This window comes from Euleptes europaea, chromosome 2, assembly GCF_029931775.1.
Source record: "Euleptes europaea isolate rEulEur1 chromosome 2, rEulEur1.hap1, whole genome shotgun sequence".
NCBI lineage: Eukaryota > Metazoa > Chordata > Lepidosauria > Squamata > Sphaerodactylidae > Euleptes > Euleptes europaea.
In genome coordinates this window covers 123985849-124057937 of record NC_079313.1, presented here as the reverse complement: position 1 = coordinate 124057937, position 72089 = coordinate 123985849, and positions in this window count along the sequence as shown.

Here is a 72089-nt window from a genome sequence, read left to right as displayed (position 1 = left end):
GAGGGACTGAGGAAGAATCGGAAACGGCCGTCTCCCCTTCTTTTCTTGACATTTGGAACCTGCTTTTTCTCTTGTACCTGGCTGAAGGACTTCTGAAAATAAGAAGATTCACTATTACATATACTTTTACAGGCTGTTGTACCAATATTTGACTTTTATAATACATGCAAGCCCATTTGGGGATAGTATTCCTGTGTTATTTATTTGGCTCACATCCACCTTGAATAGAGGCTATTCCTGTCTGTGGGAGGGAGCGGATCGCCAGTCTTAGATCCTTCTGAGCTAGAGATCTGCCAGGACCCATGAAGGGCCAGACCAAATGATTTCGAGGGCCTTAAATTGCCCCCGGGCCTGACGTTCCCCACCAGTGGTCTAAGGGGATAAGGCAGGATAGAAATGTTTTAAATAAATAAATATGCTGCTTTCAAAATCTTTGGGCATCATAAATAAAATAATAGAATCCATTAGCTTTTCAAACTGTCTTCCACATGGTTAGGGTTGCCAACCTCCAGGTACTAGCTGGAGATCTCCCGTTATTACAACTGATTTCCAGCCAACAGAGATCAGTTCCCTTGGAGAAAATGGCCACTTTGGCAACTGGACAATATTTCATTGAAGTTCCTCCCCTCCCCAAACTCCGCCCTCCTCAGGTTCCACCTCAAAAACCTTCCACTGGTGGTGAAGAGGGGCCTGGCAACTCTATACATGATGGCTACAACTGAATGGGCCTATTTGTTATCTGAACCTTTAGTCTATCCAGCAAAACCAGGGCTGACAATCTCCAGGTAGCACCTGAAGATCTCCCGCTATTACAATTGATCTCCAGGCGACCAAGGTCAATTCCCCTGAAGAAAATGGCTGCTTTGGATGGTAGACCCAGTGGCATTAAACCCTGCTGAGGTCCTCTCCCAAACCCCGCCCTCCCCAGGCTCCACCCCCCAATATCCGGCTATTTCCTAACAAAGAGCTGGGAACCCTAAGCAAAACACAGTATAGTTTGGATATACATCCACTGTAAATATTTTGGCTCTGGTGTATAGATAGACCCTAAAAAGCACCCTTCCCTTGGTTCCACCACAATATATCTGCATCCAGTGGCAACACACCAATGAAGAATGATGCAAAACACAAGAAAAAAGAAAAAGCTTTTCCCAATAAAACAGCCCCAACAGCACTGTCCCAGCTCTCTAGCTATCAGAGAAATAACTTGATAGAATGAACATGACATTCAAGAAATAAGAGACCCAGCCCAACCTCGGTAAATTTCCACTAAAGACTTCTCCACAAAGCAGTCTCTGGATATTTCAGTTCATTGGATTCATTAAGAAGGATGTCTTGAACAGATTCCAAAAGACAAAACAGAACAGCCATAGTCAGAGTGTGACACTTGGTGAAAAGGTCTAAGGGCATGTCCTGACAGCAGCTTCCCAAACTCTGGTTCGGGTGCAGTAATGCTAAAACTCTTGGCTTCGTGCAGTTGTAATAGCAGGAGATCTCCAGCTACTACCTGGAGGTTGGCGACGGAAGGAAGGAAGGAAGGAAGGAAGGAAAATCAAACAAGGTGCAAAATAAACAAAAAGAAAGGAAGGAAAAGAAAAAAGAGGATGGAATGAAGAAGAAAAGAAAAAAATGAAACAAGGAATAAGAAAGGAAAAAAGAAATAAGGTGTTAAAAGACCCAAAAGAAAGGAAGGAGAAAGAGAAAGAAGGAACAAATAAAAGAGGGAGGGAGGGAGAGCGAGAGATAGTGAGAAAGAAAGAAAGAAAGAAAGAAAGAAAGAAAGAAAGAAAGAAAGAAAGAAAGAAATCTCTCCAGCATGTCATTTAAGAGGGATGAGGGATTTAAAGGCAAAAATATCTCTGCTATTTGAAATTATACCAAACCATTCAGTGGTTTGTTTACACTCAGCTTCACTGGAGCCGTTGTTTAATATCACAACCTGTAGCATGCAAAAAGGCTCTCCTGTGCTTAGAGTCGATGGATTGCAAAAGCAAATATGGCTGTTTTAACAACAACGAAAGTAATAATGCCTTTTCTTTGTGTGTCAGTTTTGGTCTGTTAGCTACTCGATGATGTGATGCCCCGCAAGTGGCTTGCGGAACAGGTCTTTTCAGTCATTCCTTCGTGCCTTGGGGGTGGGGGGAGAGTGCCAGCTAGCTCAACTCTCAAAAGTAATTAAACACAATGAAAGAAAAAATAGGAGAGGGTCTGCGGTCGACGCTCCACCTACAATAGGAACACCTCAAGGAAATGGATTGTTTAAATTTAACCCTTTCCAATGATGACTGATAGAGAGGGTTGCCAACCTCCAGGAACTAGCTGGCGATCTCCTGCTATTACAATTGATCTCCAGCCAATAGAGATCAGTTCCCCTGAAGAAAATGGCCGCTTTGGCAATTGGATGGTAGATAGGGTTGCCAGGTCCCTCTTCCCCACCAGCGGGAGATTTTTGGGGCGGAGCCTGAGGAGGGTGGGGTTTGGGGAGGGGAGGGACTTCAATGCCATAGAGTTCAATTGGCAAAGCAGCCATTTTTCTCCAGGTGATCTGATCTCTATCGGCTGGAGATCAGTTGAATTAGCAGGAGATCTCCTGCTACTACCTGGCAGTTGGCAACCCTAATGGTAGACTCCCACTCCTTCACTTTATGAATAGACCTCACAGGTACGCTGTGCATAGTTTTGCTCCTGTAGAAAGCAAATACTGTTTCTTCTTAGGAAAGGAATAATTTGAAAATTACTTGTTTTACCTCTCCCATCCATTCTTCTACTTTTTTTAATGGCTGGCCTATCTGCCTGTCTCCTTTCCTTCTTCAAAAGCCTGTCACGCTAGCCAGACTCAATGAAATGAAATCCCTACAAGCCACTGCAAAGTCTGAGGATAATTTGACAAGTGGGGTTGGATTGAGGGGTTCTGGTGTTGTTGTAGGGTTGCCAACCTCCAGGTACTAGCTGGAGATCTCCTGTTATTACAACGGCTCTCCAGCTGATAGAGATCAGTTCCCCTGGAGAACATGGCTGCTTGGGCAATTGGACTCTATGGCATTGAAGCCCCTCCCCAAACCCCTCCCTCCTCAGGCTCCACCCAAAAAACCTCCTGCCAGTGACAAAGAGGGACCTGGCAACCCTAATAATGATCCTATGAACTGTAGATACTTAGTGGTGTGGTGTTGTCATATTGGTTGCTAGGTCCCATAGGATTGCCAACTCTGGGTTGGGAAAATTCCTAGAGATTTGGGAGTGGAGCCTGAAGAGGGTTGGGTTTGGGGAGGGGAGGGACCTCAGTGCAGTATAGTGCCATAGAATCCACCCTCCAAAGCAGCCCCTTTGTCCAGGGGAATTGATCTCTGCTGTCTGATGATCAGTTTTAATTCCGGAAGATCTCCAGGCCCTACCTGGAGCTTGGCAACCCTAATACTTGGATATAAGTAGCAGTGGAATTGGAAAGTATGTTTGGAATCTAAAAGTGCTACATAAATGATGAAAAGTAATGTTGACCGATCTCTGCAGCGTGCTTGTTTCTGTTACGACAGTATTAAGAAAGCTGAATTAACCTAAATGATAAACAACCTATTTCTACTGGATGTTCCTTGATAAATTTACTACGTACACTGCCTAATATTGCTTCCTTCTTTGTTTGCCAAATCTATCCCTGCATTATCTGTGTTAAATATTCCCACATGTCCAGCTTAGAAGCTTGGCCTTCTAAGTAATTGGTAATAGCACCAAGATGCTAATTTTACTTTGCCAATGAGTCTAAACTCTGGAATAATGGGCCTCGACACAACATGAATGTGCATTTTCAGGACCACTTCAGAGCTTTGATGCTGACCCAGATTTGACCTTCCAGAATGATCCACAAGCTACCCTTTCTTTCAAAATAAAGAAATGTAGCCTGGAGGAAATCCGAGGCTGTGTTCTTCTCGAAAGGGTGGGGGTGGGTTCCACATGACCACCACAACAGGGCACCGTTCAAGTGACCTTTGAATGGCCGACGTAAACAAACCGTGCTATCTCAATGCACCCTTCTCTTTCTTTTTTGCTCTGAGGGCCCTGTTTGTTGTGTGGGATTCTGGGGGAATCAGCAGCAAAGACCCAATGCTGCTTCTTCTAGCTTTGAAGCTCTCTAATTTGTGAAGTTGGGATGGCATTTCAGAGGCTACCCTACCGAATCGGCTGCCTGGAGCATTACCATTGGTGTTTTTTTTTTTTTTAACCTGTTCCCTGGTGCAATTTACAGGATTGCCAATAGCCCTGGAGAAAAACGACCTGTCTGTTTAATAGAGGTTTCATGTGTGGAAATGGGCAGCAGAAGTGTTTTCAGGGCATGAAGATAAGAACATCACCTGGTAAATAAACATCCCAGGAAGCCTTTGTTAAAGGGACAGGTTTTTTTTTTCTTTTTCTCCAGGCAGGTACCGACTCTAGATATGTGCCTTGTCACTGATAAGCTCCAGATTAGAAGAGACGCTGGAGAACATCGATCGAATTGCGCATCTCTTCCTATTTCTTGTATAAACAGCCATTGGAGAAGGTGTTTGAACTGAAATGAAATCATAGCGCTAGAGAACTTTCTCCTCAGCCCTTTGCTGTTCTTTCCTGACGTTAATTCCCCACACACAATCACACAAAATAAGCAATCCGCCCCACTGGTAGGGTTGCCAGGTCCCCCAAGGCGGGGATCACACGCACGCGGCCGCGAGTGACACGATCCCGTCACTTTTGGTTTATAACCGGAAGCGCCGCAGCACAAGGGGAAGATTTATCACTCAACCCCCCATTTAAGTAAACCAGAAGTGGTGGGATTGCATCGCTCCTGGCCGAGCGCACACAATCCTTGCTGTTGTCCCTTGTGCAAGCACTGGGTCATTACTGACCCATGGGGTGACGACCCATCCCGACGTTTACTAGGCAGACTATGTTGACGGGGTGGTTTGCCATTGCCTTCCCCAGTCATCTACACTTTACCCCCAGCAAGCTGGGTACTCATTTTACCGGCCTTTATTTTTGTTTGTTTATTTACCTGGCTTATTTCTGCAGGCGGGGTCACAAAGAGCAGGGCTTGAGAAAAGGGTTGTCAGCTCCAGGTGGGGAAATACCTGGAGATTTTGGGGGTGGAGCCTGAGGAGGGTGGGGTTTGGAGAGGGGATGTGGTGATGGCTGCCAACTTGGAAGGCTTTAAGAGGGGAGTGGACATGTTCATGGAGGAGAGGGCTATCCATGGCAACTAGTCATGATGCATACCTATTCTCTACAGTATCTGAGGAGTATGCCTATTATATTAGGTGCTGTGGAACACAGGCAGGATGCTGCTGCTGCAGTCGTCTTGTTTGTGGGCTTCCCAGAGGCACCTGGTTGGCCACTGTGTGAACAGAGTGCTGGACTTGTTTGACTTTGGTCTGATCCAGCATGGCTTTCCTTATGTTCTTAGGGACTTCAGTGCCATAGAGTCCAATTGTCAAAGCTGCCATTTTCTCCAGGTAAACTGATCTCTATCACCTGGAGATCAGTTGTAATAGCGAAAGATCTCCAGCCACCATGTGGAGGTTGGCAACCCTGCTTGAGAAGAGGCTCTTAACTGGTAGGCTGGACAATATGGGAAGAGAGGGTCCTTTAAGTATCTGAGCCCCAAGCTGATTAGGGCCTTATAGGAAATAATTATGCCTGGAAACAGATGGACAGTCTAGGAACACTTACAGTGCAGTCCTAATCAGAGTTACATCCTTCCAAGCTCATGGATTTCAATAGCCAGGTAAATACCAAGTATTCTAGATCTGGAAGTCGATAAAATGAAACTGTGGTGGGTTGATTTCTAGTATGATACACATTTTTATCTGATTACATAAGCACCTCGCTGCTTAGCGTGTAATTTACTCCATGTAATTCTTTATGCCCCACAGACAAAAATGCATATTTAACTCCCTGAGAAAGAACAACAACCAAGGTGGGTATCTGTAGACAAGGCAATTATTTTAATTTAGCCATTAAATTTGACATTATGGGTGTAGTTCTGATTCAGTTGAAGTCTAAGCTAAACTCCCACCTGGTTCAGAAAGATTTTTTTATTAATATTTATGCTAAACAATATTAATAGTAACCCTTTAAATACCGAAATGTATGCCATGGTTTGAAAACGTTGGAGAAAGAAGATAATACTCTCCAAGCAGGACTTCATGGGAAGACAGCATACTGATTGGTTTTGGAATGTGGAGAAGAGTTGAGGGGTTGGGGGTGGGGGGTGGGGAAGAAACTGAGGAAAACTGGGTAAATTGTAGGGATGCCAGCCTCCAGGTGGAACCTGAGGATCCCCCGGAATTACAACAGATTGCCAGATTACAAAACCAGTTCCCATGCAGAAAATGGATGCTTTGGACGGTGGACTCTATGACATTGTACCCCACTGAGGTCCTTGTGCTCCCCAGGAGATGGCAACCCTACCTTCACCCCCCACTGGTGGCCTGGGGGACCTGGCAACCCTAGCAGTTGGCCTGCTAAAGTTCTTAAGAGTTTATAGTATTGGGGAAGGGGGAATTTAGGAGGAAGGGGAAGACGTTTCCCAGTTATTTATCCTGTTCTCACTGTGATTGTTTGTGATGCCTTCAAACTGTATCAATAATTTCTGCAGATTAGGGTTGCCAACTCTGGTTTGGGAAAATCCTGGAGATTTGAGGTCAGAGCCTAGGGAGGGCTGAGTTGGGGAGGGAGTAGGGTTGCCAACCTCCAGGTGGTGGCTGGAGATCTCCCGCTAGTACAACTGATCTCCAGGTGACAGAGATCAGTTCAGCTGGAGAAAATGACCACTTTGGAAGGTGGACTCTATGGCATTATACTCTATTGAAGTCCCTCCCCTCCCCAGACCCCACCCTCCTCAGGCTCCACCTCCAAAATCTCCAGGTATTTATCAACCTGGAGTTTGCAAACCTAGGAGGGAGCTCAACACAGATGCTATAGAATCCACCCTCTGAAGCTTCCTTCAGAGGAACAGATCTCTGAATGTGGTAAATGATGACTTGGCTGAGATTATATTCTGATATTTAAGGGTATAATGGGCACATGTTGGTTTACATTTTCTGGCAATCACATTTCCAAAATAGGGTTCTGCCCCTATTATAATTCACAGTGGGTAGCCGTGTTAATCTGTCTGCAGTAGTAGAAAAGGGCAAGAGTCCAGTAGCACCTTAAAGACTAACAAAAATATTTTCTGGTGGGGTATGAGCTTTCGTGAGCCACAGCTCACTTCTTATCTTATACTGGATGCACTTTTAGGCAAATGTTTCACCTTCCAAATTAATAGGGCAATTCTATGCAGAGTTACTCCATTGATTTCTGTACACTTACAGTATAATACTCACTACAACTATCCTTCTAAAGCCTATTGATTTCAATAGACTTAGAAGGCTGCAACTATATTTAGGACTGCACTGTTAGCCAAGAATAACTCCTCATAGGTTTACACTACAAATCTAAAATTTTGAATAATGGGGTTGTCATGTCCAGATATCCCTGAAAACTTTGTTCACTTTGGTAAACTTTCCTATATGGCATTTAGACCTATGCAGGTTCTGTCAAGAGCAGAGCTATTTTATATAGCTAATCTAATCTTTCAGGAGATGCCATTTCTCAGTTTGCATTCTCCAGGACAGAATCCAGCACCATAGATTATGCTTGTAAATCTCAAAACTTTTGACTGGCAGGCTGTTCACAAAATATGCTTGTTTTGCACAGGGTTACCAGCTCTGAAGGTAAAAGTAGTCCCCTGTGCAAGCATCAGGTCATTCCTGACCCATGGGGTAACATCACATCATGACATTTACTAGGCAGACTACGTTTACAGGGTGGTTTGCTGTTGCTGTCCCCTGTCATGTACAGCAGGGGTGTCAAACTTAAGGCTTGAGGGCTGGGTCTGGCCCCTTGAGAGCTCTTATCTGTCCCGCAAGCCACCTGAGGCAGCCACCCCCCCACTCTCAATCTAGGTTGGAAAGGCATGGCCCGACCTAACCAAGTGACATTTATGTTATATCTAGCCCTCATAACAATTGAGTTTGACATCCCTGGTCTACACTTTACCCCGGTCTACACTTTACCCTTGGGCTACACTTTACCCTGGGCTACACTTTACACCCCTGGTCTTCACTTTACACTTTACTTATTTTACTGATCTCGGAATGATGGAAGGCTGGGTCAACCTTGAGCCGGCTACCTGAAACCGACTTCCATCAGGATTGAACTCAGGTCATGAGCAGAGCTTTTGACTGCAGTACTGCAGCTTATCTCTCTGCACCATGGGGCTCTAACAGCTCTTGGTAGGGAAATACCTGGATGTTTTGAAAGTGAGGGCTGGGGAAGGCAGGGTTTGGGCAGGGAGGGGACCCCAGCAGGCTACAATGCCAGTCCACTTTCCAAAGCAGCCATTTTCTCAAGGGTAACTGATGTCTGTCATCTGGAGATCAGTTGTAATTAGGGTTGCCAACTCTGGGTTGAAAAATACCAGGAGATTTTCAGGGCAGAGCCTTAGGAGGGTGGGGTTTGGGGAGGGACCACAGCAGGGTAGAATGTCATAGAATCTACCTTCCCCAGCAACCATTTCCTTCATGTGAATTGATCTCTATCAGCTGGAGATCAATTGTAATCCCAGGAGATTTCCAGCTACTGCTTGGAGGCTGGCAACCCTAGTTGTAATATCAGGAGATCTCCAGGCCCCACCTAGAGGTTGGCAACCCCTATGCAGACTCAATTAAAGGGGGGAGCACATAAGAACATAAGATCCATGCTGGATCATGTCAACATCCATCAAGTCCAGCAGTCTGTTCACACAGTGGCCAACCAGGTGCCTCTAAGACTCCCACAAACATAAGAACATAAGGAAAGCCATGCTGGATCACACCAAGGTCCATCATGTCCAGCAGTCTGTTCACACAGTGGCCAACCAGGTGCCTCTAGGAAGCCCAGAAACAAGACGACTGCAGCAGCATTATCCTGCCTGTGTTCCACAGCACCCAATATATTAGGCATAACTTGCATCTGTCTAACTCTGGCGCAAGGCATAGAGAGTGACTCAAGCCCTGTCAAATCGAGTGTGACCTTCAATCTGCCACTCTTGTGGAGAAAGACAGGGGGGAGCAAATTACTTGGTCTCCTCATTCTGTTCCCGGTGAATGCCGAACGGTCGGAGCTGACCTGCCGCCAGTCTCACAGGCTCCGATGCCGAGCGGCTCCCTACCGTTTGCACAACCCAGAGATGAATACAATAAAGGACAAGGGGGGAGCTCCATTCAAAGGGGACCTTGCATGTAAAAGAGACGGCCATTAGATCATAGTAATTATTCCATTTGCATCACACAGTGACACAGTGGGACGTGAAAGCCTCATCAAACAGCCAGGACTTGGCTGCTAATGAGGCACATTGGGTTTCATTGTGCTCTCCATTTACTCATGGACGATGGGCCCCGCCTGCCAACAACAGCTCAACGCATCAGACAGGCTGTCCCTTTCAGAACCATTTATTCCTCCCTCGACCTTTGACCCCTGGGGTTATGACATCAGCAGCCCTGATTTGTGATCATTTTTATTGGCAGCCATTCAGTGCTGGTTTCCTGTGTTTTAACTCTCTCCTTGCCCCCCTTCCTTCCCCCAAAACTTATTGGTTCTAAGAGGTATCTGCCAAAAAGACTATAAAAGTAAGCCAAAGCGTTAACAAAGGCGCGTCTGATCTTACTTGAAAAAGAAAAGGGGGAAAAAACTCTCCTTGCTACTATTTTTGCCAATAATAATGAGTCGTTCATTATCTAAGCGCACAAATGCGAAAACATTGATCATTTTGGAGCAGATGTCCAATAATTTTACGTTGCAGTAACCCCCCCTCCTATTTCCCTTTTAAAAAAAATACCCTTAAACAACAAAGGTGTCTTTGGGTCCACATTTGCACAGCATTCGTTTAGGCCTTTGTGGAAGGGATTAAGGAAGGCTGGTCTGAGATCATCAGATGCTAATTTGAGGCTAATTTTTTCCTCTTTAACTCGCTACTGCTCAGTTTGGAAAAGAATGGAAGTCTGATGTTTTAAGAATGCTCCCCTCTCTCTGTATTCAACAAGCAACCCGTCTAACACAGAAGGTTTGGTTGGAAATCGTGAAATGGATATCTGCAGCGTTTCTAGGCCGTGGCATCCTTTATATCAAACGAATGTTTGAAATGGAGAATAAGTATTTTGGGAAGAGATTCTCAAAACACATGTTTTCTTAGTGCACAGTTTATTTCGGAAGGCTCAAATGGCTGTTGAACAGACAGCCTTCATTACAGCTGGATTTGGTTTGTCCTAAATGCGCCAAATCACTTGCTCAGCAGACGAAAGTCTGACAGGAAGCTACATAAATAAATAGTCACAAAACACACCACCATCCCTTTTTTTAAAAAAAGGGAAGTGTTTCAAGATTTTGATATGAAATTGAATAGAAAAGGAAACTATCTGTGCATTTTGAAAATACGAGCTTGCCAAATTCGTTTTTTTAGGCAGGCAGATTTACTTGAATTCATTTTTTTAAAGACAGCAATGATCCAAAATATAAAGACTTAGAAAGTAGCTCCTCTAAAAAGCAATGGAATTGAATTCTAAATTAGGGTTGCCAGCTTCAGGTTGGGAAATAACTGGAGATTTTTGGGGTGGAGCATAATGAGAGTGGGATTTAGGGAGGGGCTTCAATGGGGTACAATGCCATAGAATCCACTTTCCAAAGCTGCCATTTTCTCCAGATGAACTGATGTCTATCACCCGGAGATCACAAGTGATCCCAGATTTCCAGCCACTACCTGGAGGTTGAAAACCAAAACCAGCAGTTAATTAGCCAAAAATACGTTCTTGTGGTGACTTTACACCAAAAGTATGACAGATTCTGAATGTCTTTGATGTTTTATATTCATCATAAATTCCATAAAGTATGCGTTGTAAGTACAAAAAAAGATTACAAAGCAAAAATTACAGTAGATCATTAATATTCACGGTAACTACTCACTCGAGGGCAGTCCTTATTCACACGTTGAAATCCCGCGTATGGTAATGCTCTCAGCTTTGGAGATGGTTCCGATGTTCTCCGAAGCTGAGAACGTTACCATACGCAAGATTTCAACGCGTGAATAAGGACTGCCCTCGAGCGAGTAGTTACTGTGAATACTAACGGTCTACTGTAATTTTTGCTTTGTAATTTTGTTTGTCCCCTCAAGCTACCCTGAAAGTTTGGGACCTCTACCCCCAAAGGCGCAAATGCATTTTTAATGGCTTTATTTGGCCGAATTTTTCCCCGAACTTGGCGCCAAATGCCACGGATCCGAATCGGGGGAGTTCGGACTTCGGCATTTCCCGAATTAAAACGGGCCAAATTTTGCTGAATCCGAATTTTACTGAATTTTTTTTTCAACAGCCCTAGAAAAATGTCCGCTTTGGCAATTGGACTCTATGGCACTGAAGTCCCTCCCCTCTCCAAACCCTGCCCTCCTCAGCGTCCACCCCCAAAATTTCCAGGTATTTCCCAACTTGGAGCTGGCAATCCTAGCCACATTTGAAGAAGTCCTTGGCCTCTGTGCTCTTATTTGTTGGTCCTCTGGGGTATCTGGTTGGCCAGTTTGTGAAACATGATGTTGGACTAGATGAACCACTGGTCTGATCCAGCAAGGCTCTTCTTATGTTCTTATGATTACACCATTATTTTCTTTGGAATGCTAATTTTGAAATGCCAGAAAAAATCAGGATGATCTCAACTGGTATTGTTCTTGTAATTGTTTTATGTGCTGTATTGCATTTTAAAATTGTGTTTAGAAGTTTAGAAATGAGTCAAAATCCTGGCATTAGAAGAGCTCTCTGCAAAACAGAGGATATCCCCCCAGACTGCTTGCTGCAGACCTTTGTGTAACTCAAAAGCTTGTATACTCTTTGCATTACTTACAACCATGGAAGCCACTCAGTTAAATAATAATAAAAAAGCCACGCGATCATCTTACCTATTCTATGTCTTATATTCTCTGGGGCACGATAGCAACAGGTTATGCCAAGCTATAATTTGACAGAGATTTTGATCCAATATTTACATACAATTATCTCATTACCTTTAAGTGATCATTCATGCTAAGCCTATGCAACTCGAAAGACAATAAAATATGCCCTGCAGAGTCTTTATTACAGATGGTTGGGTTATTCCAAAGTGCTTAATGGAACTTGGGTACCTAGTTCCCTTAGGCACATTGGAAACACCCACCGAGTGATGATTCATTTCAAGGGAAGAATCCGGCTTGAATTTCACTTCTGAACGGAAAGTGGGAAGAAGCTAGGAGCAGGTTCCCTCCTCCCCTTTGGTCTTTTATGCATGGCTGTTTCCCTTGTGGCCACTCCTCTGACAACTTTGGGTCTTTGTTGCGATTATGCATGCCGTTTCTGACCATCAGAGATCGCCTCGCTCTCCCCCCTGCTTTTCCTCGCGTTTTCCCCGTGTTTTCAGAGAACTGTTTTATCTCAAATTTGAAAACGTGGCCAAAACATGAAGAAACACAGGGGCAGAGGAGGGCGACCTCTGACGGTTAGAAACCACATGCATAATCACAAAAAAGACCCGAAGTCGTCAAAGTGGTGACCGCGAGGGAAACAGCCATGCATAAAAGGTCTCAGTCTCTTTAAAAACAAATTAGCAAACATTATCAATAGTAGGAGATGCAAAAAGAGAAACCCATAAAAGACAAGCTTGAGTTTCTTGGCTGCCTTGAGCAAGGTAAAAAAACATCTGGTGAATTAACTTTCCTTTCACTGCCACCTTTGGTTTTGAAAAAAACTAGCCCTGAGTGCTATCTAGAATTGCCAGTTCTAGTTTGGAAAATTCCTGGATATTTTTTGGGATTTTTTGGGATTTAAGGGGAGGGACCTCAGTAGAGTATAATGCCATAGAGTCCAGAGCAGCCATTTTCTCCAGGATAACTGAACTTGATGGCCTGGAGATCAATTGTAATAGAGGGAGATCTCCAGGTGCCACCTGGAGGTTGGCAACCCTAGGTAGGAACTGTCATAGCCGTGGACATCATCATTCATGTACATGCACCATTTTGATTTTGAACCAAAGTGCAGCAGAAAGCTTTCATATGCACCACCACCGAACAGTCTTCCTGTACCCATGGTATCTAAAGTAGCAGAAAAGTACAGTAGTCTAGCAGCTGAACTACTTTTCCAATGCTCTGGACTCAGAGGTCCTTAATTAAACCAGCATACATTCTTGGTATCTCAGATTTAAATTAGTGTAATTTAAACTGGTTTAAAGTGTTGAAAGGAATTGGGTTGATGTCAGTGTACGAGTTTTTACTAGTTCAGCCATATCGATTGTAAATAGGGTTATGCATATCGATAAACCTGAACTGAAAATAAACCCAAAATTAGCTGTTTCGGTAATTTTGGGCTTTGGGTTTACCCAACGCCAAAACCTGGGGGTCTGCCTGAAGCTGAATAGGCAATTCCCAAAACTTTTTCGGGTTCGGCTATTTTTGGGTTCAGCTATTCGCCTTTGCTCAAGTGCTTTCTCCCCTTCCCCCCTTTTTTTACTGGTTTTGTTAGGGCCCCATAGTTGGGGCCCTTTTGAGGTAGGGGTCGTATAATCAGAGCCAACTTGGTCTGACCAGCTTTCCAGGTATATCACCCAATAGAAGACTTGGTCTGATCAACATCCAGCCACACAGCCATCCATCCATCATCATTCAGTGGGTTAATCTTGATCAAGCATAAAGGTTTTTAAAAAGACTGGGGTCACCCAGTCCCATCCGGAGGGAAATACTCTCCAACTAAATGTGCCAGCTTCGACTGCCGCTACCACCAGGCTTCTGAAGGAGACTTCTCAACCACATGGATGAGCACTCTACTTCAGACACCCCCCATGATCAAGACTTCGGCTGGCTCCGATATCACCCCCCCTGAAAACCTGCTCTGAAACTGAAGGTTGCCCTGAGTAGAGGCTTCTTTTCTTCACACTGTGACCATCTCTTGAAATCAGATTTTTGATGATCACAATAAAGGACTGTTCACAGGATGTCATTTGCCACCAAAAGAAATGTTTTCCATGCCTTATTTCTCTCTTGCATATAAGCCTTTTCCCTCAGTTTGGAAGCTAATTTGCATGGACATCATGCTATGCACCCCGGATACGAAGGCAGCCCCCAGACTTTGAGGCACCAGCCAGTCAATCAGCTTTTCCCATCAGTCCTCAGCAACACTAAACTTCTGAACCTGAAAACCAATGGACATCTCGGCTCGCAAATGCCTGGAGGTTGGGGGGGCGACCCCTTTGTGGGCCCATAAAATTGGACCCCCATCCCAAGCTTCACCAAACTTCAGTGACCATCCAAGGAAAGTCCCTTGCAGCCATGCTGCAAATTTGGGAACTCTACCTCCAAAAATGCCCCCACAGGAGCTTTGAAAAAAAATCCCCATAGACTATAATGGGCCTGAATTTTTTTGGTAAACCCAGAAATAAGCTGAATACCGAAATTTACCAGTATAGGTTTTTGGCTTATTCTGGGTTTACTGGAAAAAATCGGGCCCAATAAACCCAAACCTGAAATTTACCCAATTTTTTTTTTTTGCACAACCCTAATTGTAAATGGCACCCACGCAAATCAGAATGCTGCTTTTTGAACTGCCAACAAGCCCTTCTCAGGTACACGTTGCATCAGTGTAATTCAGGTTTTTAAAAATAGATCTGTGTTGCTGTGCAAAGTTTCTAGGAGACTGTACTGATTTCATGAGTTATAAAATAGGTGCTATCTACGCCTGCTGAACTGCTATGTATAGATGATTAATAGTCAGTGAAAAAAATGGGTGTCAATTCTATGAAAGGGAAGAAAAGAAAAGGAAGTTAATGCCATAGGGAACAAGGCTACAATGGACTCTGCATTTCTTTCTGCATATGTTTACTACCTGTCTGTGAATGTGTGGACGATCACCTGTTTTGAATGCTGAAGGGCTGAGGTTCAATCGCCAGAATCAGATGTAGCGGAACTAGAAAAGATCTCTGTATGTGATCTTGGAGGATGGCTGCTAGTCAGTTCTGCAGGAGGTTAATTTATTGGCAGCCCATTCCTGAGATTTGGGCCAAAAGCCCATAGGAGGCCGACTAAGGCCTCCACCGGCGCAGAAGCCTACACCACTGGCACCCGGAAGGCGCACGTCGGCGTGAGTGGCCCCAGCGCCAGCGTGCAGCCCTGGGTGCCAGTCCGCAGCCACCACCACTTCCTGCTGGCCTCCGGCCACTGGCACAGGCTGCGGCAGTAAGCCGGGAGGCATCCTGGCATCCCGGGAGGTGTTCCTGGGGCATCCTGGCGTCCCGGGAGGCATTCCTGTGGCATAATGGCTCTGGCCGGGGTGGTGGGGCTGACGCTAGTCTTTTTTTTGCAAGATCTCCCGTGCAACCCTATGTTGGTTGCTTGGTTTTTATTGCGCCAGGCGGAGGTTTTGGCACTGCCGAAACCTCCTTAGGAGGCTCGGCGCAGGCATTCCGCTCAGGAATGCACTGTTAGAGTCTTTGTTTGGTGCCTCGACGTACATAAAACCTGAGGTTCTTATGGCATAAAATCCACAATTCTAATCAAACAATTAAAACCAATAAAACATTTATTGATAAAATAGCAGGAAATCCCAGCACACCACAGTAGTGTGTAACAAGGCAAACTAGGAGATTCAGACCAGAAATCTACCAGAGTTAGCAACAGTTAGGACCCGGTGAATTGAAAACCATGTAAAAATTGGAAAGCGCTCCAGCAACTATGATCAAAATATATTGCGGACAAATAGGCAAGATGAATAAAACTACAGAAAGACCACTATAACACAACAGCAGCCTGAATTGTCCTTACTAGCCTTAGCTTATCAGAGCTTGGAAGCTAAGAAGCATCAGCCACAGTTAATATGTGGATGGGAAGACCGCGGTTATTGTTCAAAGGAAGTTACTGGAAAACCACCTCTGTTCATCTCTTGCCTTGAAAACCCTTTAATTCTGGGATAGCCACAAGTTAGTTGCGACTTGATAGCAAACAATTATCATTATAGTTCAACATGGTTAATATGGATACCTTTTTGCAAGCCATCCATTATAAATAGAGTTTCCAATCTCAAGAGTGTGGCTGAAGATCTGTTGGGATCACAACTGATCTCCAGGTGACAGAGATCCATTCACCTTGAGAAAATGGCCACTTTGGAAGGTGGACTTCATGGCATTATACCCTATTGAAGTTTCTCCTCCTTGGGCTCTGCCCCCAAAATCTGCAGGTATTTCCCAACCCGGAGCTGGCAAGCCTAATTATAAAGCCTCTAAAAAGCCTGGCCAGATGAAAAATGTCTCCACCAGGTGCCTATCAGTACCATTCTAAGCAGACTTCAAGGAACTTAGATGTAACTGCAAAGAAGAATAATTGGTTTTTATATGACGACTTTCTTTACCAATTTAGGAAGAATCAAACCGACTTACAATCACTTTCCCTTCCCCTCTTCTCAACAGACATCCTGTGGGGCTGAGAGAGCTCTAAGAGAACTGTGACTAGCCCACGGTCACCCATCTGCCCTCATGTGCAGGAGTGGGGAAACCAACCCAGTTCACCAGATTAGTGTCCGCCGCTCATGTAGAGGAGTGGGGAATCAAACCAGGTTCTCCAGATTAGAGTCCACCACTCCAAACCACCACTCTTAACCACTACACCATGCTGGCTCTACACCATGCTGGCTTAGTATGACACTGTAATTTCAAAAGGCCAGATGCCAGGAGAATTTCTTTGAGAAGGTTATTCCTTACCCAATAACTATTCTTGGCCTTCCTCTCTGGTTATCTTGTTAAGTGTGTTTGGTGTTTATATGTTTTTATTGAATTGACTACATATTTGAGATATACTGCATTTTTAAATGCTATTTTAATATCTTAAATTTTGAAATGTTTTGACATTTGCCATCTTGGGGGCCCTATTTGGGTGGCAAGGTGACATAGAAAAGCTTTCAATAAATAATAATGTAATAAACCATAACCAGTGTTTGTTAAATAAATCAGACTCTTGAAAAATTTGAAATGTTTTATGATTTTAAATGGATTTTATTCCTATTTTAGCTACTTTGGGGGTCATTTCAGGGCAGAAATCCGTTAGCTAGCCAATGAGGCAACTGTCATGCTAAATAAAGATGTCCTAATCTGCTTTGAAAGATAAGATACAAGTTTGGTGAAGGTGAATCATATAAGTACAGACACCCTGATGTGGGTAGTAAAATGCAAATCCAGAAGAAGTCATCATTGCTTGGATTCCTTGGCCGGGCTTGGATTTGTTTATGCAACGGGGTGCAGCCGAATTTCGTATTGAAACCAAAGGAAACTGAAAATGGTTTGGATAACTAAAGCAAATAGCTTTAATAAGGGATTTAACTAAATTGATTCGACTTGTTTTTTTAAAAGAGAACACACAGAAAACGAAAGAGGTGTGTGTGTGTGTTGGTGCCGATTTCTAATGCTTAGTGCAGCTGGAATGAAGACACAAATCCAGATGTTTGCATCCGCATCCTATTGCACAGATGAGGGATGTGATGCAGGGCACAGAGCATGGGAGGGGGGAAGAATTATCAAGTCATCCAGCTGCAAAAGAGGTGGGGCGTGGGGAAGAAGTGTTTCTGGGAAATGGCAGGGCGTCAATCCCCATGTTCGCAGAACACGGTGACAGGCAAAGAGCCAGCCACAGGGCCTTGCCCACGAGAGCTGTGTCATGTCCCTTATGCAAAAGCGTTACAAATCGTTTTACAGCTGTGCATGAGGATACAAGTCAGGTATGCAGGTTGCCATTCATCACCTGAGATAACACCTGGAGATGTGTGTAGGGTGAAGAAGGGGTGGGCAAGAGCCAACTTTTGCAGGGGAGGGGGAAGGAGGGAATGACTGAGCATGGGAACCGGCAGGCTCGGAGGAGTCATTTGTCGTCTCATTAGTCAGAAGGATATCAAAGTCAGAAGGAAGAGAGGAAAGAAGGGAAGGAGAGAGAACAATGCAAAACATTAAGGGAGGGACTTCAGTGTCATAGTGTCCCATTGCCAAAGCGGACATTTTCTCCAGGGGAAGTGATCTCTATCAGCTGGAGATCAGTAGTAATAGCAGGAGATCTCCAGCCAGTACCTGGAGGTTGGCAACCCCAAAGGGTGGGCCAACCTCAAGCAGCACTCAACCATGTTTGCTTCCTATTCTGTACGTTTCCCAGAGGCATTTGGTTGGACTGGGGTTGCCACCTCTGGGTTGGGAAATACCTGGAGATCTTGGGGGTGGAGCCTGAGGAGGGCAGGGTTTGGAGAGGGAAGGGACTTCAATACCATAGAGTCCAATTGCCAAAGCAGCCATTTTCTCCAGGTGAACTGATCTCTATTGGCTGGAGATCAGTTGTAATAGTGGGAGATCTCCAGCCACTACTTGGAGTGGACTATGTTGGACTAGGATTGCCAGCTTTGTGTGTGTGTGTGTGTGTTAAGTGCCGTCAAGTTGCTTCCAACTCACGGTGACCCTATCAATCAAAGTCTTCCAAAATGTCTTATCATTAACAGCCTTGCTCAGGTCTTGCAAACTGCGGGCCATGGCTTCCTTTAGATGCCAGCTTCCTAGAAGATGAGAAGAACTGTTTATGCTGGATCAGACCAAGGGACTACCTTGTCTAGCATTCTGTTTCCATTAGCAGCCTACCAGACCCCCCTCCCCGGAGATGCTAAAAAAAACCCCAAGCAAAATGGAGATGATATGCTCCTAGATATACTGCTACTGAATATGGAGGTTGCATTTAGCTGTCGTGGTTCATTGTCATGTGAAAGAGACAGAAGCTCTGGAAGTTTCATATTTAAATATGCAGAGAGAATTATGGTGATGAAATAAACATAACATATCACAAACTGCTGTCATGTAGGAAGATGGGATTGTGGCACCCTTGACCACTTTTTCATCACAACACTGTCATCTGTCAAAGTGTCCCATGGCTTATAAATATGGATCGTTGGATTTCTCAGACAACTGCATTTTTTTTCTCCAACCAGGAAAAGGGTATCGACGGCACTATTAATTAAGCTAATTCTCAACATGGGCTGCACATAATTAATTTGTTCATTAAGGTGCTTTCAGCATTTCTTTACAGGAAGTGCAAGAGATCACTGATGAAGTTTGCAGAAGTAATTAACAATAACATATGTCAATGCACATAACTGTAAAGCGACAGCAAAAAAGCTTTGCCTGCTGAAGATAATGGGGTCCAATTTCAACTGGGACGTTTTCAACTGGGACTCAGTTATGGGGATTTCATTGCCGTGAGATTTATCCTGTACAAACTTACAATGGGCAGTTGTTAATTCCTACCCAAACCCGGTAACAATCACAACAGAAGGATACTCCTTATACAGTTTATTTATTTTTTAAAAATAATCAAATGTCAGATCTGACATTTGCTAGTATATATTTTGGATCCCAATACAGAAGTCTTATGCCCAGTTCTTTGCCTTCGGAAGAGGCTGTTGGAGGATAGGGCTACTACAGCTGGACACAAAACACAGCTGTAGTACCTCCTCTGTGCATGCTTCTGGTTTCTGGGCCTCTTGCTGACTTGCACATTGGAGGGGCCATGGCTGAGCGGAAGAGCCTCTGCTTTGCACGCGGAAGGTCCCAGGTTCACTCCCTGGCATCTCCAGCTAAAAGGATCAGGCAGTAGGTGATGTGCCAGTCTGAGTAGACACTGCTGACCTTGATGGACTGATGGTCTCATTCAGTAAGGCAGTTCTGTGTGTATGTGTGACTTTTACAGAAACCATGTGGGGAGAGATGAGAGCTGTGCCTTCATTTGGAATAGACAGACCAGGTTCATAAGCCCTGACCTGGATGGCTCAGGCTAGCTTGATCTTATCAGATCTCAGAAGCTAAGCATTAGGGGACTAGAGCAACTGTCCTATGGGGAGCGGTTAAGACTCTTAGGGCTGTTTAGCTTGGAAAGAAGGAGGCTGAGGGGAGACATGATAGAGGTCTATAAAATTATGCATGGTTTGGAGAGAGAGGACAGGGAGATGTTTTTCTCTCTCTCCCATAATACTAGAACACGGGGTCATCTGCTAAAGCTGGAGGGTGAGAGATTCAAAACAGATAAAAGGAAGTATTTTTTCACACAACGCATATTTAAATTGTGGAACTCCTTGCCCTACGATGTGGTGATGGCTGCCAGCTTGGAGGGCTTTAAGAGGGGAGTGGACATATTCATGGAGGAGAGGGGTAGGCAGGATGGTGGCTTCCAAGAGGCACCTGGTTGGCCACTGTGTGAACGGACTGCTGGACTTGATGGGCCTTGGTCTGATCCAGCAGGGCCTTTCTTATGTTCTTATGTAAGCAAGGCTGGCCCTGGATGGGAGATCACCAAGGAATTTCAAGGCAGGCAATGGCAGACCACCTCTGTTAGTCTCTTGATGGGGTTGCCATATGTCAGCTGCAATTTGATGGCACATTCCACCACCACCAGGTTCACAAACTGTGGGCATGTCTAATGGTATGTGTGCCTCAGAAACCTGGAGTGGTGCTTGAAGTTTCAGAAAGGAAGAGAAACCTGAGAGAGATGGAACAGTCTTCCACATCACCCCAAAATTTGAGTGGGTTGTCTTCCTTCCTTAGCAGGAGACCTTTATGAATCCACTGCATTTGCATGTGGGGCCATCTCCCTTACTTCCTTTCCCTCCCCAATCCCAATGTTACGTGGGAAGAAAGTGTTGCTTTGTTCTAATGCTGATTCTGAGTATGTGGTTTTAGGAAGGTTCAGCAATGCTGTATTATTTGATTCAGGCAGCCCATTCCGGCGAGAGGTTTTTGGGGCAGAGGTGAGGCAAAGATTGCCTCCGCGGCCGGTTTACACCTGGAAGTGCCGCATCGCAAGGGGCTTTTTACCACTCAAACTCCCAATTTGAGTGGTAAAAGGCCCATCGCGATGTGGTGCTTCCTGGTGTAAACCAGAAGTGACGTGGCGCGGTGGGCAGGCGTGCGTGCACGCGTTGCCCGCAGACCTTCAGTTGGTCGGCGGGCAGCCAGGTGGATTGGTGGGGGTTTGCCTGCCACCACCCTGCACATGGCAACCCTTAGGACATGTCTGATCCATAGGGCTGGCAAGCTGCTGTTGTGAGGATAAGGAGGAGGAGGGAAGAATGATGGGATCAGCTGCTTTGGGTCCCATTTAAATAGAAAAGCAAGATACAAATTAAAAAAAAAAACAGTGGTCCAGTTAACAACCTGTACATGCCTCTTCCATGCAGATATTGTTGGCGCATCCCAGTTCAAACAGAAACTCCGCCCAACGGGCCAATTTTCACCAGCTTTCTTGCCATGTGCTTGGTGGTTTCATGTGAACTACTAAATTGGCCTGTGTTCATTTACCCAAAGATAAACATTCTACCAAACCTGCCCAGGAGTTTCAGGTTCTGGAAGAAAGCAGGAAGAAAAATGAGTTTCACTCAGTGGTGGGTGCCATGAAAAACATCCTTAGCTTTTTCCTCTGGTTACCAGGACCAGAAGTGAAGGTAAATTATACCCCTCCCTCCCAGCCTCCCAGGCTGGCCTTGTATAGCTGGCACTGATGCTCCTGATAACGGCTATGTTCACCACATCATTTTTTCCTCTCTTCACTGCACTGATTTCACTGGCACTTAACACTACATAGTTAGGGTTGCCAGCTCCATTTTGGGAAATACCTGGAGATTTTGGGGGTGGAGCCTGAGGAGGGCAGGGTTTGGGGAGGGGAGGGACTGCAATGGGGTATAATTCCATAAGAGTCCATCCTCCAAAGCAGCCATTTTCTCTACGTGAACTGATCTCTGTCGCCTGAGTTGTAATGAGTTGTAATAGCGGGAGATCTCCAGCCACCACCTGCAGGTTGGCAACCCTATACATAGTGCAGGGGATCACAGACTTGAATGCATTTGACAGCTCAGCCAAGACAGGGTGAATCATTCACAGGGGGCACATTTAGGGTTGCCAACTCCTGGTTGAAAAATTCATGAAGATTTTGGAGGTGGCCCCTGAGGAGGGCAGAGTTTGGAGTGGGGAGGGACCTCAGTGGGGTATAACGTTATAGAGTCTACCCTCTAAAGCAGCCATTTTCTCCAGGGGAACTTAGCTCTGTAGTCTGGGGATCAGTTGTAATCCCAGAACTTCTGCCCCCGCCCCCTGGAGGTTGGCAACTCTAGGTGCATTACCAGAATCTGTGCCTGTTCTGCATTGTTTGCAGTAGGGTTGACAGGTTGCTCTTCGGCACCGGCGGGAGGTTTTTGGGGCAGAGCCTGAGGAGGGCGGGGTTTGGGGAGGGGAGGGATTTCAATGCCATAGAGTCCAATTGCCAAAGGGGCCATTTTCTCCAGGAGAACTGATCTCTATCAGCTGGAGATCAGTTGTAATGGCAGGAGATCTCCTGCCACCACCTGGAGGTTAAACCAAAATTCACACAGAAGACCTGTTTTCCAAGCAATTTCAATATAATTCCAATATTACCATCATAATGCAAAAGTCATATCAAAGCACTGGTCATAAATTACAAAGTCACATGTATTGTTCACAAGTAGATGCATACAAACAGGTAAGTGTATAGTCCTGATTATAAATATAGGTAAGTAAACACATCACCATGTATATAATAATTCTAAAAAAAAAATTTCTTCTTCTTTAGCAACATTATATTCATCAGAAGTCAGACAGGTGAAGAAGATGGTTGTTTCGTTCTTCATCAGTTCCTCAACCTATCATCAATAAAAAAATCATACAATAATATATTCTCCTCTTTCTGACTATTCCCATATAATTATAAAATAAAATAAAATGTTGTTACTACCTTAATCTTTTAACTTGATATGTATTTCTTTTTTATCTTATAAGCACAAGTTTAAACTCCCCATGGGTAGAAGACTGATCCTATATTGGTAAAAATATATATGACCATAAGAATTTTGTATTATTAACAATGTGTGTGTGTTAAGTGCCGTCAAGTTGCTTCCGACTCATGGCGACCCTATGAATGAAAGTCCTCCAAAATGTCCTATCTTTGACAGCCTTGCTCAGATCTTGCAAATAGAGGGCTATGGCTTCCTCTATTGAGTCAGTCCATCTCTTGTTGGATCTTCCTCTTTTCATGCTGCCCTCAACTTTTCCTAGCATGACTGTCTTTTCCAGTGACTCTTATCTCATGATGTGACCAAAATACGATAGCCTCATTTAGTCATTATTAACAATACCCTTATTAAATGCCCTTATCCTATATTTTATTAATATTATACCTTATATCTTACCTTCTGCCTAACCAGGCTAGCATATTCAGTCCATTTCAGAGGTTCCCAGAAAGGAACCCCTTAAACAAACCCCACTTGTAAAATTTTCCTCAGACTTTGTAGCAGCTTGTAGGGATTTCATTTCATTGAGTCTGGCTAGCGTGTCAGGCTTTTGAAGAGGGAAAGGAGATAGGCAGATAGGCCAGCCAGCCATTTTTTAAAAAAGTAGAAGAATGGATGGGTGAGGTAAAACAAGTAATTTTCAAATGATTCCTTTCCTAAGAAGAAACAGTATTTGCTTTCTACAGGAGCAAAACTATGCACAGCGTACCTGAGAGGTCTATTCATAAAGTGACGGAGTGGGAGGATAATTATGACTCATGATAAGCTCTTTTGGAATTCTATATATTGGGATTATTGTACATGAAAGAGAACTCTGGTGTGTGGAGAAGGACAGGTGTATCCCTTTAGTGTCCAAAGATTCCACCTCCGTTGCTCTAAATGACAGCTTCAGCAAAACCACCCATTACCCATTACCTTTCTATCCTGTAATAATGAGATTAAAGTTTTCTGCTCACCCCTCCTGCACTCCTTTTGCTGGCCAGGACATATTAGCATGACTGGAATTCCTCTCAGCTTTACCAACTTTTTTTATCTAGGTTTTCCCACTAATAAAGATTTGGGGTCTGGATACAGAAAAGAAAAACGGGAAAAGGGAGGGGGGAATAAAATGAAATACAATGCCGGTATCGAAACTTCAGTATAATATACTTTTGCCTGCAACGTTTACTTTAGACTTGCACTAAAAGAATCCTATATTTATTATTAGTTTATAAATCTTCTAAGTTACATATTAATTAATTAGAAAATTAAGAGCTCTTAAAGTTAGATAATAATCAAATATTAGCTGTTACAATTTAACTATGTATACCCTTTATCATATCAATAATCAATAATCTAAAACAGCAAACATTTAGGGCTAAATATTTCCTCAACACATAGCCTCTATACTCTCAAAAATGTCAAGGAACTTGAAGCACATAAATATTTATCATATAATGGTTGCCATTTCAAGTTAAACTCATCTATTTGATGGTTTTTCATCCAGTGTGTTAGTTTTGACATCAAGGCATACTCAAATAGTTTGTTGAAGAGGGTTTTGCATACTGCTCTGAATACTTGCAGGAAGGTCAGTAGAATAGGTCACTAGAATAGGAAGGTCAATAGAATAGACAGGGAAATTTCATTCTAAAACCTCGATGGCTTGGATCCTGGGTGGATATCAACTTATGGAGCATGACTGTCTAACCTCTCCCTTTCTGCTTTAGCTCAAAATAGTTACAGAGTCACATTCCACTGACAGAAACCCCTCTGCCCAAGAAAATGCTGCACTGAATCCTAGCCTATTGCTGGTATATCTGCAGTGCAATCCTAGGAAGAATTACATCACCCTTAACCCATTGATATCATTGGTCTGAGAAGAGTGTAACTCTGATAAGGTATGCACTGTTTTATTTATTTAAGCAATGTATATTCTGCCTCATAACAAAAGTTCTCCAGATACCTTCCGCCCCATCAGCAAAGACTGGAACCTCTTAACAGCTCAAAAGATTGTAAAAGTTTTCTTTGCTTCTTTCTCTCTGAAAGTAATAGGGTTGCCAAGTGCCAGGTGGTGGCAGGCAAACCCCCGCCAATCCACCTGGCCGCCCGCTGACCAGCTGAGGGTCGGCGGGCAATCTGTGCAGGCAGGGACAGGTCACTTCCGGTTCACACCTGGAAGTGCCGCATCGCAAAAGGCCTTTACCACTCAAACCCCCACTCCGAAAACCTCCCGCCGAAGAAGAAGAGGGACCTGGTAAGCCTAATGAAAGAACAGGTGGGCCATGTTTGGGAAAATTGCTGAAATGACTTAAATTGTACCCATCAGACAAGGAAGGAAGAAAGGGCAATTTGCATTAATATTACTGAGCTTTCATTAATTTCTGCCAACAGTGATTTAACCTCAGTTTCTTTGAGTTAAATTATTTTCCGTTTCAAGCTTCTGTATAGCACGGTGATGATTAGTTACTGCTAGTTTTTACCATGAATTTTCTTTTGCATTAATTCTTGATATGTATTTACTGTTTTCTTTTAAGGATTAAAAATGGAGCAAAAAGGAAAAAAGAAAATGTGAGGCCCAAAGAGGTTTTTTTCTCAGAACCAAATTACAGGGCTACATCTGACATGAGAACCATTCCATGCGCCCACTGGAACTGCGCACCACGGCGGATAGTTTACTGGTGATTGGTTGTGCACACATTTTTATGGACAAACTTTGTGCGCCTCACTGGAAAGAGGCGAAAACATCCATTCACATAGACTTCTCACTGTATGATCAGTAGTCACACAAACATGCAACATAGTTCTGGCATGTTAACCATGCCCCGGGTACTCCAATTTTACTTCCCTCACAGTGTAAAACATCGCCTGAAGTTCTTAATATCCAGAGAAGAACATGTGATACCCCATTAGCTATTTACTGAAGCTCCGTGCTAGGGTTGCCAGGTCCCTCGTCACTACCAGTGGTAGGTTTTTGGGGCAGAGCATGGGGAGGGGAGGGACTTCAATGCCATAGAGTCCAATTGCCAAAGTGGCCATTTTCTCCAGGTGACCTGATCTCTATCGGCTGGAGAGCCGTTGTAATAGCAGGATATCTCCAGCTAGTACCAGGAGGTGAACAACCCTGCTCTCTGCAGATTTTCTTTCTTTCTTTCTTTTTCTTTCTTTCTTTCTTTCTTTCTTTCTTTCTTTCTTTCTTTCTTTCTTTCTTTCTTTCTTTCTTTCTTTCTTTCTTTCTTATCCTGCCTTCCACGCCAATGGGCACCCGAAGGAGCTTACATCATTCTCTTCTCCTCCATTTTATCCTCAAAGCAACCCTGTGAGGTAGTTTAGGCTGAGAGTATGTGACCGGCCCAAGGGTCACCCAGCACAAGTGGGGATTCGAACCTGGATTTCCCAGATCCTAGTCCGACACTGTAACCACTATGATGGCATTCTGCTCACGTGACACAGGAGTTTGCCTGTTGCCTGCATCGGGAACAATTGAGTTCTTGCAATGTACCTGATATGCATTCTATCACTATAGTGTGTGAATTGGCTAGGGTTGCCAACCTCCAGGTGGTGGCAGGAAATCTCCTGCTATTACAACTGATCTCCAGCCGATAGAGATCAGTTCCCCTGGAGAAAATGGCCACTTTGGCAATTGGACTCTATGGCATTGAAGTCCCTCCCCTCCCCTCCCCAAACCACTCACACCCTCCTCAGGCGCGCCCCAAAAACCTCCCGCTGGAGGCAAAGAAGGACCTGGCAACCCGAGCTTGTATTGTCACTGAGTCACTGAATGAATGTGTAAATTTGGCCCTGAATGAGAGAGAGACAAGAGGGTTCAATTGCCTCAGAGTTGTTATGGGCGTCAGAATTGTCTGCCTCGCTGTGGCATCCCGGCTCCTGTTCTTCTCCTCTAACCCACACCTTCCTCTTCCTCTCCCTCTCTGCGTTGGCAGCAGACATTTCTGGCACCCAGCTTTTTGGGGCGAGGCTTTGGTGGGGCAGGCCCCAAGATGAGAAGATAACCAGGCCTGCCTGGGCCAGGCCCCAGAAGGCGTTGCTCTTCTGCCCAGACCTGCCGGTAGCTACACTTTACCTTTTATTCTTCTTCAGGAGAGAGATAGTCGGATTCCCTTTATCTCACATGCTAATGCCGACCTGGCCGATCTTGTTTTATGTCGCTCTAGAGCTTACCCGAGCAGCTGTGGCCTTATTCTCCTCTCCGCACTTCCGTATCAACACCAGAAGAACAAGATTGCTTAAAGCAACGCTAACCTGCTGCTGTAGCCTTCCAGCCAAGGCTCCTTATGGCTCTCTTGGTGTGCGCATGCATGCCACAACAGATCAATATTGTGGGATATTTTTTTTTTGCTGAGGGAGAAATCCAAATTTATATTTCCAGGTTGTCGGGGCAAAGTCACACAACTGCAGTTATAGCCCTGTGATCCTCTGCCTCAGCAAATTAGCGAACGAGACCGGGATCAAGGTGTTTCGTACTTTTGAAAAGCCCGGCAAGTGATCCGGCTCTTGAAGCGGCACATCAGCCAGAGGTTCAATTAAGTCCCAACAATTGCAACAGACGGAGCAATCCCAGAGGAACATCAGAACATCAGAAAGGCCATGCTGGATCAGACCAAGGCTCATCAAGTCCAGCAGTCTGTTCACACAGTGGCCAACCAGGGGCCTCTAGGAAGCCGCAAACAAGATGACTGCAGCGGCATTGTCCTGCCTGTGTTCCACCGCACTTAATATACTAGGCATGCTCCTCAAATACTGTAGATAATAAATATGTGTCATGACTGGTATTCATTTTGGTAAGTAGCCATGGATAGCCCTCTCCTCCATGAACTTGTCCCCTCCCCTCTTTAAGCCTTCCAAGTTGGCAGCCATCACCACATCCTGGGGCAGGGAGTTCCGCAATTTAACTATGCGTTGTGTGAAGAAATGCTTCCTTTTATCTGCTTTGAATCTTTCATCCTCCAGTTTCAGCAGATGACCCCGCGTTCTAGTATTACGAGAGAGGGAGAAAAACTTTTCCCTGTCCACTCTCTCCATACCATGCTTAATTTTATAGACCTCTTATCATGTCTCCCCTTAACAGCCTTCTTTCCAAGCTAAACAGCCTTAAACATTTTAACCATTCCTCATAGGGCAGTTGCTCTAGTCCTTTCTTGCAGTGCAGGAATTGATAAAGAGGGATAAGGAGAGATTAACAGAGCTGGGATAAGTGCATTTTGGTGCCTTGAGCAAAGGCGTTACATAACCCCGATGCCATTGAATGTGTTGTTGTGCAGTTCTTAGATCAGGAGCTGCCATTGACAGCTGTAGAGCATAAGCCAAGGTGTATACCTGCATTCTTTGCCACATCAATGGTGGTTCTGGAGCAGAGACTGTCAGCTGCTGCCACCACTGCCCTTGGAAGGTGGGAAAGTGGGGGAAAATATGTGCTGCCCCCCTAAGCAAGATGACTTTGAAAGTTTTCTTGGTTAGTATAGTGCCAGACTTCTGATAACAATTAGAGTTAACCACTGTAGCTAGGATTGCCAGGTCCCTCTTCACCACCGGCGGGAGGTTTTTGGGGGAGAGCCTGAGGAGGACGGGGTTTGGGGAGGGGAGGGACTTCAATGCCGTAGAGTCCAGTTGCCAAAGCAGACATTTTCTTCAGGTGAACTGATCTCTGTTGGCTGGAGATCTGTTGTAACAGCAGGAGATCTCCAGCTAGGACCTGGAGGTTGGCAACCCTACAGAATGACCAGGGATCCTGTAGGTTTTTTGTCTTCATCTGGGCATACAGCAGAAGTCACTGGGGGAATTGGGGGGGGGGAAGTAGCTTTGAATTTCCCGTGTTATTCAGGGGGTTGGACTACATGATCCTTTGGACTCCTTCCAGGTCTATGTGTTTCCATGTTTCTAATTCCTATTAATTTCATTGTCCCAATAAAAAGTGAATCATTGAGGTCCTGTTTGCCATTTGGGGTGAGAGGGGGTACCATTGTAGTGATCATTCTCATATAGGGTTGCCAGGTCCCTCTTCGCCACTGGTGGGAGGTTTTTGGGGTGGAGCCAAATAAGGGCGGGGTTTGGGGAGGGGAGGGACTTCAATGCCATAGAGTCCGATTGCTAAAGAGGTCATTTTCTCCAGGTGAACTGATCTCTCTCGGCTGGAGATCAGTTGTAATAGCAGGAGATACCTGGAGTACCTGGAGGCTGGCAACCCTTTTGTAATACCTCCACCAAAAATGCAAAATGCAGTTGAGTAAAAGAGAAAGCAAGTTCCACAAACCCTGCACACAGGTAATCAGAACAGGATTCAACATACTAAGTAAAACTGCTGAGAACATTGAGTCGAATGGAAGGGAAAAGGTGCCTTAAGGAGAACAGGGAGGGAGAGGGAGAGCCTCAGCGGACCCGGCCCTTGTATTTTACAGGAGAAAGAATGCACAATCCCAAACCAGCCAGATGCGGAGTGAAAGTCAAGTGCTTGCTGCTTCCTTTTCCACCTGCAGGTAGCAGCAACCCACTGCCTACCAGGCACCGGGAGCGTTGCCTTCTTTCATGCCAGCCCGGTTTACATCTGCCGTGGATGCCGCTGCTTGCAAAGGACAAGAAGCCTTCCTCTTGTTAGGAGGACTGAGGGTTATTTGGAAGAGCAAACCGCCAAGACTGCTGAGGGCAGCAGTGAGCAGAGATCTAATTCCAAATGTATTTCTTAGGTTCTGCACATTGATGGGGAATGGGAAAACTTAAAGCTGGTTTTTGTTTCACCTTCAGCATCCCTCCTTGGCACCCCCTCACATATACAGCAGTCAGCAACGGTTGCGGGTTCCTTCAAATCCACCTGCCAAGATCTCAGCTTGGACACTTTCTTCTTCTAGTGGCTTTTTTGGGAGAAGGGGGTGTCTGAGCTTCAGATTACTGCAGAATACAACCCCCTCCCCTTCAGACAAGTATTTTATGGACAGAAATGAGTCAGGGGTTCTTGCTGTGGCTAGTTTCAGCCCACCTTGAAGGCAAGATGGGCTAGAAAGAGTGTGAAATAAATATACATGACGCTGTCTCATACATAGGGTTGCCAGGTCCCTCTTCACAACTGGCGGGAGGTTTTTGGGGCAGAGCCTGAGGAGGGCAGGGTTTGGGGAGGGACTTAGAGTCCAGTTGCCAAAGCGGCCACTTTCTCCAGGTGAACTGATCTCTATCAGCTGGAGATCAGTTGTAATAGCAGGAGATCTCCAGCTAGTACCTGGAGGTTGGCAACACTACTCATACATCCTGCTTGTATACACAAACATCTGTTTGTAAGAATGAGCCAACACACTCACTTTAAAAGTAAAACTGGGAGCCAGTACCTGGAAAACTGTGGGGTTTAAATTGTGTGATCAGCTACACGCTTGTTGAACGTAACGGAAGAATTATTCTGTTTGTGTGTGTGCAAAGAAAAAGAAAAATCATGTGTACACTTTAAATGAATTGTATGCACATTTCTTAAAAAGTGTGTAAAAAGCTAATGAGTCAGATTTTTCAGACCTTTGGTATATCAATCTCCATTTGCTATAACTGGCCGCAGCTCTCCAGAGTCTCAGACAGAGGTGTTTGTTATCACCTGCTTTTATCAACCGGAGATGCAGGAGTTTGAACTCAGGACTTTCTGGAGGCATAGCGGGGGCTCTGCTATTGAGCTACATTAAACCTGGCTCAGGAAATCCATTTGTTTGATAAACAGAAGGCCAAGGCATTGCATGAAGTATTAAATAAACATTCATAGCATACATCTAGGATTATATGCAGAAGACTGGGGGAGGCGACATGGGGGTGGCTCTCAGCCTGGAAATGATGTCATGCCTCTCTAGGAATTGTTCAAAAAAAATATCTATGGTTTTATCATAGAGTTCCCATTGATTCCTAGAGAGGCATAATGTCACTTCCAGGTTTATTCTGGAAGGGATGACTTGCTGTTTGCCAGATAACCATTTTTTATTTTTCTCCTGCTGCTAGATGAAATAAACAAATTAATTTTAAAAATTGCATTTCCCTCCCTACAGATAAAAATAAATGTCTGTTTATTCTCTGATCCATTTTTACATTCTGAACTCTGATTCACATTTGCTTGCTTGCTAGAGTGATCCGGTGTTTGACCCGCAAACACAACAGGTAAAAGCAGGTGTGTTCCTTGGTCTTTTTAATGCTAGGAAATGTTTCTCATCTTTCTTTTATGCAGAGTTTGAAGGAAGTCCCATTGTGACCTGCCAGGGTTATAATTCTTCAGTATTTATGTCTAAACAAGGAACCAATAATATTTTACTGAACTTTTTGGTTCAGCTGGAATCCTCAAAGCCATTTCTGAGCTTGGTTAAAGCTTGTGTGCTTGTGTGTGTATCATAACATAATCCAACCAGAGCAGTCAGCTAATCTTACTGCAGAACACGATCTCCTCTGTTTGTGTTTCTATACACCTAGGGTTGCCTGGTCTCTCTTCGCCTCCAGCGGGAGGTTTTTGAGGCGGAGCCTGAGCAGAGCGGGGTTTGGGGAGGGGAGGAACTACAATGCCATAGAGTCCAATTGCCAAAGCGGCCATTTTTTCCTGGTGAACTGATCTCTATCGGCTGGAGATCAGTTGTAATAGCAGGAGATCTCCAGGTAGTACCTGGCGGTTGGCAACCCTGTATACACCGTTTCAGTTTTCTGCTAATCACTGCACTGTCTCACTGGCTTTAGGAAGTCTTTCTGATTTTTGTGTGTGAAATATTTCTTCCTTGGGGGGCTACCACAAACTATGAAGAGGCAAAGGTTTTGCCTGAGGCTGAGAGTCGGCCTCAGGCTTTGCCCGCCACCCAGCCTGGTGGTTGTTTTCTCAGTAAGGGCAAATTCATGCAACTTGTACTGGTTCTAAGCAAAAGTTGACAGCAACTTGATGGCACACGCATAGTGGTCAGGGTGTCAGGCTCAGTTCTGGGAGACCCAAGAGATTCAAATCCCCATTCGGCCACAGAAGCTTGCTGAGTAACCTCGGGCCAGTCACACACTCTCAGCCTAACCTACCTCGTAGAGTTGCTCGGAGGCTCGAAAATGACTGAAGCTGCTTTGGGCCCCCGTGGCAAGGTCAAAATGAAGTAAATGTCGCCCACTGCTTTATTGCATCGTTGGTTGTTGGTTTTAAAAAATTGTCCTCTGCCCTGAGCCTCAGTGAAAAAAGACTGACTTTAAATGAAGTAAATAAATAACGCTTGAGCTCAAAATGCAAAGAACGAATCGATCCTTAAGAATGAAGCCTCATGCTTCTCAGACGGCGACCGTGCCACAAGGTCAGCACCACTGTTCAAGGTAAAGTGCTCAAGGCATATCGGTAGTAAAGTGATGTAGCGGCTAAGAGCAGTGGACTCGAATCTGGAGAACCGGGTTTGATTCCCCACTCCTCCACAAGAAGCCTGCTGGGTGACCTTGGGCCAGTCACAGTTCTCTCAGAACTCTCTCAGCCCCACCTAGCTCACAAGGTGTCTGCTGTGGAAAAAGGAAGGGAAGGCGATTGTAAGCTGGTTTGAAACTCCTTAAAGGTAGAGAAAATCAGGGCATAAAAACCAACTCTTCTTCTTCTAACTCTGCTCGAGCGCATGAGTTCAGTTCTTCTATAAGAACCACCACTGTACTCCAAGTGCACCTCACATGAGAGACTAGGGTCACCAACCTCCAGGTACTAGCTGGAGATCTCCTGCTATTACAACTGATCTCCAGCCGGTAGAGATCACTTCGCCTGGAGCAAATGGCCGATTTGTCAATTGGACTGTATGGCATTGAAGTCCTTCCCCTCCCCAAACTCCGCCCTCCTCAGGCTCCGCCCCAAAAACCTCCCACCGGTAGAGAAGAGGGACCTGCCAACCCTATGAGAGACGCACACCTGATACTGTGTTTGCAGGATCTATGTAAGGTCCCCTAATCAAGGATTCTTTTTTTTAAAAAAGGCTTAGTCTGTGATAGATTTTTTACAAGAAACATCACAAAGGGAGCAAGCCTACACAGGTCGGAGTCAGCCCCATTTTTATTAAAAGGGGCTTACTCCCAAGAAAGCGTCCACAGGATCGCAGCCTCACATTCTATGGCTTATTCACAAACAGAATATATAACCCGTTTGCTTACCTCGGGGAAACCAAAACAGCAAAACCTTCGTGATTTCATGTCATAGCAGATTACATCCAGCCATGATATATCACAGCAGAAATGTTGAATGTGAGAAAGCCTGCAACCCTCCCCCCCACACATATTCTGTAGGCCTTCGAGGCAGAAGAGAGGGGGGCAAGCAGTTGTATTCAACATATTGCCATGATCATCCTCGACAAATACGAAAGGGGGCAGCTGGGGGTGGGATGGGAAGGGATCTGCTTTTTGCTTGGGGCAGCTTCAGACACTTCTTTATAGATTACTTGCAGAGTCGATCCTCAAGGGGACAGCCGTGCTGCTGTTTCATATGGAAAGCATGAGCAGGAATTTCACAACTGAAAATGTTTTTATATATCTATATATTTATATATCAGGTAGTCTACAAATGAATTAAATTGAATTACCTAATTAATTAACCGTCTAATCTAAATTTCAGGGAAGAAGAAGAAGAAGAAGAGTTGGTTTTTATATGCTGACTTTCTCTACCACTTCAGGGAGAATCAAACCGGCTTACAATCGCTTTCCCTTCCCCTCCCCACAACAGACACCCTGTGAGGTAAGTGGGGCTGAGAGAGCTCTGGGAGAGCTGTGACTAGCCCAAGGTCACCCAGCTGGCTTCATGTGTAGGAGTGGGGAAACAAATCCAGTTCACCAGATTAGCCTCCGCCCGCTCATGTGGAGGAGTGGGGGAATCAAACCCGGTTCTCCAGATCATAGTCCACTGCTCCAATCCACCGCTCTTATCCACTACACCACCAAGAACAATTCTCTTCGCCTTTCCCCAATAGAATGATCTTGTTTCAAAGAAATGACCTGAACCAGCACACCCCGGAATTCTCCTGTCTGGACTTCTTCTTCTCACTTAGGACATGTGTATACATCATTCCCTGACCTGGATGGCCCAGGCTAGGAAATCTCATCAGATCTTGAAAACTAAGCAGAGTTGGCCCTGGTAAGTACTTAGACGGGAGACCACCGTGAAAGTCCAGGCAATGGCAAGCCACCCTCTGTTAGTCTCTTGCCTTGAAAACCCTATGGGGTCACCGTAAATTGGCTGCGACATGAGGACTCCTTCCACCACCACATACTTTACACCTCATATTAGATGCAAAAGGGGACTTGGATACCAGAACCTTTCATAGTTATGCAGAAGAGTGAATAATGGCAGAACAACTTTTCACATTGCAGTAAAGAAGAAGTGTGTCAGAAATGCAAAAGGGGACTTTAAGAGGGGAGTGGACATATTCATGGAAGAGAGGGGTATTCATGGCTATTAGTTAGAATGGATACTAGTCATGCTGCATACCTATTCTCTCTAGTATCAGAGGAGCATGCCTATTATTTTGGGTGCTGTGGAACACAGGCAGGATGGTGCTGTTGCAGTCGTCTTGTTTGGGGGCTTCCTAGAGGCACCTGGTTGGCCATGGCCACTGTGTGAACAGACTGCTGGACTCGATGGACCTTGTTCTGATCCAGTGTGGCCTTTCTTATGTTCTTATGTAAATGAAGTACCTTTATGGATGAAAGCCCTCTAGTTGCTGTATCCAATGAGTTTCAAGTACAAACGTACTCTTCTTCAGAGGTACTAAAAGCAACTCAGAAAATGTAACTCAGATAATTATTTTAAAACACTGAATTACTATGTAAAACATTTTTTGTGTGCCCCAAGTCACAGCTGACTTATGGCCACCCCGTAGGGTTTTCAAGGCAAGAGACATTTGAAGGTGGTTTGCCATTGCCTGCTTCCATGTCACGACCTTGGTGTTCCTTGGAGCTTGCCCATCCAAATAATAACCAGGGCCAACCCTGCTTAGCTTCTGAGATCTGACGAGATCATGCTAGCCTGGGGCTATCCAGGTCAGGGCAAGTAAAGCATTAAGCAGTGTAAAATCAATATATCTAATTTTCAACATGGCTAGATCTTGATACTTAAATCCAGAGATTTGAGTCATGAACAGACAACACAGATCCTTTTGCAAGCCTGAAAAAAGTGCCAGGTTTACAGAAAAATCTTAAATCTAAAAAAACAAACAAAAACATTGTGGGTTAATCCAAGTTCTGTCAGGCATACATTACTTTCCCCTCCTCCGGTTTCCCTTCAAAACAACAGTATGAGATAGGTGAGGCTTAGACAGAATTATTAGTAGGGTTGCCAGGTCCCTCTTTGCCACCAGCGGGAGGTTTTTGGGGCAGAGCCTGAGGAGGGTGGGATTTGAGGAGGGAAGGGACTTTAATGCCATAGAGTCCAATTGCCAAAGCTGCCATTTTCTCCAGGTGAACTGATCTCTGTTGGCTGGAGATCAGTCCCTGCTTTGGGACTGAGTAATACCTGGAATCCATGCCTGAAAGAAGAAGAAAAGCCTAGAATTGGTATCTGTTGGTCTTTTTGTCTGTCTTTAGGATAGAGAATTTTGGAAACCTTGGAATATTGTGACTTTGTGTCTTTATGCTTAAGAAATAGGACTTTTTGTATGTGTTTGTCAATGTTATTGTATAATACAGTCTGTTGTTTAGCTATACTTTGTATGGTTGATCAGTACCTGGAGGTTGGAAACCCTAGTTGTACCTGGAAGTGACATATGATGTTGACATCAGCAATGTCACCCCCCATGTCCCCACCCCCACCCTTCCTGCTGGGTGCCAGGCTTGGTCCGGCAACCCTAGCTCTGATCCATGCCCCCAATAATATCTTCGTGCCACTTTCTCTGCTTCATGCATGTTGTTATGACTCACTGCGCCTACCCAACTGCACTGCTGCTAGAGAGGGGAAGGAAAGTGTGTGGAAATGCACAGCCTGGCAATATGTCATAGCAAATGACACTGCGCATTGTAGGGAGTGAGGGGAGAGTACAACATGGCAATGGCATTTTTGGTGGCTCCTTTCTGTTTTCCCTAAATCCAAGACTGGCCCTCAGGCACCGGATCATATGCAACCCATCCACCAATATCAAATGGTGATCCTTGGCATGGAGAAAGTCAGTGGTTTTTCTCGTGCACAAGAGTGTCCTCCATCTATTTTCATCTGAGAAGCTAGAGCCTAACAAACTTTGGAACTAGAGCTTTTCAGGGCCGGTTTGACCCCCAGCTTGATTTTGTTGTTGTGTGGGGAAAAAATGTCAGATATGTTCTTGGTAGCCCTGCGTATCATTAGAAAAATTAACTGTCACCGGTCTCCTCCTTCAGATTAGCCATCCGGATGCTGCTCCTTCAGTTCAGGAGAGATCTATTAATACGCCTGATGCTTTTTGACAGCAAACAGATCTCATTCCTTCCCTTTCACAAAATACTAAAGAGGAAAGTTCCTGAAGTCTACTAGTGTAACATATAATAGCTACTGGGAGTGGGGAGCAGGGGACGAGGCAGAGCATCTTTGTAGCAGAGCAATGTTGCTTGCATATTAAAAATGTTTTCTGCCACAGTGATGAACTAACTTTTCCTGGTGGTGGAGGAAAGTGCTGTCAAGACGTAGTCGACTTATGGCAACCCATAAAGTTTTACAGGCAAGAGACAGACAGAGGTGTCTTACCATTGCCTGCCTCTGCGTAGCAAGCCAGGACTTCCTTGGTGGTCTCCCATCCAAGTATTAACTAGTGTCAACCTGATTAGTTTCTGAGAGCTGACAGGCTAGCCTGGGTCACTCTCCCAAAACACTAATATTCAGCACTCCAATGACATTGATAGATCGTAGATTCAGGAGACACACAGATCATTTATGCATGGTTGCTCTAGCCTCCTTTATTCCCCATTTCAGCCAGGATCAAAGAAACCCCGGTTGGGGGAAACTGAATGCATTGGCTTGAATGATCAGGGATGAAACTGTGCTAATGGAGGCATGAATACAGAAAAGCAGTCTCCCAAGTTCAAATGAAGTCCCACCCCTTTAAATGCTGCTCTGTAATTGGCTTACCTCATGAGAGAAGATTTCCTTTCCCCCAAACCCAACTGTTGCATAAAAAAGCATTTTAAGACCAAAAAACAAAAAATGGAGCAATCTGAAAGAGGGGGGAAAATCCAAGCCTCATTTTTTAAAAAGCCTTTCTTTTGCTCAGAAAGAGCTCTGAGGTAGCAGGAAGCACTTGAATCCCTGCCTCTTTACACGCTGCTTCGTGATTGGCTGTGAGAGAAGCCAATCTTCTGTGCTTCCCCTGTTTGGCTATCTGCATGCTGCCTTGAAGAGGGGTTTGGAAAAGGATGGGCCTAAGATCAATCTGAGAAAGTTGTACGCTCGCTCAGTGATTCTGGAATGAGCCAAGATGAATGGTTTAATTCGGGCCACAAGAGGAATGGGAAAAGCCGGCTTCATTTTGCGTTGAAACAGTGATGAGCCGACAAGGAATGAGATAGCATACGTTCAGAAAAATTTGATCCTGGCTGAAACTGGGAATAAAGGAGGCTACAGCGACCGTGTATAAATGACCACAGACACAAAATACCTATCCACTTGATGGAACTCAGTCCCATGAGATGTGGTGATCACTACTTGTTTAGTTGGCTTTTACAGACAAATTCGTAGCTTGGTCTATCCAGGGCTTTTAGTCATGATGATGTCATGGAACCTCCTTGTTCAGAAACAATATACCTCTAAATAGATGGGGTCAGAGAGGGAGACAGCAGCAGGGTCCATCTGGTTGGCTGCTGTGGAAAACAAGGTGCTGAACTAGACATAGCATTTACAAGGAAAGGCTGAGGGACTGGGGAATGTTCAGTCTGGAAAAGAGGAGGTTGAGGGGGGACATGATCGCTCTTTTGAAGTATCTGAAAGGCTATCACTTAGAAGAGGGCAGGGAGCTGTTCCTGATGGCAGCAGAGGGTAGGACTTGTGATAATTGCAGGCAAAAAAGTTCCAGTTGGATATTTTTTTTACCGTAAGAGTAGTTCAGCGGCAAAACCAGCTGCCTAGGGAGGTGGTGACCTCACTGGCAGTCTTCAAACAGTGGTTGTCAGGGATGCTTTATCCTGCACTGAGCAGGGGGTTGGATTAGATGGCCTGTATGGCCCCTTCCAACTCCATGATTCTATGATTCGTCTATCCAGCAGAACTCTTCTGGTGTTCCTATATCCTTATGCTGAAGACAGGATAACAGAACCCCCCCCCCTTACCTTACCAAAACAGGTTTGGGGGTTGCCCTAACCCTTTCCAAACTCAACAAACCATCTCAAGGCAGGCTCAGTTCCCTTTTGTGTCAGGGAATGCCCTTTGGTTTGCTGCCTATGCCCAAACACCTCTTACCAGAATAATCTCAGAGGGGAGGGGGCTGGACCCTGCTTCCCCCTCAAAACTGGCATAGTTAGAAAATGCACAGATAGTGCCATTTTCAAGGTCAGTGTAGTGTAGTGGCTACTGTGGTCATCTTGACTTCAGAAAACCTGGATTCAATACTCCACTCAGGGCAGGGGTGTTTTTCTGCTAGTCATTTTCATTATGGAACATGGTTTAAACCCCAGACTCTCCCGATCATACAAATGCTTTCCTGCTACATATATTTAAGAAAAATTCAATTAAAGTTAGGGTCGCCAAGTTTCAGGTAATAGCTGGAGATCTCCTGCTATTACAACTGATCTCTAGCCAATAGAGATCAGTTCCCCTGGAGAAAATGGCCGCTTTGGCAATTGGACTCTATGGCATTGAAGTTCCTTCTCTCCCAAAACCCCCGCCCTAATCAGGCTCCGCCCCAAAAACCTCCCCCCGGTAGTGAAGAGCAACCTGGCAACCCTATTAATAACATATCCTTATGCTGAGGACAGGCTAACAGAAACCCCCTTACCTTAGCAAAACAGGTTTGGGAGGTTGCCCTAACACTTTCCAAACTCAATAAACCATCTCTAGGCATGCTCAGTTTCCTTGTCTGTCAGGGAATACCCTTTGGTTTGCTGCCTACGCCCAAACCCCTTTTACCGTAGTAATCTTCTTCTGCTAGTCGTTTTCATTAAGAAACATGGTTTAAACCCCAGACTCTCCAGTTTCTACAAATGCTTTCCTGCCGCATATATTTAAGCAAAAATCAATTAAAGTTAATAACATGCCGGAAAATAAAAGATCTGCCACCAATAATCTCCCAAAATAAAAAATAATTCCTTTTATAATTGAATAATATGGCAGAAGCACTGGAGCAAAACCACGTCGACATTTGCAGGTATTTTTTCCAAATGGGGTGTGAAATTCAACCATTGGGTCCTGCTAGTCACATTCAAATCAGATTCGACTAATTGGGTGAATGGGCAATTTCCTATTTTTTAATAGAAAGGACAATTCTCAAAAGCCAGGCTGAAAGCCCACGCCGAAAGATGAGAAGGATGAGGGAAAACCATTGAAACAGACAGAAAGGCAAAAGGAGATCTTTTTAAATCAATGTAATTTTAGAAGGCCTTAATTGGATCCTATTAAGACAGACATTCTATGGAAGATAATGAAGATTGAAAATATTTCATTACTATGGATGGGGGAGGAACAATGCATGGGAATATTTGGGGGGCAGCTGGCTTCACAAAGCAGGTCTTCTTTCTGTGGTAGAAAGAGACACTGGAGGAAGGCATGCTGAGCAAAAGTCTGAGCAAACTTTTAAAAGGTTGCAAGATACATCCCAGGGCATAGGTTGGAATGCAAATATAATACAGTTGCTTCCTTGGCATGAACGGAGGGACCATGGCTCAGTCGCAGAGTATCTGCTATGAACATAAGAACATAAGAAAAGCCATGCTGGATCAGACCAAGGTCCATCAAGTCCAGCAGTCTATTCACACAGTGGCCAACCAGGGGCCTCTAGGAAGCCCCCAAACAAGACTGCAGCAGCATTGTCCTGCCTGTATTCCACAGCACCTAATACAATAGGCATGCTCCTCTGGTCATGGAGATAATAGGTATGCACCAGTAGCCATTTTGACTAGCAGCCATGGACAGCCCTCTCCTCCATGAACATGTCCACTCCCCTCTTAAAGCCTTCCAAATTGGCAGCCATCGCCACATCCTGGGGCAAGGAATTCCACAATTTAACTATGCGTTGTGTAAAGAAATATTTCCTTTTATCAGTTTTGAATCTCTCACCCTCCAGCTTCAGCAGATGACCCCGCATTCTGGTCCCAGGTTCAATCCCCAGCATCAGCAGTTAAAGGGATAAAATAATAGGTCATGTGAAAGTAGGGTTGCCAACCTCCAGGTAATAGCTGGAGATCTCCTGCTATTACAGCTGATCTCCATCTGATAGAGATCAGTTTCCCTGGAGAAAATGGCTGCTTTGGCAATTGGACTCTGTGGCATTGAAGTCCCTCCCCTCTCCAAACCCCACCCTCCTCAGGCTCCACCCTCAAAATCTCCCGCCAGTGGTGAAGAGGAACCTGGCAACCCCAGGCTGGAGATCTCCTGCTATTACAATTGACCTCCAGCCAATAGAGATCAGTTCACCTGGAGAAAATGGCTGCTTTGGCAACTGGACTCTGTGGCATTGAAGTCCCTTCCCTCTCCAAACCCTGCCCTTCTCAGACTCCACCCCCTAAATCTCCAGGTATTGCCCAACCCATAGCTGGCAACCCTATTCATCTACATTAGTAGATCTCCAGCTCGTACCTGGAGGTTGGCAACCCTACCACCTGGAGATCAGTTATAATCCCAGGAGAGCTCTAGCCACCACCTGGAGACTGGCAACCCTATCATTAGAGAAAAGTGGGATGGATATGTAATGGACAGAAGATGCATTAATCCAGCATTAAGGCCAAGCTCCCAGTGATAGATGGAGGTTCAAAGTGTTTCAGCCTTTTTCCATGAGCTATTTTCTTGGCAGAAGTCCCCCTCATGCAATTAGCCCTGTATGCAAAAGAGCCATGTGCCCAAGAATGGGGAAAGAGTTAGTCCCCTCACGCTCCAAACATTTAGCTCCAATCCAAATTGCCCTCTCATGGCTCCTTTCCAAAGCTAAAATACATATTGGGCAATTTGACGATGGATCTCCAATGTAAAATGAACACTGACCATGATACAAGGATTCTGCATGAAGCTGCCTCATATATAAAATGTGCCATCAAGTCACAGCCAGCTCATTTTGACCCCAGTTCCAGCTCACATGGTTTTCAACACAAGAGATAAACAGAGGTGGCTCACCATTGCCTGCCTCCGCATAGCAGCCACTGTCTTTCTTGATGGTCTCCCATCCAAGTACTAGACCATGGTCAACTACTCTGCTTAACTTCCAGGCTCTGATGAGATCAGTCTAGCCTAAGCTATGACAGCCAGTGTGGTGTAGTGGTTAAGAGCGGCTGACTCAATCTGGAGAAATTGGTTGGTTCCCCTGTTCCTCCACATGAAGCCAGCTGGGTGACCTTGGGCTTGTCACAGTTCTCTGAACTCTCTCAGCCACACCTGCCTCACAAAGTGTCTGTTCTTGAGAGGAGAAAAGAAGGTGATTGTAAGCTGGTTTGAGAATCCTTAAAGGTAGACAAAAGGGGTATAAAAGCCAACACTTATTCGAACAAAACCTCTACTCAAGCGCACGTGTTCAGTCCTTCTTCTTCCTCTTCCTCTTCTTCTTCTTCTGACTCCTCCCTATGGCTGCCAGCTCCTGGTTGGCAAATACCTGGAGATGTTGGGGGTGAGCCTGAGGAGGGCAGGGTTTGGCGAGGGGAGGGACTTCAATGCCTTGTCCAGTTGCCAAAGCAGCCATTTTCTCCAGGAGAACTGATCTATGTCGCCTGGAGATCAGTTGTAATAGCAGGAGATCTCCAGCCACTAGAGGTTTGCAACCCTACTCCTGCCTTATGTATACTCTTGGTCTGTTGAGGTCAGTATTGTCAGCTCTGACTGGCAGCAGATCCCAGGTCAAGGTCTTAACACATCACCTACGACATGGGACCTTCATGCCAGGCAAGATGGGTGAATTATATATTTAAGTTTCTGACTCATCAGCAGGGCTCTCTACTGTTCTTAGTGCAGCTTCCCAAGGCTACAGGGGTACATAGAAGGCAGTTGCTGCCAAGTGCCATGTGTGCATGTGTTTTAAAAATTAGAAAACTGCAACTGGGGGGGAAATCTAAGATTATAATTCAATATCAGTGCCCAAGGTGTTCCCACAGAAAAGAGCCTGAATGTGATCCTGTAATTCATGTTTGCCCCGAAGCACCAGCCGGTCTTCCATTCCTGTTCTCTTCTAATGAAGAGAAGGATAATATCCCAGTGCTTTTACAGTGAGGGAATTTCACCGACACCCAGTTGTTTATGATCATTTATACTATTATGCTTACCTCATTACATTATACAGCTGTAGAGAGACTTTAACTTATCCTAAAATTGGTGCATAGCCCAGTGTGCATGTACCCAGATAGGCATCAACAGAAAAAACAAACGCATCTTTACCCAGATACAGATGTGGTTATTTATTATATTAACATCCTTAGTCCTAAAGGCCTAGACTTGGAAGGGGCCTTATAGATCATCCGATCCAGCCCCCAGCTTGAGGCAGGAAAGACAAAGTATTGTGTTTTCATAGCTGTTTTGTAAGCTATTTGAGTGTTGAAGTTTAGAATTGTGTCCCTAGGCAGACCATAGTCTATTGCTGGGCAGGCCCTGTTGAAGTTCCTCTACTCCCCAAACCCTGCCCCCTTCAGCCTCCACCCCCAAAATCTCCAGGTATTTCCCAACCTGGAGCTGGCAACCCTTCTCTTTCCAGCTGAGCTCCTCCACGTGCCTTTAGTTTCCTGTCTCTGGATTGGTGTTTGTGAGCGAGGAGGGGGGAATCGCTACTACATAGAGGTCTCATCATCCTCAGGTTGTCCTCTCCCAGTATTGGTGTGTGCAAATGGATAGATTGTATAGATTGGGCCCGCAGCATGGCTGAGGCGCTTTGGTTCCCTTGCATGCCTTTTCAAGGGGCGAAACAACTGGGGGGGAGGGGGATTTGGCAGTTCAAAAAGTGCATGGGGGGGAAACAAAAACCTCTCAGCCTGCAGTGCTGTGGATCTGATCGAATTCTGCCCCCACATCATTTTTAAATCACTTTGAAATGTCAACAGTGTCAAACTATCACGTCTAGTTTGGCCACCCTCTTGCTTTACTCGTAGCCTCCCTAAGAGCAACACATTCTAAACAATGGACAAAATCCAGCTAAAATTAAGCCCATTTTAGATTTCATTAATTCTTATGAATGTCAGAGAGAGAGAGAGAGAGAGAGAGCATGTGCGCATGTGCTTAAGTCTTCCACGAGGGTGGAAAAACACAAGATCTTGGCTGGATTGTAGCTGTTGCTGCTTTCCAGTTATTATTATTTTCCTTCCCCTCCTCCTGCTAGATAAACAGATGATTTTTTTCTTAAAAAAAAAAAAAAACAGCTCCAAAGTGCTAATTAAAAATGTTTCCAAGTCCAATCAGCACCAGATTCAGGTGATAAGACAATAACCATTTGTCTCTGAGCAGCTAGCTGAGCCTGGAGCATCAGCTGATTAAATCAGGGCTTATCAGTGGGGAAAAAGCCATATATCAAGATAATTTGTGCAGAACAATTCCATCTTTCAGTCATGGGGGTGGAGGAAGGCATCGGTCTCCATTTCAGAATGGGAAGGGGATTCCCAAAATCTGAAGGAGTCAACAGGCACTAGGAGACAGCGGGAGTTTCCTGATAGTCTTGCTCTACGTACAAAAGAATCCAATTAATCTCCTGGGAGAGCCAGGCAAGCCCCATTCTAATGAATGGAGGCTGCCAAGCAGTAAATAGTCGAGATATCTATCATTCTAAGATTGACATGTTTCATTCCCCCCCATCTTGTGCTTCAGGCAGCACTGCCCCCATCCAAGCTGGCATGACATCCTAGCTACCGACTCGAGTTGCAGATGAAGAAATCCATAGTTTGAATCTTGCCTTGGCTATGAACTTACATGGGTGGCCTTAAGCAAGCCATTCTCTCTTGCCCTTGACTTTTCCCATCTACAAAATGGGGATAATACCAAAAAGACAAATAAATGGGACCTAGATCTAAGCAAGCCTGAACTGTCCCTAGAGGTTAACATAACTTAACTGAGGCTATTGTACTTTGGTCACATTATGAGAAGGCAAGACTCACTGGAAAAGACAATAACACTAGGAAAAGTTGAAGGCAGCAGGAAAAGGAGACCCAACATGAAATGGATTTATTCTATAAAGGAAGCCACGGCCCTCAGTTTGCAAGACCTGTGCAAGACTACAAAGGGTAGCTGTGTTAGTCTGTCTGTAGCAGCAGAAAAGAGCAAGAGTCCAGTAGCACCTTAAAGACTAACAACATTTCTGGCAGATACTTCTGAAGAAGTGAGCTGCGGCTCACAAAAGCTCATACCCTGCCAGAAATTTTGTTAGTCTTTAAGGTGCTCCTGGAGTCTTGCTCTTTTCTACTGAGCAAGACTGTTAATGGTAGGACATTTTGGAGGACGCTGATTCATAGGGTCACCACTAGTTGGAAGTAAAAAAAAAGGTAAAGGTCCCCTGTGCAAGCACCGGGTCATTCCTGACCCATGGGGTGATGTCACATCCTGACGTTTCCAAGGCAGACCTTGTTTGCGGGGTGGTTTGCCAATGCCTTCCCCAGTTGGAAGTAGGGTTGCGCTAAAAAAAAAGTTTTTGGTCTATTACGGGTTCAGGTTTATTGGGCCTGATTTTTTTTTCAGCAAACCTGAAATAAGCCAAATACCCATACTGGTAAATTTCAGTATTTGGCTTATTTTCGGGTTTACCGAAAAATTGGGGGCCATTGTAGCCTATAGTCTATGGGGATTTTTTCAAAGCTCCTGGGGGGCATTTTTAAAGGTATAGTCCCCAAAGTTTGCAGCATAGCTGTAAGGGACTCTACTTAGATGGTCACCAAAGTCTGGTGAACTATGGGACATGGGGTACAATTTTATGGGCGTGCAAAGGGGTCACCCCCAACCTGCAGGCATTTGCGAGCTGAGCTGTCCATTGGTTTTCAGGTTCAAAAGTTCAGTATTGCCGAAGACTGGCAAAAAGCCGATTCCAGGCTGGCACCTCAAAGTCTGGGGGCTGCCTTCATTTCTGGGTCACTTTACAAAGCCCTGTCTTTTAAAAGCCCCGTATTTTAAAGTGCAGATCAGGTCAACTCACCGCTGTCAGTTGGTCAGACCAAGTTGGCTCCGATTACATGACCCCAACTATGGGGCCCTAACAAAACCAGTAAAAAAAAAGAAGAATGTAAAAGGGGAGAAAGCACAGATCCGTGCCTCTGAGCAAAGGCGAACAGCCGAGCCCCAAAAGCCGAATACCTATTTGGCTTTTTCAGGAATCAAGTATTCGGCTTCGGCTTTATCGCCAGGTTTTGGTGTTCGGTAAACCTAAATCCCAAAAATTACCAAAACAGCTAATTTCAGGTTTATTTTTGGTTCGGGTTTATCAATATGCACAACCCTAGTCGAAAGCGATTTGACAGCACTTAACACACACACCCCCTCACAGGGTTGTTGCAGTGATGACCACAGTATGATAAAAGTGCAGAGCTTTGAATGCATGTGAGTAAAATAGAAACACTGAATGTTACTATTCAGTGGCAGCGACTGTGCTGGAGTGGAGACCCACTTTCAGCAGAATTTGCCTCTACAAATTGCTATTCTGATTCTCCAGCGGACTTGCACATTTGCAAAGTATTTACCAAATGTTTATGGTATGTCCCCCAGAGAACACTTCATCAAATAATAACCTCCTGACGGTCCCCGGCCCAAAGAGTGTTCAGCTGGCTTTGACCAGGGCCAGGGCCTTCTCTGCCCTGGCCCCTGTCTGATAGAATAGTCTCTCTAATGAGACGAGGGCCCTGTGGGACCTTAGGGAAGTCTTCAGGTCCTGTAAGATGCAGCTATCCACCAGACCTATGGTTTAGGTCAGCTATGGTTTTCTCCATCAATGCAGGCCTCCCTACCCGCCCTTTTTTGCTGTCGTCATCTGAATTATATGGGGGGATCCAGCTGCCCACAGGCCCGCTGTGGCTTCTATGTCGCAATAGGTGTGCCAAATGTTTGATGCTTGATATTTTGATATTTGTGTTTTTATAGGGCAGGTTTTTCTTCATGAGCATTGTTTTAAGAGGGCTTATTGTGATTTTAATATGACTTATCGTGATTCAATGATATTTGTGTTTTAAGCATGTTGTGAGCCACCCTGAGCCCGGCTTTTTGCTGGGGTGGGCGGAATTCAAATTTAATAAAATAAAATAAATATTTACGCTGGCATTTCCTTTCAATATCTAACCAATAGCATTTGACATTGATGGCTGGCACACAGTAGGGTAGAACAACAGGTCTTCCACCTGTAACCCTCGAGCCAAATATAACTCTATAACAAAGAAATGACATCTTTAAGTTGCAGTATATTGGAGGGGTGGGTGGGATGCTTGAATAACCAATATGTGAAGGGAATGGCTAGCAAAGATTTGTATGGGCTGAATGGCTTTGCAGAGAAGCTTTACAAAAAGGAAATGGCAAGAGGTACACAGTTGTCAGTAATCCAAGTACAAAGAATGGGAAGAATGTGGAACTCCTTGTCCCAGGATGTGGTGATGGCTGCCAACTTGGAAGGCTTTAAGAGGGGTGTGGACATGTCCATGGAGGATAGGGCCATCTGTGGCTACTAGTCAAAAGGGATACTAGTCATGATGCACACCTATTCTCTCTAGTATCAGAGGAGCATGTCTATTGTATTAGGTGCTGTGGAACACAGGCAGGATAATGCTGCAGCCATCTTGCTTGTGGGCTTCCTAGAAGCACCTGGCTGGCCACTGTGTGAACAGACTGCTAGACTTGATGGGCCTTGGTCTGATCCAGCATGGCTTTTCTTAGGTTCTTAAGATTTATCCCAGGGCACTAAAACAATTCCGCAGGCTACTCCTGTGTTTACCAAATGACCTCATGTGTGTCTTAATAAAATACTCACAATGGTCAGTGTTTGGGCTGCAGAAACATTTTGGGTTATTATTATAAGTTATCACTAATGGTAGGTCGTATATTTTCACTTGCACAAATCTTATGCTGACTCTCTTGTTGATCGCTTGCTCTGAATTTTGATGCAGTTTGGTTCTTTAATTGCCAAAGGTTGCTGACCCTGAAATAAAGTATCTCATAGAATTTGACAGATAGCACAGAAGTGGTATTTATCTTTTCACTCTCTTTCATAATGGAAATACAATCGCACCAAGTGGTATCTGACTGCCCATGTGAAATTGTTGTGAATAATTGATGCTTGGCATGCAATAGTCAGGATTGGATAGTTGTTGGAATTTGTCTGACAGCTGACAGCATTAAACCCTATTGAAGTCCCTCCCCTCCTCAATCCCCATTTTCCTCAGGCTTCAACACAAAATTCTCCAGGTATATCCCAACCCAGAGCTGGCAACTTTAAGTGCTTTGAATGTAGGCCTCCCAAGTCCGAGGTTATCATTGTCTGAAAACCATTGGTCTGCACTATGCATGTGTGTATACATAGAACTATTACATTTTCAGCATTTAAATAACCGTTGTATATTAAACACCCAAGGAGCTTATCCTATAAAAGGTAACTTTCCAAAAGTAGTTTTCCAATTAATTGACCAACCTTAACTCTGTTCGGTATTTTGCCAAAAGGATTCCCAACTGAGACAGCACATGTAAAGCAGTTGCGCAAAGTTATGAAGGACCCCCTTTCCCAGCCCCATCATCAAGCAGTTTAATAACTCTCCTGTTCCAAGCACAGGCCCGTGTGTAACTGAATATTTATATTGTTTTCCATGGCAAGTCTGAATTCTTGGATTCCTGAGTCAAGCACAGGTGGTAACACGCTATTTAGTTTTCCAGTTAATTGACCAAACTTGACTCCGTTTAGTATTTTGCCAAGTTACGGTGCTTCTCATGTATCTCTTTGTTCATATTGAGAAATCACGGCGCTGGGAATGCAAAACCTTCTAGTCAGAGCCAATGCCTGACATTATTAGGGTTGCCAGGTCCCTCTTTGCCACCAGCGGGAGGTTTTGGGGGCGGAGCCTGAGGAGGACAGGGTTTGGGGAGGGGAGGGACTTCAATGCTGTAGAGTCCAATTGCCAAAGTGGCCATTTGCTCCAGGTGAACTGATCTCTAACGGCTGGAGATCAGTTGTAATAGCAGGCGATCTCCAGCTAGTACCTGGAGGTTGGCAACCCTAGGCATTATAGATAAGCACCCTGCCACATTACAGCCATACCTTCTGCCTATAGCTGCCCTCGTATAAAAACCTGACATGGTTTTGTTGTGGTAAACGTGAGCCTTTTTCAGATGACATCTCAGGGTGACTGATTGTGTTGACAGGAGGAATAGGCTTGCGTCTGCAACAGGCTCCTGTAAAACCCACATTTTAATCCTCATTCGACCATAACCATCACTGGAACTTGCATGGTGTAGTGGTTAACAGCAGTGGTTTGGAGCGGTGGAGTCTGATCTGGAGAACCGGGTTTGATTCCCCACTCCTCCACATGAGCGGCGGAGTCTAATCTGGTGAACTGAATTTGTTTCCTCACTCCTACACACGAAGCCAGCTAGGTGACCTTGGGCAAGTCATGGCTCTGTTAGAACTTTCTCAGTCCCACCTACATCACAGGGTGTCTGATGTGGGGAGGGGAAGGGAAGGTGATTGTAAGCCTGTTTGAGTCTCCCTTAAGTGGTAGAGAAAGTCGGCATATACAAACCAACTCTTCTTCTTCTTCTGCCTCTTCCTCCTCCTCCTCCTCTTCTTCTCCTCCTCCTCCTCCTCCTCCTCCTCCTCCTTCTTCTGTGGGTCTTTAGTCACTCTGGCCTTTTATGCATGGCTGTTTCCCTCGCTGTCACCCCTCTGATGACTTTGGGTCTTCGGATTATGCATGCCGTTTCCAGCCGCCAGAGGCCGCCTCGCTCTGCCCCTGTGTTTCCCCACATTTTGCCCGCATTTTCAGGGACCTGTTTTATCTCAGATTTGAAAACATGAGCAAAATGCAGGGAAACACAGGGGGAAAGCGAGGTGACCTCTGACGGTCGGAAACGGCATGCATAATCAAAACAAAGACCAGAAGATGTTGGAGGGTTGACCGCAAGGGGGAAAGCCACACATAAAAGGACTCTCTCAGTCTATCCTAGGATTGCCAACTGCCTGGAGACAAAAATGTTCTGTCCCTTGAATAGAGGCATACTGGGATGTTATTTACCAGGTGATGTTATTTATCTCCTAGCCATGAAAAGCTTCACCTGCCCATTTCCAGACATTCAGTCTTTATTAAAGGAGTAGAACATTTTTTGCTCCAGACCAGTTGGCGATACTAGCCTAACCTACCTTCTGGGGTTTCTATGGGAATAAAATAAGGGGGAAGAGTCCTGTATGCTATCTGGAGCTCCCTGGAAAAAGGGTGGGGTAAAAACGTATAGACAGAATAGGTCCGTGCATGTAGAACTGTATGCATGTGGAGCCTTCTGTGCTCAGTTGGGAAGCTTGCTTTTTCAGGGTTTCTGAACATGTGGAGGGAACATCATGCATATTCAGTTGTATGTACATGGGCATTCCATCAGATGAAATTGTGGAGGTCAGAGGTGTTTACAGTGCACGTGATCCTGGTCCCCCACCCCTTCCATACGTTTAAGCACTTAGAGATATTCTCTTTATTTCTCTTCATTTCATTTTAAACCTATCTCCCATCCTGCTGGAGTTCCAGGCAGCACACAATCAATTAAAGTGAGCACTGCATGCCTCTGATAAAGAGTGTTATGGCTCGCAAAAGCTTACGCCTAAATAAAATTGTTAGTCTTTTAGGTGTCACAAGACTTTGTCATTAATGAAAATTACCCTAAAAAAGAAATTGGATGGGAACATCAGAAATATGAGATTTAGGTGAGGACAATGATCCCTGGCCATGATCTCAAAGGCACAGGCTAGCCTAAATTCACTATCAGGCTAAGAGAATGACATCACTTCCAGGGAAAATGACTCTAGGAATCATTGGAGTTTCCAGCGATTTCTAGAGAAGCGTGAAGTCAATTCTGGGTTTCCCTTGGAAATGACACCGCATGATCGTCAACAGCATCCTCCATGTTCTCTGCCTGGATGGACTCCTGCCAGTTGCCCAGCCTGCCAACCCTATGTAAAGTTCAGCCCTCGGGGGGCGGGGGGGGGGGGTCACACTTAAAAACACACACACATTATTGATCAGTTATTCTAGGGAAATATATTTGATTATTTAAACATTTTCTAGAATGTGTTTTCCCTTCTCGGAGATGTTACAAAGTTATAAAATAAATATGCTAAGCTTTTGCTCACAACCCATTTCAGCTGGAGAAAAAAATTGGCATCAACTATAGATCACTTTGAATTCGGTCCCCGTTTTCTTACAGTTTTCAGTGTGGTCGCCTCTGAGAGGGTCGTTGGTGGAAAGTGCGATCTAGTTGCAGGCAACTTATGGTGACCCTGTAGGGTTTTCAAGGCAAGAGATGAACAGAGGTGGCTTGACATAGCCTGCCTCAACACAGCAACCCTGGATTTCCTTGGTGGTCTCCCATCCAAGTACTAACTGGGGCGTGGTGTAGTGGTTAACAGCAGTGGTTTGGAGCGGTGGAGTCTGATCTGGAGAACCGGGTTTGATTCCCCACTCCTCTACATAAGCAGCGGAGGCTAATCTGGTGAACTGGATTTGTTTCCCCACTCCTACGCACGAAGCCAACTGGGTGACCTTGGGCAAGTCACAGCTCTCTCAGCCCCACCCACCTCACAGGGTGTCTGTTGTGGGGAGGGGAAGGCGATTGTAAGCCGGTTTGAGTCTTCCTTAAGTGGAAGAGAAAGTCGGCATATAAAAACCAACTCTTCTTCTTCTTAGCTCCCAAGCGTTAATGAGATTGGGCTAGTCAGGGGACTGAGTGGCTTACCAATTACAACTTTGTTAACAGTTTTAAAAAGAAAACAGAAATTGGACTGAACAATGTGATTCACCCCCCCCCCCCGCCCCGAGTTTCTGATGTGAAATTTCTGGCAGCCATTCTGAAATTGACTTTGTCTCTGAGAAATACCACCCTTCTCTAAACAAGCACTGTTTTGTGATATTTCAGCCTTTTTCAGTCAGATAATCTTCGTTCTCATATTTTTTTTCTAATCTGGAAGACCAAAAGTATCTCTATTTTATGAATGAACCAGACATATACAAGACTACAGAACCTGTGGTGCAGTAGAACTGCATATAAAACATGAAGATGCAAAAATCATTTCAGGTAGTTGACTGCAAGGAGAAATGGACAGGGCTTCAGGAAGAACAGCACGAACAGAAATGGGTGGTTCATAGTAGCAGCAATTTCTTCAGCAATCCTCTTTCTGAGCCTGGAAAAAATCAAATTGAAAATGGAATTCTGCCTATAGCCACATTCCTATTCTACACGTATACAAATTCTCTTCACCAGTACTGTACTGATCACATTTTGTTGCTATCTACCATCTTCAAGCATGTCAAGATAGAAATTTCTCCAAAGCCTTGGAAAAAGTGGCTATTAAGACACAGCATTTAGTAATCAAAATTCAGCCAAAACAATGCCTGTTCTCAAACATAGTAAATGTTCCAAATCTGAATTACTTTTGACATTCAGGAACAGCTGGAAACGTTCCATATGACAATTATTCTGGCACCTCTTTGTCTGGTTTCTTTTTCCCAGGCAAGCGGGAGGGGAAGTGGGGAGAGACAGTGACTCAGCACATCTGTGCATGGCAGGGACCCGCTCCAATCAAAAGAGCTTGCTGGTCTCCCTGCCAAACAATAATATTGGTGGTGCTTCACTTTCCGCCAATCATGGTCCCATTTCACGGTTTTGGGGAGGGCTATCTGATTCTCTATCAGCACAGGCCTTCTGGTTCCTTGACTTGTTCCAGTCTACAGCGCTGGGCTCTGCCAGCTGCTAAGCTGCAGCAAAGGTGCAGTTGCCAGCTCTGGATTTAGGGTTGCCAGGTCCCTCTTCGTCACCGGCGGGAGGTTTTGGGGGTGAAGCCTGAGGAGGGAGGGGTTTGGGGAGGGGAGGGACTTCAATGCCATAGAGTCCAATTGACAAAGTGGCCATTTTTCTCCAGGTGAAATGACCTCCATCGGCTGGAGATCAGTTGTAATAGAAGGAGATCTCCAGCAAGTAACTGGAGGTTGGCAACCCTCTTTGGATTGGGAAATTCCTGGAGACTTGGGGGAATGGAGCCTTTGGGAGGTTGGGGTATGGGGAGGGACTTCAGCAGGGGTATAATGCCTTCCAGTCCACCCTCCAAAGCAGTCATTTTCTCCAGCGGAACTGATTTTTGTCATCTGGAGTTCAGTTGTAATTCTGGGAGATCTCCAGGTCTGACCTGGAAGTTTGCAACTCTAAGCAAAGCTGCACATGGTCGGTCATTGAGGCAAAGGTTTGTGCCAATATTCTGCCCCCCCCCCCATGAGGAGCTCATCTGGAGCAGATTCAGCATATGAGAACCTTTGAATGGCTTTATTATTGTTTGAATAGCAAGCGGCAGGGGGCAGAATGTTACATGAGTAGGGTTGCCAACCTCCAGGTACAAGCTGGAGATCTCCTGCTATCACAACTGATCTCCAGCTGATAGAGATCAGTTCCCCTGGAGAAAATGGCCACTGTGGCAATTGGACTCTATGGCATTGAAGTCCCTCCCCTCCCCAAACCCTGCCCTCCTCAGGCTCCACCCAGAAAACCTCCCATTGGTGGCGAAGAGGGACCTGGAAGCCCTATGCATGAGCCTGTGTGTTCACATGTATAGCAAGGGACACATGTCTCCTTATAGTGTAAGGGTGATGGTAAAGCATCACTACTCCTCCCTATCTTATCTCCTTGCGGCGTTACACTGAATTTCACACTAATTCATTCTGTTTGGAAGTTTCAGCTGGCTTTTGGGCAGGGTCGGATTTAGGTTTGATGAGGCCCTAAGCTATTGAAGGTCATGGGGCCCTTTATATGTCCAGCTGTCCTTTGTAAACAACAAATTGTCGCTGTTTTTTGTGTTGAATATATGCTATATGGTAATTTATGGACCTAATAGGTATCTAAAGCCATTTGCACATACCAAATATGTATTTTATCAAAGTAATTGTTGAACTGAAATGCAATTAAGAAGAAGTATATTAATAGTGAAATAATTATTAAGCTCTAACTTAAAATGATATTTTATTCATAACAAACTTAATAATGCAAACACTGTTGCTGTATGTAGGTTTTATTTTATTTGTTATTTATCTTATATTTTGGAAATGTACATCCAGTTTTTTTTCCTTTAAATTTTTTGGGGGCCCCCAAGAGAGTGGGGCCCTAAACTATAGCTTGTTTAGCTTATACATAAATCCGGCACTGCTTTTGGGTACAACTCACAGTACCCCATCTTTCTCTCCAGTGGGGACCTGAAAGCTTGCACCGCTTTCCTCTCCTCCATCTTATCCTCACAACATCCCTGTGAGGTAGGTTAGACAGAGTATGTGATTGGCCCAAGGTCACCCATCAAGCTTCCATGGCAGGTGGGGATTACAAACCTGGTGTCTCAGGAAAATAAATGAACTAACTGACCCAATAAAAGCAGCAACACCACAAATTGAGCCAGCAACACATGAAACTGTCATATACTGAGTCAGACCTTTCCCCTCCATCATGGCCAATACTGTATACTCAAAGTGGTCTTAATGCCCCTAGTAGCTGATGTTTCTAAATGGAGATGCCAAGGATTGTGCCTGGGAGCTCTTGCATGCAAAGCTAGGGTTGCCAACCTCCAGGTACTAGCTGGAGATCTCCCTCTATTACAACTGATCTCCTGCTGATAGAGATCAGTTCACCTGGAGAAAATGGCCATTTTGGCAATTGGACTCTATGGCATTAAAGTCCCTCCCCTCCCCAAACCCCGCCCTCCTAAGGCTCCACCCCAAAACCTCCCACTGATAGTGAAGAGGGACCTGGCAACCCTATGCAAAGCAGATGCTCTACCACCACAACCCCTCCACTAAACCTTGAGTTACCAAATCCGAGTTGGAAAATTCCTGGAGATTTGGGGTGGAGACGAGGGAAGATGGGGTTTGGGGAGAGGAGGGAGCTCAATAGGGGTTGTGATGCCATAGAGTCCATTCTCTAAAGCTGCCATTTTCTCCAGGGGAACTGATATCAGTTATCTGGAGATCAGTTGTAATTCTGGGAGCTCTCCAGGCTCCACATAGATGCGGGTAACTCTAACTCCAGCATAACCAACCATATAACAAAAGGTCATGGTGAAGAACAAGAACAAGAACAAGAAGTAGAAGGAAGAAAGAGTTGGTTTTTATATGCCAACTTTCTCTACCACTTAAGGGAGAATCAAACCAGCTTACAATCACCTTCCCTTTCCCTTCCCACAACAGACACCCTGTGAGATAGGTGGGGCTGAGAGAGTGTGACTAGTCCAAGGTCACCTAGCTGGCTTCATGTGGAGGAGTGGGGGAACCAACCCAGTTCACCAGATCAGAGTCCGCCACTCATGGGGAGGAGTGGGAAATCAAACCCGGTTCTCCAGATCAGAGTCCACTGCTCCAAACCACCGCTCTTAACCACTATACCTTGCTGGCTGAGCAACATCTTTACTTAATGCAGGAAACAAATACTTTGATTTATTTAATAATCCTAATATTTTAGCAGAGGATGATGTGTTATGGTCACGGATATTTTGGGAGTGGTCTCAACTTCACTTCTATAGCTTAGTAACCAAAACTGTGGCCTAGATTTAAGAAGAAGTGAGCTGTGGCTCACGAAAGCTCATACCCTACCAGAAAATATTTTTGTTAGTCTTTAAGGTGCTACTGGACTCTTGCCCTTTTTGACTAGATTTAAGATTTAGCCTGTTTTTTTATTATTATTTATTGGCCATTTTTGCCTAAAGCCTCCAAAGCGTTACGATCTTGTAACAATCACACCGATTCTTTTGGAGAGCCCATCCATCCCTTTTAATTACATTTTCAATCCCTAGCTATTGTCCTTCTGCCTGCAAAAAATGTGTCCAGCCATAAAAATCCCATCGGCTGCCACATTTATGGATCACCAGAGTTAAGTCCGGAGGGCAGAAATGCCACAGTGAAAAATTGTACTGCAATTCAGGACAGAATTTATAACTTTCCTCAAGGCTGAACTGTCAACCTGATCACAGTCCCCTGACAAAACCTCCACCAAAGCAAAGGCAGATGCTCATGTCGCTCCCTCACTCTTTCAGAGGTCCAGTTTTGTTCAGAGACATTAAATTCATCTGAGAAAGGCAGCCTTACAGATAGGGTTGCCAACTCCAGGTTGGGAAATTCCTGGAGACTTGGTGGTGGAGGGGGCAGGGACCTCATCAGGGTATAATGCCATAGAGTCCGTCCTCCACCAAAGCAGCCATTTTCTCCAGGAGAACTGATCTCTCTCATCTGGAGATCTCCAGGCTAGAACTGCCAGCTCCAAGCTGGGAAATACCTGGAGATTTTGGGGGTGGACCCTGAGGAGGGCGGGGTTTGGGGAAGGGAGGGACTTCAATGGGGTACAATCCCATAGAGTCCACCTTCCAAAACGGCCATTTTCTCCAGGTGAACCCATCTCTATTGCCTGGAGATCGGTTGTAATCCCAGGAGATCTCTAGCCACCACCTGGAGTATGGCAACCCTACCTACAGAAACTGTAGGAGCATTACTTGTATGACTGAAAGAGGGCCTTAGAAATATGATGCCTTAGAAAGTAACATAAGCAAACAGGCTGTTGTCCAAAAAATCTTCCAATCTCAATTCTCACTGCGGGTGATACCACAGAGGATGGAAGGAAGAAACAAGGATCACAAGAATGTCTTTAAGTTTTACTGGTTCTTAGGGTTTGCCTCAAGAGGAGAACGGTTGCTACACTGCTTTGATATCCAGGCATTGTTAGGTATACCACCCTTTATGCCAGCATGGTGTAGTGGTGAAGAGTGGCAGACTCTAATCTGGAGAACCGGGTTTGATTCCCCACTCCTCCACATGAAGCCTTCTGGGTGACCTTGTGCCAGTCACAGTTCTCTCAGAACTCTCTCAGCCCATGCAGAGGCAGGCAATGGCAAACCACCTCAGGTCTCTTGCCTTGAAAACCCTATGGGGTTGCTATAAGTCAGTTGTGACTTGGCGGCACACACATACACACACATGCTTCATGAAAAGCATGCTGGCCAGATTTGTTGGCTCACATTGTAAACAAGAGAAAGAACAAAGCTAGACATGACACAGGAAATCTACAATCAGATTGTGGTTTGTTTCTTCTTTAAGTGAAAACCAGCCACGGGGGGAACTACGAGGGTTGCCAACAGGCCTAGAGAAAAATGTCCTATCCTGTTGTGTGTGTGTGTGTAAAGTGCCGTCAAGTTGCAGCCGACTTATGGGACCCCTTTTGGGGTTTTCATGGCAAGAGACTAACAGAGGTGGTTTGCCAGTGCCTTCCTCCGCACAGCAACCCTGGTATTCCTTGGTGGTCTCCCATCCAAATACTAACAGGGCTGACCCTGCTTAGCTTCTGAGATCTGACAAGATCAGGCTAGCCTGGGCCATCCAGGTCAGGCCTATCCTGTTAACAGAGGCTAAATACAACATTATTTAAGAGGGGATGTTATTTGCTTTCATGCCGTGAAAAGCTTCCACTACCCATTTACACTCCTTAACCCTTTATTAAAGGGACAGGACAAACCTGATGGCAACCCTGGGAATTGCACAGGGCCAAGGAAGAAGGGCCAGGAAGAAAGCAAATCCAATTGGGAATTAATGAAGCTGACTTCTGAATAAGTAGGGTTGCCAGGCCCCTCTTCGCCACTGGCAGGAGGATTTTGGGGTGGAGCCTGAGGAGGGGAGGGTTTGGGGAGGGGAGGGACTTCAATACCATGGCTGGAGATCAGTTGTAATAGCAGGAGATCTCCAGCTAGTACATGGAGGTTGCAAACCCAATTCCTGGCATGAGGGTAGGGTTGCTGTGGCTCAGTGGCAGAGCATTTGCTTGACATGTAGAAGTTCCCAGGCTCAATCTCAAGCATCTCCAGTTAAAAAGGATGAGGGAGAAAGTGATGTGAAAGACCACTGCCTTAAACCCTGCAGATAGGGTTGATAATCTCCAGGTGGGAGCTGGAGATCTCCTGGGATTACAACTGATCTTGAGGCGATAGAGATCAGTAAGGTCTTGAATTGAATTGAATTGATAGAGATCAGTTCACCTGGAGAAAATACCCACTTTGGAAGGTGGACTGTATGGCATTATACTCTGTTGAGGTCCCTCCCCTCCCCAAACCCCACCCTCCTCAGACTCCACCTCAAAATCTCCAGATATTTCTCAACCCAGAGCTGGCAAGCCTACCTGCAGAACCACTGACATTCTAAGCAGATAGTACTGACTTTGATGGACCCTGGGTCTGATTCAATATAAGGCAGCTTCATGTGTTCATCTCTGGGTTGGGAAATTCCTGGAGATTTGAGGGTGGGGGGGAACTGGAGATGACATGGTTTAGAGAGGGGAGGGACCTCAGGGGGTATAATGTCATGGAGCCCACCTTCCAGAGCAGCCATTCCCTCCAGGAAAACTTATCTCTAGTCTGGAGATCAGTTGGAATTCTGGGAGATCTCCATGCCCACCTGGAGAGTAGTAACTCTACATGAGGAGGACTTAACAGACTGTTTCACTGTTACTTCCTTCACCATTTTCTCTTCCTTCACCATTTTCTTTGGCAATTGCTGCAACATTAGACAAAAACATTGGTAGAAAATGCACAATCCGTAGAGGTTTGTATAATTAATGCATAATTTGCACTGAGCTTGTATCCCACCTAGTGTTTCTGTGGGTACAAGTTCTTCTGCTCACAGAGCGGGATTTGCCTGCCTTTCTTCTCATGAGGGTGTTCAAAACACGCTTGAAATTTTCCTGGAAGAGAGGACCCCCTTCCCCCCCGGGACATTTTGGGCTCCTATAAGAAGAGAGATACATGAAAATTGCTCTCCGTGAGAAGAAGTCTTTGTGCCCATGGAAACGCCAGGCAGGATCCAACCCATAATAAGAACCTTAGAGTGGTTTGGGAACCTAGAATTTTGCAAGGCTGAGAATGAGGCCAAAGGATTTATGGGAAAAAGAGGGAAGCATGAGTTCTTGAAGGAAGTGGTGGTGGAAAGTGCTGACAAGTCACAGCTGACTTATTGAGACCCCATGTGGTATTCAAGGCGAGAGACGAACAGAGGTGGTTTGCCATTAGACTGCACATGTAGACTACGCATAAGTCTTACTCAGCAGCTTTAAAATTACATTATTCTCTTTGCAACTGTGTAGGATTTTGAATGGGTGTGCATTATTCCATTCACTCTTCTTGCCCACGTGATACAGATTTATCTGCTCTGTGCCAGTGGCTGTCAAGGGGTGTTCCTGAGATGCTTACCTGGCATTTCTTGATGAGAATTGTTGGTAATGACAGATGCATTGCCCCAGAGATGACTTTCCAGCCATACTTTCCCTCAAATGTCTGGCCCCGACCATGGGGGTGTGTTGGGTGCTATTGGCTTTCACTTCACCTGAGGGGACAGCATGAGTTCCGAGCACTGACCCTGCTTCGCTTCCGAGATCTGGTGAAATAGGGCTACACCTTCCCTCTTCCACACATTAAGCCTCTCTTAAAGTAATACAACATTTTCTCCAGACTGGCTGGCAACCCTGAAAGCAGATGGCACCCTTGATCCTAACTGGGGTTGCTATAGGGTTGCCAAGTCTCTTTTCACCTCCAGCGGGAGGTTTTTGAGGTGGAGCCTGAGGAGGGCGGGGTTTGGAGAGGGGAGGGACTTCAATGTCATAGAGTCCAATTGCCAAAGTGGCCATTTTCTCCAGGGGAACTGATCTCTATCGGCTGGAGATCAGTTGCAATAGCAGGAGATCTCCAGCTAGTTCCTGGAGGTTATAGAGGGAAGCAGCACGAGGCTCAAATTAATAACCAAATGTATGAGACCAAGCTTATGAAAAATAATAATAAAGATTTACTAGTTCAAAAAGGGCAATGGAAAGCAACAAGATCAAGTGCCTCTCAGGGCTTAAAACAAAAGCTGTTGCATGTTAATTAACACATTCCAGCACAGGTAAATTTGTTTCCTGAGTACCTGGAGGTTGGCAACCCTAGGTTGCTGACTCTGAGTTTAGAAATTCCTGGAGAGTTGGGGTGTGGAGTTTGGGGAGGGAGAGATTTGAGGAGGGACCTCAGTGGGGTATAATGCCATAGGATCCATTCTCCAAAACTGATGTTTTCTCCAGGGGAACTGATCTCTGTCATCTGGAGATCACTTGTAATTCTGGGAGACCTCCGGGCTCCATTTGGAGACTGGCAACCCTAATGCTGATCTTTACCTCATCATGCTAGGGACAACTGTCCAAGAATCGGATGCATTTTATACAAAGGTGGCTGTTTGGCCTCGGACATATGGACAGGATGCAAGCCGGGTGCATACCAAAGAACATGCTTTACAGCAAGATTGTGAAATCAGCCACTCCCTAGGTTGCCCAGAGCTTCAATTTAAGGCTTGTTTGACTACACAGTGTACAGGATTTTGACACTGATAGTAACAAGTGGGAAGATCTGGCAAATGATAGTCGCGTGTCACAAACTCTAAGACAGCATAAAGAAGAATGCCGCTGGGGGAAAAACAACAACCCTGCACAGGAAGAGTGGTCAAGCCTGTGCTGGGTTTAATGAAGGGTTGAGGCATCTATGGTAGGTCCTGTTGATATAGGATTGCTTATCACTCTAGTACATTTCTAGCTTAACCTGCCCTGAAGGATCTCCAAGGAGAATGTGATTCTCCCTTCCCCATTTTACGCCAAAAACAAACATTTGAGGTAGATTGGTAGAGTTGCCAACCACCAGGTACTGCTGTGTTCCGTATGGAAAAATACCGAAATAATGAACAAAATTTACAACTAAATGCAAACAAGGTTTAGTTGTAAATTTTGTTCATTATTTCGGTATTTTTCCATACGGAACACAGCAATAACCTCCAGGTACTAGCTGAAGATCTCCTGCTATCATGACTGATCTCCTGCCAATAGACATCAGTTCACCTGGATAAAATGGCCACTTTGGCTATGGCATTGAAGTCCCTCCCCACCCAAACCCCGCCCTCCTCAGGCTCTGCCCCCAAAACCTCCCGCTGGTGGCGAAGAGGGACCTGGCAACCCTATAGATTGGGCTGGGAGCGTGTGACCGGCCCATGGTTATCCAGCGCGTTTCGTGATAGCATTGGACTTTGAGCACAGGACTCCCTGATCCTGGCCCAACAGTTTAACCAAGGCGTCTCCAGTCTTGTACCGGTGGGCACATTTGACATTTTGAGAACAGGAAGGAGTGGACACCTTGACAAAATGGTTGCCATACAGAGGGGCAATCACAAAACATCAGGAGATGTGACAGAGAGACACTGGTGGCCCCTTCCCAGTGGCAGCCCTTCATTGATTCCCCCTTTCCTTCCCATTAACCCATAATGCAACTTACTCTATGTGACGGAAAACACAGTGCAAGGATGATAGGACATGGAGGTACTAGATGTTATGGTGGAGGAAGCAACTAAGGCACACCCTCAAGAACATTTCTTTATGCTTCTTAGAATGCTCTGTTCCATCCTCAGGCTTCCAGCTCAAGGAGCATAATAATTGTGTGTGTGTGCTTAAAACTGTATTTCATGGTTCAGAGGGAAGGGCTAGGATGGTTCATCCTCACTCATAACTACAGCCGTTTGTGCAGCAAATGAACATGCATAGGAAAGTGGGATGGCGATGACAAGTTCCGCACTTCCCAGCAGGGTTGCCAGCACTGCCTTGGCAGTTGCTGAGAGATTTTGAGGGCAGTGCCTGGGGAAGGTGGAGGATGTGGAGGATGTGATGTCACTTCCTGGAGAAACTCTAGGAATGTGCCCTAATGTCTATGGTAAAGACCATAGAGATGTGGGGAAATTCCCGGATTACCACTATGAAGACCTTGTTTTCTCCTGCTCCTCAATTTCAAGCAGGGGATTGGGGCTGAGGCCAGGAGTGTTACCTGCTGCAGGTGGACAAATGGCAAGCCTCCCCTCCAAGGTATGTACATTAACTGAAAAGTGTGCATAGTTCCTATACATGCACAAGTGTGCATGCAACTCTCTGCCTGACTGGAACTCGTAAAATCCAGGGAGAGAGCCCTTTTCTCATAATACAAACATGTGCATGCACTTATTTAATTAAAGGATGAAACCACTTATGTGATGCTGGGTTTAGTGTGCTAGCCTGGGATCTTAGAGACGTAAGCACAAATCCCCACTCTGCCACGGAAGCTCGCTGGGTGACCCTGGGCCAGTCACTTTCTCTCATCCTAACATGCCTCACAGATAAGCTGCCTTCAGTCCTGCAAGAGGGAAAGGAGATGAATAAGTGTTTTCAATAAACAGATAATGGTGGTTGTGAGGATAAAATGGAGGAGGGAGAAAGCTGTGTGCCACCCTGAGTTCCTGGGATGAAAAGTGAGATTTAAAAAATGTACTTGATAGATTTTGTCTCCCTGATGAACACATGAACACACACAGCTGCCCTATACTGAATCAGACCCTTGGTCCATCAAAGTCAGTATCGTCTACTCAGACTAGCAGCAGATCTCCAGGGTCTCAGGCAGAGATCTTTCACATCACCTACTTGCCTGGTTCCTTTAACTGGAGATGCCGGGGACTGAACCTGGGACCTTCTGCATGCCAAGCAGATGCTTTACGACTGAGCCACGGCCCCTCCCCAATGTAGCCAATAAAACCGTTAATGACACTGTGTAACTATAAACAGCACAGAATACAACAGAATTAGATTGGGAAGAGGAGCAGGGAAACCTGCTAGATTAAATCAGACACCCACAATGCAATTCATTACACAAGTCAGTTAAAGGTATGGACAGATAACAGCATTTGACCTGTTGTCCCAATTTTAGCTGGCTAGGTGCCAAGCTCTGAGAACAGTTTCCCAGTCTTGGTTCCACTACCTATCTCTGGTAACCACCCACACCAGCTCTGAAGGTAGGGCACCCAGAGAAGGCAGGGAGCAAGCTGTCTTTTCAATAGGACTGAATCTACACACTGGAGGATGTTGCACCACCTATGCACAATAGCAGTCATGCACAACAACTCCACTGTCTTGACCACTCAGGACACTGTAATTGTAAATGATTTGCTAGAGGGCAGCGATAAAGCAATATCCCGCGATGCATGGATACAGCGTTGGATCTGGGCACACCTTCCCGTGTTTGTGAGTAGGGCCGTTAAGGCATGGCTAATATCCCTGTGGTTTGTCCCTGTTACGTCTCACACTTTCCCATCCCGCGTTCAAAAAATTGAACTCATGGAAAGAGCCTGCCGAGGGGGCGGCACTAAGCTGCCTGCCCCTCTCACCCGCAAGAGAAGCAGCACCAGCCACCCGAAACAATACCAATCAAAACACTCACCAGTCTCACCAGTGCCGAAATGACAGGCAAAAGAAAAGCAGCCGCCACCGCTCTGCTGGCTGCAGCCACGGCCACCTCTCCATTGGCCTGGCCGTGATGTTGAGGTTCCTTGCGCTCCTCAACCCCACCGGCCCTCGGCTTAGAAGGGTCCCGGAGGTAAGTGTAGGCGGCGGCTGGAACTCTGCAGCAAAGGTGGCAGTGAGGAGAGAGCCTGCCTAGGAGGTATTACTCAAGGGGCGCCAGAAGAAAGGGGAGTCAACTCTCGTGCGTAAATGCACCAGCAGCCACATGCAATTACAGCGATTCTTGAATTTAAATCAGAACACAAGTGGGATTGAAAAACCAGGTAAAGCTTCGCAATGGAGTGGACTGGTCCCACGAGAGGGATACGTCCATGTGTTTGGACAATGAAGATTCGCTACATTACGGGGAGAATAGCAAGACAAAACAGCCATGCGTTTTCGGCCTAGGTCAGGGAGACCTTGACACCATGGGTTTGAACCAACCATCCACTTGCACAAGGACAGCAGATCTTGCCCACTTCTCACACTTTCTCAACAGTCCCCTCAGAACCTAGGAAAGTCGATTGCTACGGTTGTGGGACTCCTCTGGTGTAATGGCTGTGGTGGTCTGCGGGATGCACTGAGGAGGTAGGAGGGGATGATATCCTGCTTCTTCTGTCAATAGAGCTGCACTGATCAAAGAATCAGAAAGGAGAAATTTCTCCCCACTTCTTCCTTCTCACTTCAGCCACAGTCTCATGTGTAGGTTTGCCAGGTCTGGGGTGGGAAATGCCTGGGGATTTTTGGGGAGGAGCCTGAGGAGGGCACGGTTTGGGGCAGGGAGGGACTTCAATGCCATAAAGTCCAATTGCCAAAGCAGCCATTTTCTCCAGGTGAACTGATCTCTATCGGCTCTATCTCTAAGTTGTAATAGCAGGAGATCTCCAGCTAGTATCTGGAGGTTGGCAACCCTACTCATGTGACCCCAACCAAACCAAAGAATGATCATCAATAATAGGATAAAGTTGGGACCCCAAAACGATTTTTTGTGCCATCAAGTCACAGCTGATTTATGGCGACCCCATGGGGTTTTCAAGGCAAGAGACATTGGGAGGTGGTTTTTTGCCTTTGCCTGCCTCCATGTCACGATCCTGGTTTTCCTTGGAGGTTGCCCATCCAAATTGTAACCAGGGCCTACCTGCATAGTTTCTGAGAGCTGAGAAGATCAGGCTAGCCTGGGGCTATTCAGGTCAAGACCCCAAACCTAAACCAACATTTGAAATAAAAAAGAAACAAAAGGGGAGGGGTTGCGGCTCAGTGGTAGCATGCAGAAGGCCCCTGGCTCAATTAAATCCCTGGAATTTCTGAAGAAGAAGAAGAAAAAGAAGAAGAAGAAGAAGAGTTGGTTTTTATATGTTGACTTTCTCTACCACTTAAGGAAGAATCAAATTGGCTTACAATCACCTTCCCTTCCCCTCCCCACAACAGACACCTGTGGGCTAGGTGGTGCTCAGAGAGTGTGACTAGCCCAAGGTCACCCATGTGTAGGAATAGGGAAACAAATCCAGTTCACCAGTTTAGCTGCTCATGTGGCAGAGTGGGGAATCAAACCCAGTTCCCCAGATGGTGGGAATCAAACCCAGTCCAAACCACCACTCTTAATCACTACACCATGCTGGCTTAAAGGAACAAAACAGTAGGCGATGCGAATGACCTCAGCCTGAGACCCCGGAGAATCACTGCCAGTCAGAGGGGACAACGCTAACCTCGACAGACCAGCATAAACAGCTTTATGCATTCAAAATGGCCTGGACGGCTCCTCCCGGCTTCAAGATGGCGGTCTTGGCTCTGAACTTGACATGTTATGAGAGGAGTAATGAGAGTTTCTCCCAGATGAGGCATTTCTCACAAGAATAGCAGATCTCACCTGATTGCCACTCACTGGGGCTTGGCTCTGGCGCGAACAACATCTTAATATCTTGGCACCATCAACGTTCGACTTTGGTCTGGCTTTGAGGCTGGATGAATCAGAAGCTCAACTCCGAGTCAGGCATCACCTTTTTTTTTTTTTTTTGCCCATCTCCTTTCAAATCTCATTCCGTCTGAATTACAGAGAGACAAAAATTAAAGTAATAACGAGTGGATAATTTTGTCTCTAATCTGATCATCCTCGAGCGTGTTTGAAGTTCACTCGCACGGCCTGTGCTACAATTAGGAGCGCCGCGTCCTCCGGGCTCCCCCTCCGCCCCACCCCCACCCTGTGAGAAAGGTGCAGGAAGTGGTTGAAACTTTTCATATCCTGGATCCCTTTCAATAAAGAAGTACTTTCGCAAACTTACTTGGGGGCCTCTCTCTTTCCCTAAGTGTGGCAGAAAAGACTGGAAGGATCGTTCTTTTCAACTGCCTCACAGGCCTGTGGTGAATTCATGGCTTTCAAGAACAATTCAGGGTTGTTGCTTTTTTGTTTTTTTGGAACTGAGCTGGATTAGGGAAAACGAGATATTGAACTGAGGTGGCTTCTGTTACACGCATAACAAGCTGGAACTCTACGCATTTTTGGTGTAGTCCTCCGCCACACGTAGGGTTGGATCCAGCCAGCTTTTTTTCTCTCAATCTGGCCTGTTTTCCTCCTTAGAACGGGCTCCCATCCCATGTGGGTTCACGCAGGTCCCATGATCCCCAGCATAGTCTTTTTTGTTGTGGTCCTCCCTTTCTCAACAGTAGAAAATCTGATTGGTCCCATGCACGTTACACATTTGAAGTACCTATTCGCAGAAGGGAATGCACACATGGGCGCATGAAGCTCTCTTACACTTAATGAAGGTCTACTGAGGTCAATCCTGTATACTCAGACAGGGGATTGAACCTGGTACCTTCTGGGTTCAGAGATCTGTGCTGGAAAACAACAAGAAGAAGCTTGGATTCCATGCCCTGCTGCTAGGGCGTCTAGGGGCATCTGGTTTGCTGTTATGTGAAATAGGATACTGGGCTCGATGAACCATTGATCGGTACATCCATAAATTCTGTGAAGCAATCATTGTGTGAAGTTCGTGAGTGAGGCCTGCCATGGTAATCCTAATCCCTCTCTCTAATCTAAGGATGCCAGCCTCCAGGTGGGACCTGGGGAGCCCCTGGAATTACAGTTTATCTCTAGACTACAGAAATCAGTTCCCCTGGAGAGTGCACTCTATAGCTTTGTACCCCACTGAGGTCACTGCCCTCCTCAGGCTCCATCCCCAAATCTCCAGGAGTTTCCCAACCTGCATCTGGCAACCCTCCCCTCCCGCCATCCACCAGTTGCCAGGGGGAACCTGACAACCCTACTCTAATCACTGGTTTTTATTTATTTATTAGCTATCTAGATATTTATACCTCACTTTTCTTCTCAAGGGGGAACCAAAAGCAATTTACTACATGCTCTGCTCCTCCATTTTCTCCTCACAGCAACAACTGTGTGAGTACGACTGCCTCTCACCAGGAGCCCTTGTTGCCTGCCACTGCTCCGAGTGTTGGGAGGACATTTTTTTTAAGTCAGTTTCGTATGCGCCATGACCGTACTGGAAGTGATGTGGGGTACCTCTAGGAATCACCAGAAACTCTATGGTTTTATCATAGAGTTTCCAGTGATTCCTAGAGCTACTGTATGTCATTTCCTTGTTTTCTCCAAAAGTGACATTGCGTCTCACACAACACCATGCCCCCCATGTCCCCCCCCAATATGTGAAGTAGGTTAGGCTGGGAGTGACCCAGTGAGCTTTGTGGCAGAGTGGAGATTTGAACCTGGGTCTCCCAGTCCCCTGCCTGACACTCCAACCACTACACTACACTGGCTCTCATTATTGCTGCCCTATTTAGAATATCACCATAGGGGTTTAAAGTAACAGACTACAGACATTCAGATCAGAAGTCCTCTAACAAGAGTATGACAGTAAGCTTTGATCCACAAAGTCCCCATTTCGAATCTTACCTTTGCCATAGTTCCATAGGTATCCATTGTCAAGCTGCTGTCCCTCACTCCCTCATCATCATTAGTGGAATACTAACACTGACTGTCTTGAAGGGTTGTTGTAAGGATGCCTTCATGACTAATTTTTGTGAAGTACTTTGAATACTCAGGATTGTTGTGATTCTTCAGTAGTACTGGATAATAATGCAAAATGTTGGACTACAGAAAGACCTGGATTATGCACAGAGAGCAAATCAAACATGTGGCCTCCCCTTGTACCGTTTTTCTGATCTGAAATAGCCCAAGGTAGGTTTTCCCAAACCCTACACCCCAGGACTGTTTCAGCTCAAGAACACAATTTGGGGGTTGGAGTCTGAATCCCCTCTCCTGTGTGTGCAGTGGGTCGGATCCACATTGTGGGAATTCAGGAGAACCTGCAACTCAAGTTTGACCCCCAGATCCAACCTGTGTACTCTGTAATGTGCGAATCTATTATTCTAGATACAAGTTACTACTCAATGCCTTTTCCATGTCATTCTCTCTTGATGGAGCTTTCCTAAGATTGAAGACGCTCCAAATGTCCTATAAAATAGCCAAATCGGAACAATCTTCCAATCATGTTTTCCTGTAAATCTTACCGCATGGGGTCATATTTGGGAGCGATCTTTCAGCACGAACGAGTGGGTGTGTCTGGAATAGGTAGCCCTGCATTCCACACACACCCAAACCTCCCATTATGTATTTCTGCCCAGAATATCACACAGCATAATTATACTGGAGTCGAGTATTTGGTGCCATCTTCTAAGTGTGGGGCCATGCAAATCCTTAGTAAATTAGATTTTTAAGATCCTTGAATGTTTAATGAGCTCTACTAGTTTCATATCAGAGGTAAGGTTTCATTTTTATATATATATATAAATTTATATACATACATATATATATGAAGTGAACAGTTGATTTGTATCTTAGCAGCGTCTCGCAGAAAATAGAGAAGCCAGCAACTATCACATCAAAATACTCCCTCGTGGCAAAAAAGAAGAAGCACCAATTATGTAATTAACCAGCCAAGCCAAAAGAAAGAGGAGACGCCAAGCTCTCTTCGTGTTTGTTATCCTCCGTATCCAACCTAAAGCTGCCGAGCCAAACGCTAAGCTGGTTTAAGCAAGGACTGACACTAGCTCTTAAAGGCAATGCTGCAACACGATGACACAAATCTTGAAGGGACTGCAAACGCTTTAGAGGATTGAGCAAACACACATAATTATCATAGTGGATAGGAAAGCAGGATAATCCCCATCAAACGGATCCTCTCCAGTTAATATCTCCATTCAGGGGAACTCCAGCCCAAACCTTCCACTAGAATTAGGGAGCAGCCTGGCCTCTTGTCGGCTACATTAGGATTATATGACACATGAGAACAAAAGAAATACCTTGCTGGATCAGAGTGAGATTCACACAGCCCAGCTTTGGCAGCCGTGGCCAACTGGAAGCTTCTGTGGACTCGCAGGCTGGGTAATGAAGGCTGTGGGTTTGCTTCATCATGAAGAAGAAAAAGACGAAGAGTTGGGTTTCTTATATGCTGACTTTCTCTAACCCTTTAGGAGACTCAACCTGGTTTACAATCTCCTTCCCTTCCTCTCCCCACAGCAGACACCTTGTGAGGCAGGTGGGGCTGAGAGAGTTCAGAGAGAACTGTGACTAGCCTAAGGTCACCCAGCTGGCTTCATGTGAAGGAATGGGGAAACCAATTCGGTTCACCAGGTTAGAGTCCCCCACTCGTGTGGAGGACTGGGGAATTGAACCCGGTTCTCCAGATTAGAGTCTGCTGCTCATGTGAAGGATTGGGGAATCAAACCCGGATCTCCAGATTAGAGTCCGCCGCTCATGTGGAGGAGTGGGGGATCTAACCCAGTTCTCCAGATTAGAGTACACCGCTCTTAACCACTACACCATGCCAGCTAGCAATCACTTGCCATGTCCTTGGATGTCCTTCTCTGCCAGTAGCATTGATATGGATCAGTGTACACGGTACATTGCTACACTGCCATCATTGACTGGTCAAAGGTCTGAAATCCATACCCTATGAGGAGAGACTTAAAGAGCTGGGTTTGTTTAGTCTGGAGAAGAGAAGGTTAAGGGGTGACATGATAGCCATGTTTAAATATTTGAAGGGATGCCATGTTGACAAGGGAACTAGCTTGTTTTCTGTTGCTCCAGAGACTAGGACACGGAGTAATGGATTTAAACTAATAGAAAAGCGATTGCACCTAAACATTAGGAAGAACTTTCTGACGGTGAGGGCGGTTCGACGGTGGAATGTGCTGCCTCAGGGTGTGTGTGCGTGTGGAGTCCCCGTCTTTGGAGGTCTTTAAGCGGAGGTTGGATGGCCACCTGTCGGGAGCGCTTTGATTGTGGGATCCTGCATGGCAGAGATCTGTTCCCCTGGAGAAAATGGCCACTTTGGCAATAGGACTCTATGGCATTGAAGTCCCTCCCCTCCCCAAACCCCACCCTCCTCAGGCTCCACTTCTAAAATCTCCAGGTATTTTCCAAACTGGCACTGGCAACCCTAACCTAGGCCCAATCTGATTGGGCAAAACAGATGAGATGTCTATAAGAGGAAAATTGCAACCGTGTTCAGTCTCGGTGGGAGGAAGAGGGGGGTTTAACCCTCCAATACACACTGTTTGTTGGTAATGGAAACTGCTCTCCCCAGCTGTGATTAGCAAATTAAAGATATGTTCTTTTAACGTTCAACTTTTAAAGTGCTAAAGAAGTGAGGAAAGGGGGATAATTTTGATTAGTAAAACTGGTGGGGTTGAAATTTTAAACCTCTTTTCTCCTCCCCTGGCAGCCCCAATCCAAAACTAAATGCTTGTAATTTACCTTTCGCACATGAATGAGGTTTGGTAATCTTTGTTTCAGACCTCAGATGGCTCTTCTCTAAAGCAACCTGGCTTCTGTTAGTTTGTAACATGGATGTGAAGCATGTGTCAACATGTTCCCCTGATACTTTATTATCATTTTAACACTAAGTTGTGGTGGGGTAGTTTATTTTAATGAGATTTTGAACTTGAAATATTTATTAATCTAAAAATATTTATCTCCCACATTTCTAGAAGTTCATAAAAAAAGTTCAAATAGCATAATCACTACACGATGCATCATGAAAACAGGACAAGAAATCAAAAGTTAGAAAAGAGCAGTTTCAGATCCAGTGGATTGAAAGGCAAAGGCAAGACAATTCAGCATCTGGCTTAATGAAAAGCCAAATGAAGCAGCTTTTCCATTGGCTTGGATCTAAGGTTCCCTGGCGCCCGCTAATGGTGGGCAATTGCCCATCGATTCCTGCTGCTGCCCACTGACTCTCAGCTGGTCGGCGGGCGGAAGCAGATCAGTGGAAAGGGGGGAGCGATCCATGTCCTCGCACGATGATGTCACTTCTGCCATGATGCAGAAGCGCTAGCATCACACCAGGGGGATACTATATCGCTATTCCCAAAACACTATAGAAACCATAGAGTTTTGGGGCAAGTGTGAGAGCGTCTCCCTGGTGCAATGCCAGTACTTCTGCATTGCGCCAGAAGTGAAGTCATCCCATAGTAGGTGCCAGGTGGTGGCGGGCAAACCCCCCCCCCAATCCACCTGTCTGCCCGCTGACCAGCTGAGGGTCAGCGGGCAATCTGTGCAGGCAGGTACAGGTCACTTCCGGTTCACATCCGGAAGTGCTGCATTGCAAAGGGCCAGTTTCCACTCAAACTCCCAGTTTGAGTGGTAAAGGCCTGTTGCGATGCAGCACTTCCGGGTGTAAAACGCATCACAAGGGGCCATTTGAGTGGAAAACGGCCCCTTGTGGTGCGTTTTACACCCGGAAGTGCCACATCGCAAGAGGCCTTTACCACTCAAACTGGGAGTTTGAGTGGAAACCGGCTCTTTGCAATGCAGCACGTCTGGGAGCGTGCGACCCGCCTACCTACACTCCAAAAAACTCCCGCTGAAGAAGAAGAGGGACCTGGTAAGCCTATCCCATAGGAATGTGGATCGCCACCCCCTGAATCCACCCCCTCAAAGCTCCCATCCTACTTGGATCCAATGCTGAATACCTCCGGCACACCATTTTGAAGACTTTGGACCTAACAGGCTAGGGCTGTGTAGCAATGAATGTTTAGTATAGGGTTTATTTATTTATTTAAAACATTTATTTAAAGCATTTTTATGCCACCTTTCCAGCCAACCACGGTCCACAAGGCTGCAAATGTTTTTTAAAAATTAAACATTTAAGCAATTAAAATACATTTAAAATTAGAAAATAATTCAATTAAGATCATATAAACAACATATTTTATTTATGTAAGCCAACTCTGTCTTAGGGAATTCCTGGAGATCTGGGGTATTATGCCTGGGGAGGGTGGACTTTCGGAAGAGGAAAGAGCTCAGTGGGACTATGATGTCACAGAGTTCACTTCCAAAGTTGCCATTTTTCTCAGGAGAACTGGTCTGTGCAGTCTGGAGTTCAGTTGTAATTCCTGAATATCTCCAGGACCCACCTGGAAGATGGCAACCGTTGTATGGAAGTTACCCCAATAGCTCCTGCCGCTGCCTTTTAGCATTTTATTTGTTTAGTCCATTTTTACCCCACCCTTCCTCCAAGGATGGCGTACACCACTCTCCTCCTCCTCCATTTTATCCTCCCAGCAACGTGTTTTGGTTTTTTTGGGCCATCAAGTCGCATCCGACTTATGGCGACCCCCTAGCATTTTCAAGGCCAGAGACGTTGGGAGATAGTTTGCAATTTCCTGCCTCCCCGTCACTCCCCTGGTATTCCTTGGAGGTGTCCCATCCATATACTAGCCAGGGCCAACTGTGCATACCTTCTGAGATCTGACAAGATCAGGCTAAGCTGGGGCTGTCGAGGTCAGGGCTTCACAGCAAGGTTAGCCCTATGATGTAGGTTAGGTTGAGAGTGTGTGACTGGCCCAAGGTCTGTGTGACTGGTCCAAGACCCTAGTCTGACACTATGACCACTTCACCATTCTGGCTCTATGTATTCAAGAATCCATTTGCATAGAAGTCTGAATACCTGCAGGCTCCCTATGCCTGATGTGGATGGATATTTGTTCCTGCATGAATGGCAGCTTGAATGTTTGTGGAGGTACAACCTGGATCCCCTCTCCATATCTTCATTTCCAGGTGGGACATGGGGATCCCCTGGAATTACGGAGATCAGTTCCCCTGGAGAAAATGGATGCTTTGCAAAGTGAACTCTATGGCATTGTATCCCACTGAGATCGCTGTCCTCCCCAGGCTCCACCCCAAAATCCCCAGGAGTTTCCCAACCTGGATCTGGCAACCCTACACCTCCTCATCCTCCACCAGTGGCCAGAGGGGACCTTGCAACCCTATGAGCAACTGCAAAGACTTCTTTGACCAGGGTGGGGAGGTTGAAGCGCTTCTCCGTCAACCCCTCCACCATATCTATAGCACAGACATAAATTGGATTAACAATTACTCCCTTTCCCCAGGGAGTTTTGAGTACCGAAGTCTAGAAGTGGGACTAGGGATCTCTAGAATAGAATCGGTAGGGCTGCCAGCCTCCAGGTAGTAGCTGGAGATCTCCTGCTATTACAGTGGTTCTCAACCTTTTTCGAGTCCGACCCCCTTTTACAATTGCCAAGTAACCTGTGACCCTCATCACATTTGC